Consider the following 72,089-nt stretch of genomic DNA (forward strand, 5'->3'; position numbering starts at 1 on the left):
CTTGGGTAACATTTGGAGCAGTGCTCATAAACAGAGTAGGGCAAGACAAATGCTGCTCATTATAATGAACCAGTATGAATTACTGGATCTTTGGCACACCAGGCATGTTGTAGCTAAGGAGCTTACAATTTGCTCTCAATTTCCTCATCTAGAATAGATTTGTTTCAGGCACCAGGGATGTGGAATGTCAAGTCAGATCTATAACACAACTTCCCAGGACACCTTCTGACCACTCCTATATCATACTGGCCCTGCAACTGGGATTTGCAAAGAATGTGCACACACATAAGATATGTTTGCTACAGAAGACCCATGTTGCTTGACTCTGCATTAAGGAAAGAAATTAGGCAAGTAATTCAGTCTTACTACAAATTTAAGAAAGGGATCAGGCACAACCTATGCCACATAATGGGATGTCTTGAAAACTGTGGAGTGAGGTGAATGCATTGCAAAGGGCCATGTATTCTCAAGAGGTTGAACTTGCTAAAAAGAGATTTAAGATTGTTGAAATACACACACAGGGCCTGATTCTGACTATGGCGGACGGCAGAGGCCGTCCGCCATAGTCCCGCAGCCAAATGACCGCACCGCGGTCAAAAGACCGCGGCGGCCATTCACACATTTCCTCTGGGCCGGCGGGCGCTCTCTAAAAGAGCGCCCGCCGGCCCAGAGGAAATGCCCCTGCAACGAGGACGCCGGCTCAGAATTGAGCCGGCGTAGTTGCAGGGGTGCGACGGGTGCAGTTGCACCCGTCGCGTATTTCAGTGTCTGCAAAGCAGACACTGAAATACTTTTTGGGGCCCTCTTACGGGGGCCCCTGCAGTGCCCATGCCATTGGCATGGGCACTGCAGGGGCCCCCAGGGGCCCCGCGGCACCCCCTACCGCCATCCTGTTCATGGCGGGTTTCCCGCCATGAACAGGATGGCGGTAGGGGGTGTCTGAATCCTCATGGCGGCGGAGCGCGCTCCGCCGCCATGGAGGATTCCCCCGAGCAGCGGAAAGTCGGCGGGAGACCGCCGACTTTCCGCTTCTGACCGCGGCTGAACCGCCGTGGTCAGAATGCTCGTGGGAGCACCGCCAGCCTGTTGGCGGTGCTCCCGTGGTCGGTGGCCCTGGCGGCCACCGGCCGCCAGGGTCAGAATGAACCCCACAGTCTTTCAAGTGAAACAGGCCTCTTACTAGATATACACAGTAACCTAGTGAAATTCAGGGATGGGGCTGAATTGAGGTCAGGTTACTGGGTAAAATGCAACTGCCAAGCAGAGTAGAAGGGGAAGTGCTTGCGGGGCTTATCCATCTATAACGGCCGCAACAAATATTATCATTTTTTTTAAAACAGAGAGGGCATGCTCCTTCATCACCCTATTGACATTTTAAAAGTAGTTGCTGAATTTTACTATGGTTTCTACACCACACTGTCTGACCAGTGCTTAATTTGTAAATAAAAAGGTGCCGGTTCCCAAAGCCCTTCTCTTAAACAGGCGGCTGCTGCAATTAAATGTGGGAACACAGAATCCTGAGGCGGCATTATGCTGAAACCATCTCGGGCCTCTTCAATGCATATAAAGCTAGTCCCTGCCCCTTCAGCTCAATCTCGCAGCTTTCTACTTTATCCCCTTGTGACGCTTTTTCGTTTTTCTCTTCCTCCATCGTTCCCATATGTGTCATTTGCTCGCAGCAAATGCTTGATGCAGAAGAATAAGCCCCAGCCTTAAAAAATAAGTGCCGGTGCCCAGCACCAGAAACAACAAGCACAAATTAAGCACTGAGTCTGACCTAAACATATCAAACATTCACTGGTAATTGAATAGGGCCACACTGGCATGGCTGCAGTTCCAGAAATGCAAACCACCATGCTCCGCCATTACTCACGAGGACATAAACTAATGTGATCAAGAGTATGAGAAACAAGAGCACCTCCCTGGTGGGGATGGGCTATCAATTGGATTCTACACAGTATACGCAGAAGTTGCCCCTTTCTTACTGGCAGCATGTGAGGAAGCGCACAGACGGGGAGGTATTGGTAAGGGAAATATAAGTATAGTATTAGTATTAGTATGAGTTAATTTGAGTGGAGGAATGGAGGGGTAGAGGAGTGAAGAATCCAGAAGTGTTAAATGGGAGTTTATGTTAATAGGATGATGTGTGGGATGAGTAAAGGAGAGATGGAGGAGGGAGAAGTCTGTGGAAATGGGTTAGGGAGATCATAGTAGTAGAAGGGGTTTTGGATGAGTTCAAGGTGAGATAAATAAGGGAGAATTTAGTAGGGCTGTTTGGGAGATCATAGTCGTAAACTTTGGGGTGAGCTAGATGGGGTAGAGGAGGGAAGAGCTTAGGCAGGGTTATTTTGGAGAACGAGTTTGGAATGAGTCAGAGTGGGGATGGACGAAAGATTAATTGAGATATAGGGTGATGGGGAGACAGAGTAAAGCTTACGACAGAGTAAATCTTATTTTATTTTTTAATTATTTATTATTTAATTGTTTATTTTGTAAATTATAATTATTTATCTAATTTGTTTTTTTTAAAAATTTCTCTAGTATGGTAAGACTAGAGTAATAAGTAAATAGATATGTAAATACATAGTAAGGGACTATGGCCCTCATTACAACATTGGTGGTAAAAGCCGCTTACCGCCGTGCAGAAGACCGCCAACCGCCGCGGCTGCGGAAATCCGCCACAGCTATTATGACCCACAGCACGGAATCCGCCAAAATTCAGACACCCACACAAATCCGCCACACCAAAGGTCAGTGATAAACTTGCGAAAACAAAACCTCGACAGTCACGCCAACAGAAATACGCCCACACTATCACAACACAAGAATCCATGCAGCGGTCTTTCAACCGCGGTATTTCATTGGCAGTACACACCGCCGCACTCAAAATACACACACACATACAAAACACAGCCACATTGGACAATTCAAAATACACACACCTGATACACATACACACACCACTCCCACACACCCAATACAATATAAAACACACACCCACATCACCCACAAACCCCTACGACAACAATTGAGAAAGAAGCAGAGAGAGAGACACCACCATCAATAACAATTGAGAAAGAAGCAGAGAGAGAGACACCACCATCAATAAATACTAGCATCCACAGGCACACCAGACCATCACCCACATAACTTCCACGCACCTCACACAACACCCCACCACATATCAGCACACTTATCACCACACACACCACCCCACACATCACCCACACCACCCCATGGCACGGCAAAGACACCCCAGGTTCTCGGAGGAGGAGCTCAGGGTCATGGTGGAGGAAATTGTCCGGGTAGAGCCACAGCTATTTGGATCACAGGTGCAGCACACCTCCATTGCAAGGAAGATGGAGCTATGGCCAAGAATAGTGGACAGGGTCAACGCAGTGGGACAGCACCCAAGAAATCGGGATGACATCAGGAAGAGATGGAACGACCTACAGGGGAAGGTGCATTCCGTGGTCTCAAGTCACCACCTTGCAGTTCAGCGGACTGGCGGCGGACCCCCACTTCCTCCCCCACAACTAACAACATGGGAGGAGCAGGTCTTGGCGATTCTGCATCCTGAGGGCCTCGCAGGAGTAGATGGCGGAATGGACTCTGGCAAGTCAAATCTTAACTATTACATCCCCCACCCTACCTGCATGCCATCACATACCCCCACCCTCACCCCCATCACTCCAACTCCTCACAAATGTCCCAACATCACAAACCACACATCCCAACACCAAGCCCTGCATGCAACACCAAAGCATGAACACCCATTACTAAAGCATGCCCACTGCACAAACCCATACACCCCCCCTAAACCATCATCATACAAGGTCCCACACAGGAATGCAAGCACTGGGGTACACGGTCACCCACCCATTGCACACCATGGCAGACACAGATGTAATAAACATCCTTTTATATCCCTGCAGGTCCCCTACCCAACGTCACCGGACAGGAGGGTCCACACATGTTCACACCACAAACAGAAGAGGCCCACAGTGATGACAGCTGCTCTGTCCAACTGGATCTAGATGACCAGCCCAGCCCATCGGGGACCTTGGGACCGTCAGTTCCCATCACACAGTCACAGGCCACTACAGAGCTTCCCCGCTCTGGAAACACCAGCACAGCACCCACCCAGCGGGCCCATACCTCTGTCCCCAGGACATGTCAATCAGCAGTGTGTCCACCACTACAGGGAACCCAGGCTAACCCACCACCCCAACAACAACAGGGACCTGGGGGCAGTGGCAGTGGGCACACGGTCCAGGGGACGGAGGCCCAGGAACACAGGGGAACTGGTGGGAGGGCTGCTGTATTACAGGGGGAGGACAGGCCAAGGGAACCCACTCTCCACGAGGCCCTCTCCTCCATCATGGGAGCCTACCACCACTCCCAGGAGACGATGGTAACGGTACTGGCCAAGTTTCAGGAGACCCAGCACCTGCAAGAGGAAAAGTATTTGGGCTTCAGGGAGGAACTCAGAACCATCAATTCCACCCTGGGCACCATCGTAGGGGTGCTGAAGGAAGTATTCAACACCAGGAGGGACACTGTGGCACAACAAGGGGCCCCTGACACTAGCATGGACGATGAACTTCCCACCACCTCCGCCAGCGCTAGTGGACAGGAGGCACCGCCACAGGACCACCACACCAGCACCCCACCCCCTTCAGAGGGAGAACCACCCCGCAAACGGTCCCTGAGATCCAGGACAAAGACAGAGAACGATGCCAAGACCCCGCCAAGAAATGAGACCACCCTGAATGTCATCCTTCTGTCCCACTTTGTCACCCTGTCCATCCTTAAACTGCCCCAGCTCCACTTCCTATGCCCATTTGGGCAATGCACCTGTGAGACTAATAGACTGGACTCTGCCATGGACATTTCTCCACCATCACCCCTCACCATTTTGCAACCCCCTCCAATATTTTGCACTTAAGTAAACACCCTTGAAGCACAAAACAATCTGGAGTCAGTCTGTGATTTCGGAATAGTGTATTAGCAATTACTGTGGCAAAAAGCTCTTTCAATTGTAATGTCAACATACCTATGTCACACAGCTCTAGTCCATGAGGAATCAAAGCAGATGTCACACAGTGGGACCCACATCTGTGAAATCGTAAGGGAAAGTGACAACTCAGTGACCATACACTGGGTGAAATGGATAGACAGTAGAGAGGTAGTAGTGTTAAAGTACATGTAGTAGGCAGGTTTGTATTCTTACCTGTGTCTCACTGGAAATATTGCAGGATCACCGAGTCCCTGTTGTCCATGTCCTCTTCTTCTGCTTCCTCGTCTTCACTGTCCACAGGCTCCACAGCTGCAACAACACCGCCATCTGGACCATCCTCCTGCAGAAAAGGCACCTGTCGTGGCAAAGCTAAGTTGTGAAGCATACAGCAGGCCTCGATGATCTGGCACACCTTCTTTGGTGAGTAGAATAGGGATCCACCTGTCATATGGAGGCACCTGAGCCTGGCCTTCAGGAGGCCGAAGATCCGGTCGATTATCCACCGTGTTTGCCCATTGGCCTCATTGTAGCGTTCCTCTGCCCTTGTCCTGGGATTCCTCACTGGGGTCAGTAGCCATGACAGGTTGGGGTAACCAGAGTCACCTGCAAATGGCGAGGGACAACTGTTAGACACACACTAACCTGTAGGAATAACCCCAGACCCAGACAACCATTCCCACTGTCTTGCTTCCAGGTGCTCACCTAATAGCCACACACGATGCCTCTGGAGTTGACCCATCACATAAGGGATGCTGCTATTCCGCAGGATGTAGGCGTCATGCACTGAGCCAGGGAACTTGGCATTCACATGGGAGATGTACTGGTCTGTCAAACATACCATCAGCACATTCATCGAATGATAACTCTTCCGGTTTCTGTACACCTGTTCACTCCTGCGGGGGGGACCAAAGCCACATGGGTCCCACCAATGGCACCTATGATGTTGGGGATATGTCCCAGGGCATAGAAATCACCTTTCACTGTAAGCAAATCCTTCACCTGAGGGAAAACGATGTAGCTCCACATGTGTTTTAAGCAGGGCAGACAACACTCTGGACAACACGTTGGAAAATATACGCTGGGACATCCCTGATGCTATGGCCACTGTTGTTTGAAATGACCCACTTGCAAAGAAATGGAGCACTGACAGCACTTGCACTTGAGGGGGGATTCCTGTGGGATGGCGGATAGCTGATCAGGTCTGGCTCCAGCTGGGTACCCAGTTCCTGGATTGTGGCACGGTCAAGCCTGTATGTGATGATCACATGTCTTTCCTCCATTGTCAACAGGTCCACCAGCGGTCTGTACACCGGAGGATGCCGCCATCTCCTCACATGTCCAAGCGGACGGTGCCTATGAAGGACAACAGCGAGCACAGAGTCAAACAACTCAGAGGTACGTACCCACAGTTTACACAGAACATGAATCCTAATCCAAAAAGTGGCCCGTATGTGTGTTGAGTCTAGCCCTAGGTATGTGTGACGCAGTTAAAAATGAAGCCATGTGACCCCCTGAAATGGCGGCTGCCTGACCTGGAAATTGGGACAATGGGATGTGAGGTAACTGCACTGGCGTTGTACACCGTCGCGGTAGGGGGTCAAAGACCGCAGCGCAATGCTGCATTGGTTAACATTGGACCCTATGGGTCCCAGGAGCCAATGACGATGTACGCCGGCGGTGACGGTACGCACTGCCGCGGACGTGACCGCCATTTTCTATCTCTTCAATCACTCGATACCTGATCTTCGACAGGAGAGGACCTACACTGCAAGTGCTGCTGTGACCTCAGTCTGGAAGAGACAATGGCTCGATTGTCTGGGGAAAGGGCACCTGCCTTCACATCGGAGGAGTTGGAGAAACTCGTGGACGGGGTCCTCCCCCAGTACACGCTACTCTACGGTCGTCCAGACAAACAGGTAAGTACACTGGGATCATGCTGTATGGGCTATGCCTGTGTGGAGTGGGGTGGATGTAAGAAGGGGGGGGGGGAGATTGCGGCGTGCATGAAAGGACGGTGAGAGCATGTGCCACATGGCAAGGGTAGGGATGGGGGCCAATGACTGTGACGGTGCAGTTGGTAATAAGTTTCTCTTCCCCCTGTACAATTCATGTAGGTCAGCGCCCACCCAAAATAGGATATTTGGCGTGCCATCGCCAAGGACGTCCGGACCCTGGGGGTCTACCACAGACAGAGCACCCACTGCCGGAAAAGATGGGAGGACATTCGCCGCTGGAGCAAGAAGACGGCGGAGGCTCAGCTGGGGATAGCCTCCCAACGTGGGAGGGGTGCCCGTCTCGCCATGACCCCCATGATGTTCAGGATCCTGGCAGTGGCGTACCAGGAGTTGGATGGGCGCTTGAGGGCATCACAGCAGCCACAAGGGGGTGAGTACACTCTAATCCTGCTGATTTTGCACGCAGTGAAGGTGTCTGGGTGGGGGAGGTGGACTGTGGGTTTCCCTAGGCCAGGGCGAGTTTAGTAAGCAAGGTCCCTCCATAAGGCAGGCCATGTGGCACCCCACCCCACCTCTGTAGAGTGCCAAGTACACCTAGTCATGCCCCTGTATCATCCATGTGTGCAGATGTCGTCCATAGCCTAGTAGGCCATTTCCCAGGGATTGAACAGTGGAGCCCAAGAGCGCGGCGTAGTGCAGGGGGCTTCTGTGTCTGTCGTGTCCGCCAACGGTAGCAGTAATGCATGCACTGAACATGTCTTTCTTCGGTCGTTCCCCCCCTTTTTGTGGTCTCCCTTTTCTTGTGTGCATTAGCATCATCAGACGGAGGAGCAGTGGCACCGGAGCACGAGGGAGCTGCATCCCACATGGCCCTGGAGGGCGAGACAACGGACTCGGAGTTCACCAGCGGGACGGAGGGCGAGGGGAGCTCCACGGCGGGGACAGGAGCTGATACCAGTGACACGGACTCGTCCTCTGATGGGAGCTCCCTTGTGGTGGCGGCAACATCTGTGCCCCCCGCATCTACAGGTACAGCCACCATCCCCCCTACCAGCACTGCCCTCCCAGAAACCCCTCAGCCTTTGCCCCGTGCCCACTCACCCAGGAGGGTGGGCATCACCTTCGCCCCAGGCACCTCAGCCCCTGCCCCAGTCACCCCTGCTGCCCTCAGTGAGGAGGCCATTGACCTCCTCAGGTCCCTCACTGTTGGGCAGTCTACCATTTTGAATGCCATCCAGGGTGTCGAAAGGCAGTTGCAACAAACCAATGCATTCCTGGAGGGCATTCATTCTGGTCAGACGGCCCTTCAGCAAGCTTTTCAGACTCTGGCCTCAGCACTGATGGCAGCCATTGTCCCTGTCTCTAGCCTCCCCCCTCCAACTTCCTCCACCCAGACCCAATCCCCTGTACCCCAGCCTATCCCAAGCACACCTTCAGACCAGCATGCACACACGTCAACACACAAGGGAAGCTCAGGCAAACTTAAGCACCACACATCCCACAGGCACTCACGCAAGTATAACACACATGCAGACACACCAACATCCACTGCCTCCACTGTGTCCCCCTCCTCCTCGTCTCCCTCCTCCCTCCCAGTCTCGTCTACACTCACACCTGCATGCACTACATCTACAGCCACTACTGCCATCAACAGCACACCCACCACCACACCCGCTCATGTTCAGACACCACCCCCACTACCATTCACACGTCCCCTGTGTCCTCTCCCAGTGTGTCTGTGACACCCCATCCCAAGGTACACAAACGCAGGCACACACCCACCCAACAGCCATCCACCTCACCCAAACTCACAAACGAACACCTCCTACAACCACAACCTCTTCCTCCACTCCCAAACCCCCTCTAGCTACCCGTCCCAGTGTCTCCCAAAAACTTTTCCTGTTCAACCTTGACCTCTTTCCCACACCTCCCCCACCCCGTCCGTCTCTTAGGGCCCGACTCTCCAGGTCCCAACCTAGCACCTCAGCCACAACATCTCCGGGACCAGTGGTGCCTGTAGTCACTGGAATCTGGAGTGCACCGGCCACCAGGGCAGCCAGTGTGGCACGGAGCCACAGCTCGGACAGTCCCCCACCTGTCTAGCATCAAAACTTGGCCAGTGGCCGGCGGGAGAGGGGGAAGACTCCAGCCACCAAAGCCGCTCCCAGGGGTCCCGGTGGGAGTGTGGAGTAAGCTGCGACACCTTCCAAGGTGGGGAAGGGCCACAAGAAACCCAGAAAGTCTGTGAAGTGCAGCACGTCGGAGGAGACCTCCATCATCCCCGCTGCCCAGGAGGCCACCTCCATCATCCATTGTAGAGACTTGTGAGACTGTGGCTTTGCACTCCCCAGGATTGAAGAGTGGGCAAACCACCCACTGTAGAGACTTGTGAGACTGTGGCTTTGCACTCCCCAGGATTGAACAGTGGGCAACCCACCCACTGTAGAGACTTGAGAGACTGTGGCTTTGCACTCCCCAGGATTGAACAGTGGGCAACCCACCCACTGTAGAGACTTGAGAGACTGTTGCTTTGCACTCCCCAGGATTGAACAGTGGGCATGTGGCCCCCTCGTGGATTTGGCATTGTGCACTCAACCGGCTGAGGTGCCCCCCCTTTCCCTCCCCCTGAGGTGCCTGTTTTATTGCTATCTGATGCCCCTGCAGTGTTCTCTCCGTCATGGTCGGGGATCTTGTGTGGGCCTCGCCCATACCTTGTGGGCCCAGTGTTCCACGGACTTCAATGGAGCACTACCTGGACTACTATTCTTGGTGTATTTTTTGTTTATAGTGTAGATATATATTTTTGCGTACTGGATTTTAATATATTAAAATGGTTACACTCATTTTCTTTGGCCTTTGCACTCTTCCAGGGGGTTGGGGGGTGTAACTATAATGTATCATGATGTATTAGTGTGTGTGTTGTCGTGGGTGAGGGTGGGGGTGGGGATGTTGCGTGTTGCATGTGTGTGTGTCCCTGTTTTTTCCCTCCCCCCTCCCCTGTGTCATAGGTGCAGTCCTCACCGTGGTCTTCACCGCCAGCGTTCGTGCTCCTGGTAGAGGAGCAAGAAGATAAGGGCTGGCAGGATCTGCAGCTCTGGTTCCATGGCGTCCTGGTTCCTCGTGGGGTGTGTAGAGGTGAGCGTTTTCCCTTCGAGGTCCTGTTTCCACCATGTTTTTGTCCGTGCTAAATCCGCCCCGGAAAGGTGGCGGATTGGTAGGTTTTGATACTGTGGGCGGTACTTTGTCCTCCGCCTGTCTGTTGGCGGTGACCGCCAGGCTGTTTGTTTGTACCGTCGTGGCGGTCGGAGTGTTAAAGTGCTTGTCTTTGTTGGCGGTTTCCGCCACGTCGTAATTCCAATTTTTTTACCGCCGGCCTGTTGGCGGTCTTACCGCCGCTTTAACACCGTCCGCCAGGGTTGTAATGGCCACCTAAATGTTCTGTGTCTCATATTTCTGTAACATCTGTCAATACATATTGGACATGACTGTAATTGCATGTTTGTTTGTGAAATATTCAAAGCATAAATAAAAGTTTAAAAAAAAAAACATGTCTAGAATATACACATAATCAGATAATAAATATTTATCAACACAGGCATATGCAGTCCATTGCTGTTTGGATATGGTGGTTACGAAGGAAAGAGATAACTCTTAAGTAGTCTTCTGAAGACAAGATAGTTATCTGTGGGATATTGTATTTGGAGGTAATGAATTCCATACTTTGGCTGCTTGAACAGAGAAGGATGTACCACCTATTGTCTTTTTCTTGTATGGTGGTATTTTAAGGCAGGGTTCCAATCTTGAGTGAGGATTTCTTTGTTGAATGTATTTGGTTATTATGTTTCTGGTGAGGGGAGATGTGTGCCTGTGGTTCTGAATACGTTGTAGTTTTTTCATAATAGGTAGAGATGATCCATGGTATAGACCATTTGCATAATTCAGTTTAGATAGTACAAAAGAGATAATAGCTTGCACCTTGTGTGAAAATCCGAGGTGGGGGAAGATGCATTGCAGAGTCTTCAAGGTGAGGAAGCTTGACAGTGCTAATTTGTCCACTTGGGCATGTAATGTTAACTTGGAGTCCATGGTAATTTAAGGTTTTTAACTTCCTTGGATAATTGAGGAGGTGGTACCAGATCGGCAGGTCAGGCACACATTGGTTCATAATTTTTCCAGTAGCCACATGTGAGTATTTCCGTTTTGGAAGCATTCATTTTGAGATGGCTCTAAGTCATCCACTGATTAACGGCTATGAGGCAACTAAAGATTTGTGATCTTTTTGGAGGGGTTGCCACAATTCCCCAGGACCCTTGCAGAAGACAGCGCAACTAATCTTCTCCTGTGAAAGTCTTGTGGTATCAAAACAAATTATAATAAAAAGACAAGTGGGGTTGGTGTCCCTTGGGGCAGGCCAGGCCCTGCAGTCAATGCCCTGACACGCATAGGGGAGGATTGGCTGAGGGCCTGCGGGCAATGTTACACTGTGCACCCCACATACTACATCACTTATGACTTATTCTGTGATGATATTGATTACTGATGACATCTGAAATGACATTTGTGCATCACAAGTTATTACCCTGTTTAAGCCTGGTAAGTCTCCTTACCTCTGCGACTCATTTTGACCCTTGTCATTGAATAATATTGATAGAAAGATTCTGGCAAATATCAAAGCCAGCAGGCTTCTGCCAGGAAAGGTTAGACCAGACTAGACAGGATTTATTCCTGGCAGTTCAAATGAGGACAATTTGTGCAGCCTGCTTTTCTGCTGTTTCCCGTCAAATAAACTTAGATACTTTGCAGCAGTAGCCACCTTACTGAATGCCATTACAGCATTCATCTTTATCAAATAGTCATCCTGACTTCCAGTCATCAAGAGGATGGATACATTCCTCTACACTGCCCCAGTAGCCAGAATTAAAATTAATAACTAATTATCCTCCCCCGTTGAGACAGTCAGGATGACATGGCAGGGGGTGCCTGTTGTTATCTGTCTTATTTGCTTTGAAACCCCTGGTCCACATTCGCAGAGAATTTCATTGTTCTCCATGCATCAAATTGGGATCCTGTCTGCTCTTGCTGTTGATGTATGCAGATGACATACTCCTGATAGTCAAAGGTCTGGAACAGAATCTAAATTCTATAATTAGGCAAAGTATCTATTTTGGTAGATGGTCAAATCTATCGATCAACTGTTGTAACTTCATTATGCTTGCCTTAACTAAAGAAAGTCCTGGAGTTCCAGATAAAATAGCATGTACAACTGATATGTTAATTCAGTATCACTGGGATAGGGAAATCATTGCCAGGGAGAACTCTGACAAATGCATGGAAGCTATGTCCTCCCTTATGAAAAAGTGGATTAGGCTGCCTTTGTCAGTGGCAGGTAGGGTGGCTCTAATGAAATTGTGGGTCGTGCTTAAGCTACTATACCTGTTCCTGTATAATTCTATCCCTCTTAATAAAGCATTTCTTATTGACCAGCTCAGGTCACCTCTGGTCAGGCTTAATTGGGCTGGATGGCAGCCTAGAATGGCATGGAATAAAATTCAATTTCCCTGTAAGTGGGATAGGTTTGTTGCTCTAAATTCCACAATTTAGTCGTATATCCCTAGCAAATTTGCTTACCACTGATTTCAGAGGATCAGGGAATCTTCCCAATGTGAACCTGAAATGTAACTTGTGGGACTAGTATTCCAGACTACTGCTTTATACAAAAAACAAGCAGACCTAACGGAAAGTTTCATACTGCAAAGTGTACCATTCAGGCTTTATCAAGGCTGGCTGCATTGTGTGGGGTGGACAAAGTGTATTCACTTTGCTTCCTCTTGATTAATAATCATCACATTGAGGCTACCAAGGAACTACCACTGATTAGACTGCTCAACAGCTCTTACGAAATATCTGAATGGTGCAACATGCACATCGTTGATTGTGTTGATGTAGCAGAGGCTTCTTCACACTATGAGTGAAATTTTTTACCTCAATGCCATATGAACCTGCGTAGTGAACCTCACTCTGATTATTCCAAACACCTGCCCGCTAGGCTAATTACAACAATGTATAACAGTAAAATCATGTAAATGATAGGTGAACAGCCCAAGTTCAGGGATAAATAGGCTCAGGATTTGGGACATCCGGATGCCCAAAGGGCCTATGCCTGCCATCAGACAAAGGACATTGTTACTAATGGGAGGTATAGGCTATTTCTCTTTAAACATGTTCATAGGGATTATTAAATGTCTGACAGCATGGTGCAATCTGGCATGACTGAACTGTTGATGATGTGACACTCCTGATGCAGAGTTCATATATTTGGCATTGGACTTTCTGGTATTCAATGCATTTTGGTCACAGGTTCTTAGGTCAGTTAAAGTGATGGCAGAATCTAGCCTTAAGCTCACCCGATTTGTCAGACATTTGGGATATGTAAAAAACATTCCTAAAATGTCAAGGAAATTTGTCACAATGGCCATGCTGCTGGGCAAATGTAGAGTTGTTCTGTATTGGTGGTGAGGTATGCCCCTAGAGTTTGAGGACTGGCTGAAAGATTTATCTATATGTACAGTCAGGAGGGTAAGCAATCATGATTCCCAGAGCATCATGCCCTAGAGTTATTTAGGATCCACCACACACATTCTACAAGCCAGTCGAACTATCCTGCATGGGTCACAGCATAGTACATGGTGTGGTGAGGAGCTGGGTGGCTAGGGGTATTGACTGGAGTCCGAATAGCTCAGTGGTAGCCTTGATGTACTGTGGGTAGACTATTGAATCACCACTTGCTGCCATCACATGGAAGTTTTACTGTCAGAACATGTTTGGGAAGTCAAATGAGATAGAGGGTTTATGGGATCTAAACGTGGTGGTTGGGGTTATTTTGCAATGGTTACCTGCATTCCATTGTACTGTTAGGCTGTAGACTGAGCCAAGTACATCCATACCAAATCTGAGTCTTGAGGTAGCAAGGGCAAGCTGTCGAAGACACCTCAAGGAAGTAGTGGAGGGGGAGGGTTAGGGGCTCCTCAGAACTCACGCAGTCACACTATAGGCACAGTAAGCAAATGTCCGACCCCGCGTTTTTCTTTTTTTAAAAGGGAAGTACTTTAATCACACCAAAATGTAATACAGTAAACGAAGAAGAAATATGGCTAGTAGAACGCACACTACAGGGTCCAATAAAGTTCTCTACATGTGGAAACCAGAGGTCCCGGAATTAAAGAATTAAGAGATGGTGAGGGCTCACTATGACGGAATGGTGTAGCCTGCCTATAGTCTTCGACCTCTAGGTCAGTCTCTAGCATATGACAATACGGTTTTAATACGAGGGTTTCAGTTATCTTTAAAACTCCCACTAAAAAGATATATATAACCAATTCACTGCAAATGTGTTTCAGGAGTTTCTGTTACCTGATTATGGCACAAAGTCAGAATCTTTCAAGTGAAGGTGTGCAGCTCTTATCAATACAAGTGGGCAGTCTCTCTTACTGTGACCAGAACATATTTGATAGCCCCACCTCCATGTTGGTTGGTGAAGGCTGCAGCAGTAAAGCAAAGGCACTTAGACATGGAGCTCTAGTCTGTGTTCCTCTGTTGCCACTGTTGAACTTTGTCTTTAGTTGGACAGTGATATCTGGAGACCCCTCTATTCATGCAGGTCAACTCCAGACACGCTCACTTGGCAAAGTGCCTGTTCTGACCACTCCTCTTGCAGAACTGGGGTTTGGGCTTCTCCTACTCAAGCAGCCAGCTCCTGCAGGACAGGACATTCCACCTCTTCCTTTTCAGCAGGTACATAAAGCTCACCATACTCAGGCAAATCCAAAGCTTCTCCAGCAAGATGTGCAGCTGGCTCCAAGCAGGAGTGCCCATAACACAAGCACAATAGGTGTGAAGCTCTGCACCTGCCTTCCCAGACTGACAACTCTTGGGAACACAAGAGGTCCTAACCTTGCCTATAAACGTCCTTTCTACTAACAACTAAGGGGGTGATTCTCACCCTGGCGGGTGGCGGAGGCCGCCCGCCAGAGTTCCCCCCTCCAAAATACCGCTCCGCGGTCGAAAGACCGCTAAGGGTATTTTGGGTTTTGCACTGGGCTGGCGGGCGACCGCCAAAAGGCCGCCCGCCAGCCCAGTGCAAAACACCCTTCCCACGAGGACGCCGGCTCAGAATTGAGCCGGCGGAGTGGGAAGGTGCAACGGGTGCAGTTGCACCCGTCGCGAATTTCAGTGTCTGCAAAGCAGACACTGAAATTCTTTTTGGGGCCCTCTTACGGGGGCCCCTGCAGTGCCCATGCCATTGGCATGGGCACTGCAGGGGCCCCCAGGGGCCCCGGCAGTATGGGGTGTCAGAATCCTCCATGGCGGCGCAGCGAGCTGCGCCGCCATGGAGGATTCATTTGGGCAGCGGAAAAACGGCGGGAGACCGCCGGTTTTCCACTTCTGACCGCGGCCGAACCGCCGCGGTCAGAATGCCCAGCGGGGCACCGCCAGCCTGTTGGCGGTGCCCCCGTCATTTTAGCCCTGGCGGTCTTGGACCGCCAGGGTTAGAAGGACCCCCTAAATCTGCTGAGACACCTCGATTGCCCTACCATCACCCAAATGGCAGTGTTCAGGAAGCATTAGTCAGCAATCCCATGCTAAATAGATCACAAAGAATTTCCAAGGACAGCCTTGCCTCCTTCTGTCAGCACTTCGTTGGCCAGGGCTACACGGCCTTCTCAGGAATGCAGTCAACACATCTTCACTTACCAGGAGGCTGTATCAACACCTCCATCTTGTGCCAGCACCGCCATCTTGTGCCAAGTGGAATCCAGAGCCAATCCTAATTGTCTCTCACTGGCTACAGCATACATACACTCACAACCAATATGGAGTCCTGCTGCCAGGCACCACGCACACATGCATCCACTGAACATACACATGGTGATGTCAGCTCAGGGTCTGGGCAAAAAATAAGATAAACTTTACAGGTGCAGGACAATAGACATTGCTCTTTACTTTTGTTAGCGTGTTGGATCTTAATAAGTAAACTTACAAGGGGACGCAAATTGGTCGATGAACCATTTGACTCGCATTTTAGATGTTCCCACCACAGATTCAGTACGTGCAGATCAATAATCAATAGTTATCAGTAACATCAATAATCAATGATCATCAATAGCATTAGTAATCAGTTGGAGTAAGTAATTTTCACACACCACGACCTTTCAGTCATAATTAACCACAAAATGTATTTTGAAGTTAGAATATTTATTTCCCTATATTAACAATGCTAATGTCACGTAAAATAATCTCATAATCAAATGATAAACGTACAGAAACATCACTGGCTGTCCAAAGCTGCAAAAGAAATGGAATCTAATCAAAGCTTGAACAATTACACATTCTAAGGTTACGAATTACGCAAACGATATTACATACATTTAGATTCAGCAAAGGAAAGACATTGATTGTTACTCCATAGGGCAGACTTTCATTAGTGAGGATCCTTACCTAACACCAGATTAGCATTAGCATGTTGGGCTTCATGCAAAACAATTTAGTCAACACAAATTTAGAAAACATCTAACTATGGCTCTATCAAAATAGTGTGGTTGGTACCTAGAAATAAAAAGCAAATAGGCATAACAAACACATGAGTAACAGTTTACCTCTCCTAAATGGGATCGGCAAGCTAGTATACTCTTCGTCATCAGGACATCAGTTTGGTTAGCAAGGCATCAGGATTCAGCATCAAAGTTTGGGGAAACGCAAAGTCTTTAAACAATAAAGTAAATTACGGCTGTCTTCCATCAGTGCAGTCCTCATTTTTGGCTCCACCCCCTCTGCATGGGATGACTCCGGGTGGCCGGCCACTCTCGGAGCCCCTCCGAATCCCACCGACCACGCACGTAACCTAGGATTCATCTTGGACTCCCCATTATCCATGACCAAGCAAGTCAACGCCATCTTCTCCTCCTGTTTCAACACCCCTCAGTCACCCGAGCCCTCGTAAGCAGCAACCTGGACCACAGCAATGCCCTCTACGCAGGAACCATGGCCAAACTCCAGAAGAGGCTGCAATGCATCCAGAACTCCTCTGCATGCCTCATCCTGGACATCCCCCGCACCTGACACATCACGGACCACCTGAGAAACCTGCACTGGCTCCCAGTCAACAAGAGAATCACCTTCAAACTCCTCACCTACGCTCACAAAGCACTGCACAACACCGGACCAGAATACCTCAACAGACGGCTCTCCTTCTACACCCTGACCTGGCATCTCCGCTCCACCCCCCTCGCAACCATCCCACGTGTCTGCAGAACTACAACTGGCAATAAATCATTCTTGCACCTCTCAGCCCAAACGTGGAACACTCTTCCGACCCACCTGTGCCAGACCAAAGACCTCCTTACCTTCAGGAAACTTCTCAAGACGTGGCTGTTCAATCAGTAGCAGCTCCTCACCCCTTCTCCTCCCCCCCCTCAGCGCCTTCAGACCCTCACGGGTGAGTAGTGCGCTTTACAAATTCCTGATTGATTGATTGATTGATTGCAGTCTGGCTAAGTTAGATTTGATAACATTACTTCCCAAGTCCCTATTGGTCATGTTCACACTTTGTCCAATATAACTAAAATATCAAATCTATCATTTCTACTAGTACTCGGTTCACATGTCGCTGATTGGCTTCTCTTGTAATGTCTTCATCGTCCGGCCCGTCAGGTAACAATATTGTTGCAGCTTATACTCCAGTCAGTGTCTCCATTGTTCTCCTTATAAGAAAGTCAGTCTTGCACACATTACACTTACACTATTTCATTTTAAAAGAACATCATCTTCTAGCAAGCGGTTCTCATGAGAAAGACTTTTAGCTATGAGCACATTTGGTCAGCACAGTGGAAAATTACAATGTAATTCTTTAAGCAAACATTGTAATAATGCCTAAGAAATACAGCTTGACATGAGCCTGTGCAGCTAGGCCAAAACCTCCGCTAAGTTGAGGCCTTAAATTAATAAAGCTAAGACATAATGCATAACCCTTAATATGATGTACTACTACATTAATCAAACATACGCTCCATATTTCATATTAATAAGCCATTAATAAGTTTATTTCTGGAATACTGGAGGCCACTCACATGGACACATTTTCAAATGCGTGCATTGTTTTTCTCTATAGTATTACATTTTCTATGCAAATCCATTACTCAGCATACATGAATATTCATTAATATTTTATTAAAACACCTGCTCTAACACTTTGGAACAAGGAAAATCGGTCTCCAAGTACTAATGATTTCAAAATCTGTATAATGGTATTACAGCTCACTGTACGTTTCCCAAGAGTACAGACAGTAGCCTTTTGCCCCTCAAGTGTTAAACTTTCGGAGCTCGTAATTACCTTTCGAGCCTGGCTTTGGGTTTTAGGGTTCATTCGGGGATTAAACCTCAGCACTCATTCAGGATTTCATGGGTGCAGGGCACGAAGAATGTTAGAATCCCAGATTCACTGGCAGTTTGGGTATCTCAGGGAAGGGGTGCAAGTCCACAAACAATGCAGGGACATTCTTGTCACAACAGGTAATAATAATGCAATTTTATTTTTGATGGAGTGTGGTCATCCTTAACCATCGAAGCACGAAAGCTGCGTCTCTATATACTGATGTATATTTATTTATAGCTATACCACTGGAAACAACTAGTTCAAAACGTGTTTGACGAGAAAGCAGCAACATGGAATATTCTGCATTTGTTTGCAAATGACCGCAACATTTTGTTTACACGTGGAAGGCAGTAAGAATTAACTGTCACACAATATGCGGAGTTAGATACTCACACGTAGCAACACTGGCATCAATTAGAATAGCGGCAATGAGTAAATAGCAACACATACAAAGTAATGTCACAATTTCATCAGTCACAACACTTGCGTCATTTACACTGCTACACAAACATTTCCAATTGTCTTGAAGATGGACTTTTTTTTCGGAGGTTCACAAACAAGTTCCTTCACATCTTTCAACGCTTCTAAATGTAAAGACATATTCGGGAGTCATCGCCCTAAATCTTGAGTTGCTCTGGACAACCGGCAGGCTCTCAGCAATGCAGAACAGAAGAGCTGTAACGTTTCACTTCCTGAGCTCAGTAATTGATTTAGCAGCAGTTTAAAACAATGTTGGGCATTGTCAGTGACATTAAATCACGCTCCCCAAGATAGATTACATACTATTCCCATGCTCTCTAAAAATCTCAAGGGTTGTTTATTGTTCTGCAATTTATGACAGCCCTGCTGGAGGGCTGCATATCAGGCGTCCCTCGAGTGCAGGAAGAAACAGAGACAAACTGTACACAAGCTGCATTGAGCAGTTCATTACGTTATATGGTCCCAACCTTGAGCCCTGTATGCAGATAACGGTTTTATTCACTCTGTCTTATTGTACAATAATCACCCTGTAATGCTTCGAATATTTAAATCATATTTATATTAACACAATTTTTATGCAGCATCTCTCGTAAAGTCCTCGAGGCATTTTACAATAAGCATAAAGTACACAAAAGTACAACCTTTGGAAAAAAAAGCAGAAACACCATAGGGTCCTCTAGCAATCTAATTAGGTGGTGGCAGAAATCTTAAGTTGACATCTTAACTGCTTAAGTAGTGTTTGTGATAATTCAAGCGCATTTTAGGATCTTCTGCCTTATAAACTACTACTATATCACACCTAAATCTTTTCTTTGGTGTTGTGCCTTTTTCACCCAGTTCCTTGTTATACCAACACACACAGACACTTTAATTTTACTTTTGAATATATATGCCGCCTTGGAATGTTTTCATGTACCACAGTCTAAATATGATTTGTTGATTATGATATGCTATACTCAAGTATATCTGTTTATAGGATATGCAGGGACACAAGATAGCGGTTCTAAGTTCAAAAGAGAGAACCATAAATACGACACGTTGTTACAGAATAATGGTTTAGCTACCTGGACACTCAAAACTAACAAATGAAATGTGTAACTGGTGATAAAAGTAATCGAGCTGAATTAGATTAGAGGAGAGAGGCTTTTATCAGTGAAACCTGTCGAAAATTCCAGTTGACCAGTTACAAATAGTTTCTACTGGGCTGACGCTTGAAGGTTTTTGGACATTTAACTATATTTGGCCAGTGGATCAATAAAGGAAATGCAAAAAGGTATAAAAGAATGTTAGTTCAACCCAATAGACACAAATAAACACCAATAAATACATATTTCTGTTCCAAAAATCAACTGTTATTTTCTTCGAACCAGTTTCTTATAAATGCAAACTCTCATATCAATCAGATGTAGAGGAAGCCATTTGTAACTGGCCAAGGGGAAAGCCCCCCAAGGAGGGGTTGAGAGTTCACAGCATTATTTTTCCCTACCAAAAAATCAATATATATAATAAACACATTTTAAATGGAGACAAACATAGTGCTTCCTTGCCAAAAGAGCCTAAAGAACAGATTTCACAAGTGTAACACCTACAGCATGTTTCAGTTACATGAATGCTGAATTAACAATGTAACAAATTATCTACAGTGTGGAGTATAATGCCAACAATATCAATAATAATATTGCAGAGTTTAGTGACTTATTTATTTTAAAAGGTAAGACTGTTAAACCCTTCTTTACTACTGCTCTGTGCATATAAATCCACTTAGAATATAATGCGATAACATGTACTTGCCCTGTTGTTCGTGGCGCTTGAGGGGAGGGGATCTATAGTGACTCCAACATTTTATGACTGGAGGAGCCCTGTTATTTGCCTCTGAAAAAAGAGTTGCTTCACCTGATGTTAATTGTGTTGAGTTTAGCAAAGTCTGATGGGAAATAATGTGTCAGTGTGTAGTTATATGTCATTTACATGTGCTCCACTGGGCCCCACAGCACAATGAATGTTAAAATAGGTAAACCACAAAATTACACTGTTTTTTGATCACCTGATATTTGACCTTTTACTGTAAGGGAGCCTCCTAGTTTGGGACTCACCCACAGTAAACTCATGGTAAAATGGACTGAGCGTGTTTACCATTGGTGCCGCCTTGTTAAGCAGCACTTGTGGCACCCGCGGCTTCAGCGGTCTTTTTGCAAGACTGTCGAAGTCGTATTGAGAGTCTTAATCTTCATCTATTTCTACGTATCTTATAACATGGCTCCCCATATATCTAGTGACATGTTTTCATCAGCCTGTTGGGCTGTCTGTGCTTGACTGCATCTCTGGTAGCATATATACTTGGGAGTCTACTGTCTGTAATGATTGATGTCCAAGCATCTGTTAGTCTGTGTGAGTGGATGTTGCTAGTTGGGGTGTATTGTGTGTGCATAGATGTATCCAGTTGTGTTGCTGTGTCTGGATATGCATATATATGTGATCTATGTTTAAATGTGTGCTTATTTGCTGCGTGCATCAGTTTGCATATAATGCTTATATATAGCGTTTGTTATATGTCTTTGGCTAGAGCCACCACACATTTATGACTGCACCCACAATACACTTCTATTTTTCTGTTAAATGTTTAGCTCGTATCAGAATGGCAGTTTTGAGAAAACATTTTTTTAGAAATTGGTGATCTGAGAACTTCAGCTGGGTGTAAACTCAGGGGAGAGTTTTTGGGCGATGCATGATGGTTCTGCCTGGGCAGTTGCACCGTGTCATAATGGAGAATAAAGCTTCACTAGGTGCATAGGCAGCAGAAAGCCACGGGAACAAGTGGAGAGACATGGAGAGCGAACACAGTGCAAAGAGGAAGTTGGAGACACAAGATGGAAAAAGGGAATAGCCATGCACTCCCTTAGAGTACAATAGTCAAATCCATTAGCAACATGTAAAAGGAAAAGAAGTTTTTTCAGATGATAAGTTGAAAGTTACACACATCGATTCAGAACACAGTGAAACCAAATACTCGTGGGTAGGGCAAATAAAAGAATAGGAAGGAAAGTAAATGAGTCAAGCGCAGACTAGTGAGCTAAACAAAGTCATCAATCACTGTATGGGAAAGCATTTTTAGAAATTAGTGACCTGAGAACTTAAGTTGGGTATAAGCTTAGTGGGGAGGTTCAGGTCGTGCATGACAGTTCTGCCTAGGCAGTTTCTCTTGGACATTGTGTAGACAGAGCTCCACTAAGTTGGAGAGACAGTGAAAGCTGTGGGAGCATGTGGGAAGACAAATAAAGTGATTATAGTGGAACGAGGGAGATAATGGCACAAGAGGGAAAAAGGAAGGGCCATGCACTTCCTTTGAGTGCAAAATGTCAAATACATTAGCAGCATGCAAAAGGAAAAGTAGTTCTCCGATGTCATAATTGGTGACAGCAAGACCAAAATACCCCTGGGTGGGGTAAATACAAGAGTGACCCTATTGACTGAATCAAGAGCAGATAAGTGAGATAGACAAAAAAATCATCCAATCATATGCAACTCTTGCCCTAAAGGCCTCTCTATGTATTTGATATCTATTGGAAACAATATGTCTGCCTAGCAGACAGCTTAAGCTGAGACCTTAAAACTGATCAAGAATGTCAAAAGACAGCTGCTCTTTACCTTAAAGGTATTTTGTATTGTTGTTCCCTCGTGGAGGAAATTATACCTAGCAGTGTGTAAAGGTGGGTATTTGCACTCTAAGACCTTCATTATGAGTGTCCGGGTTAATGAGCCAGACTTTCCTCAGGCCAGAGCTACAAATCCAGCCCATTATTAGCAGGCTGATAAAAGTCCACCAAGCGGTGAGGAATTACCGCTATCAGTATCAGTATCAGTAATTCTCGGTCCAATTACCAATAAATTTCTTTTTTTGGGCTGGACATCCACACATATTTCAGATGCTTTTAGCAGCTGATGTCTCAGTTTAAAAATTAAGAGATTTGAGGTGTTGACTGTAGAACTCTTAATTCTGAGGGGGCTGGGAACATCTGTTATGATCAGCTATTCTCCCTTGCCCCACTGAGATCTTGGCACTGGAATAACTGCTTTCTTTCTTACAAGGGATTGTATTCCTTCTCTGAATCCCACCTCCCTCTCTGGTGACCAAGAGTATGGGGTAGGATTGAGTTCATTAAAAAAGGAGGTAAGCTTTATTTGATGGCCATGCTCCTCAAACTCCAACTTCCATACTTCCAGAAATTGATGGATCCTTCCCCTCTACTTCGAAAGATTGATAATCTGTTTCCTGGGAATCTTCAAAATTGGGGACAGTATTCTTTGTTGTCTACGTCCTGCCCTTGCTTTTGATGAAACATTTGTGAATATGACTTGGATTGCTTCCCTTCAAAATTCTTTGCTCTGAAGGGCTGATGAAAAAATCGTTTTTTGCTTGTATAAAGAAGATGAACCAGGAGCTTCAGAGTGATCTTAAATAAAAATAAAAATAAAATTCTTCTCTTTGATGTTTCTGTGTTATTCCTCTTCCAGGCTTGCTTCAATCAGTTTTGTCCCTTCAAATGCATTCTTAAGGTAGTTGACTTTTGTTCTGCATCTTTATTCTAATCCTTCAGAAACAGATATTGACAGGCAGCCAGGCTTCATAGATCAATGCTGAATCTCTCATAGTACCCTGCAAAGCTCCAAACTAGTGTAAAAAATGTTGACGCTAGTTCTCCTAACTAACGCATGGTGTGCCGTATCTAGTTGTTTCTAGATTCAAACTCTTGATTTCCAGTCAATGTGAATATAAGACGAGACAGCTGAGTCTATGGTTTTGTCATCTGTTCCCATGGTGAGAGCTCCTTCTTTTCACTTCCTAGTGTTATGCTGAATAAAAAGTGGACGTAGATAGTATTTGCGTATCCATAATGTGTGATAGCACACTGGGAGGAAATGGGTTAGTGTTTCCAGGCTTCCCAGGGAGCACTTGGACACTACTGCTTTCTCATCGGTATTTGGTGACCATCTTTCGGTGACTGATGCCACCAGCAATGTGCCCAGTCTACATTTTAGATAGAGGGCTCTCTTTCCTGCTGGAAAAATATCACCCAAGAAGGTTTCAAAACCACAGTCTTCTTTGAATGGCAGATAGCATTTTATAACAGGCCTGGTCGGCTTAGCTTCACTTGATTAATATGTTTCCAGAGTGGCTTTATGATCAGATCATGGATAGCCTTTGTGATGGTTACCGGATGAAGCCAGAGATCTTACAGGCCGATGCTGTGAAGGACAGTTGATATACAGGGGAACCATGGTATTTTGTGATAATTTTGATTTGTCATAATATCTGAGAGTATAAATCTATAAGAGGGAAGCACATTTTTGGACCAAATGCGGATCCATTACTATAATGGTGCCAATGCAATGTGATCCTCGATTTTTCGATATCAAGATCTGCTTTCAAAGCGTCAATTGGTCGTTCTGCAGCCCAGATGCAGTAGGCATCGTAGGAAGTTGTTTTCGGTAATCTGAATCAATGGGGATTTTTCTATACCACCAGATCTCTGAGTGCCATATATACTTGCCACCCTCACTTTCATTTTGTATACTAGCACTGCTGACCATGCTGAGCGGTTTCCATATGATTTAGCAAATCTCAACACCACTCCTGCTTGCTGGGCCAGAGTGGTATTGCTCTTGGATAGTTGGGGGGCCCACAAGAGGTTGTCATCTAGAGGAATTACCAAGTAGTCATATGTGGACACAAGATCCAGAGGCTTGTTGTAGAGCATAAAAGTCACTCTCAAGTTAGATTTCTGTTTGAAAAAGTTTGTTTTTTTCCCCCAGAATTAATGGTTAAACTTCTAATAGTGCAAACAACTCAAACCCTGCTAATAAGTGGTGCAGGCATAGTTCTGTTCTTGCCATTAGCACTGAATCGTATGCAAAGAGTAATATTGGAATCAGCTCCTTGCTCATTTTGGGCACATCTACATTAGGGTTAGTTATTAATTTCACTGCAACATTAGTGTAGCAGTTAAAAAGAGTTGCTGGTATGACACAGCTTGCTTGATGCCTTGCTAAATTGAGATCTCTCCTCTATATTCGCTTCTAGTACTATACTTCACCCAGGTGGTGTTATCAGAATGTAATGCAATTAATAGATTTAATAGCTTCTCTGTTAAGGTTTGCCATGGTGTGGGGCAATCAACGCTATCAAAAGCGGTTTGGAAATCGGAGAAAAACAAATAAAGCTCCACAAACTACTACCTGCATTCAGACTGCTCTTCCCAGTCTTGCTCAATTACTCTTCTTCCATACCACAGGTCTTGTAGTCAAATAATATTATTGTCCACTCTTTGTTCCAGCTGGAGTAGTGTTTTGTTCCACAAAACATTGGATGGGTCCCTAGACATAGTACTGGGCACTTTGGTTCTCATGAGGTTACAGATATTTGTTATAAGGGACCAAGAAGGCTTTTCTCTAATAGGTGGCATGGAGACCTTTAAGCCTTAAGCCAGTGTTAAACCTGTCAGCTTTAGAGTGGTCTTCCCTCAAACAGTTTGCCTGTTTGCCTCACATTTTTGCTGAATCTTGTTGATGGCCTTAGGAGTCTGAGCACTTTACCACTGCTGACCAGTGCTAAAGTTCATACAATTCTCCCCTAAACACAGTAACATTGATTTATTCACAACTGGCATGTTTAATTTACTTATAAGCCCCTAGTAAATTGCACTACACGTGCCCATGGCCTGTACATTAAATACTACTAGTGGGCCTGCAGCACTGATTGTGCCACAAACTTAAGTAACCCTTTAAACATGTCTCAGACCTGCCACTGCAGAGCCTCTATGTACATTTCACCGCCACATTGACTTGGAATTTAAAACCTCTTGCCAATCCTTAAACTCCCCTTTTATTACATACAAGTCATCCCCAATGTAGGCCCCATGTGGCCCATATGCAGAGTGATATGTAAGTAAAAGGCAGGGCATGTACTTTTACGCTTTACATATCCAGGTAGTGAAAAACTCCCAAACTTGTTTTTCACCAATGTGAGGCCTACTCCTCTCATAGGCCAGCACAAGAATTTCTTAATATACTTTTAAGCTGTAATTCCTGCTCAGAAAGGAGTAGCTACATCATATTTCACATCATTGGAATGGTAATGATAAATCCCTTTACTGGTAAAGTCAGATTTAACATCACTATTTCAGAAATGCCACTTTTAGAAAGAGGGCATTTATCTGCACTTACCTGCTCTGTGTGCCTTGCATCCTCTCCTCTCTTCAATACACACCTGGGGAGTGTGACAGCTGCACTTTGTGCATTTTCTCCAGACAGCCACAAACACATGAAGGTTATATGTGTCTAAGCACTCATCTGCATTCTAATGGCTCTTCCTGGGCAAGAAAGGTGTAAGGGAGCTGGCACTTACGCTTGAATAGGGACGTGTCTGTTCCCACACAAAGGGCTGATTACCCCCTACTGATAGTCTGAAGCCAAGGCTAGAAAGAAATTAACTCTGTGTACTTCCGAACACTCATCTTTGAAGTCCCCCGTCTTCAAATTCACATTGGGGTATACGAACTGGGTCTCTGTCCCCACCAAATGAGTACACTACTGGACCTGGTAAGAACTCTGCCAGGAGTAAGGACTGCTGAGCCACAAAGAGTGCTACTTTGCTGGACTGCTTTCCAAGAAGGACTGCACTCTGCCATGATGAGACACCCTGCTGCCTGCTTATCTTTTCCTTGCTGTAGAAGACCTCTACCTTCTCATCTGACCCAGAGTGACTCTAATGGCTTACTGGCTTGCCCCCGTTCTTCTGCAGTCTCAGGGACATGAAAGACTTCCTGCAACTCTGCTGTTGCTGCTGGACTCTGCCATCTGCAAGGCCTACCCTTGCGGGAAGTGCCAAGCCAGTCCAGGGCCACATACGTGGGTTTTGCAGCTGTTTCTCTGCAATAATCGATGCATCTGAGCCATTGCACCGCTTGGAACCAATGCATTGCCCTCTGACGCTGACACATTGGAAATTCGACGATGACCCCAGAGCCGACTGTGAGGTTCAGTGATGACTGATCACCGACCTGAGGCTTGACGACGATGCGCTGTATACATGTCAACAGAGTTAGATGCCAGCCGAAGACTCAAATGCGAGGCTCGACACCAATGATTGGGCCCGACTGCAAGGACTGAAACCAATGCATCGCCTTTGCATCACCCCTGTACGTTAATGCTTGCTCCATCCAAAGTACTTTCTGACCAGGCTCTGCATGAGTCCTGTAGTCAGCCTGCCCTCAATGGTGATCGGTTTAAACTTTGGATCTACCCCAGTCTAGCGTGACCTTGAGTAACCTTTTAGCGCTACTGACTTCTAAGCATTATTTTTGGTTTATTATTTAAAGATTCATATTTCAACTTCTACTGATTGGATGTTTGTTGTTTTGGTTTCATTTTACTCAGATATATATTCTCTATTTTATTAAACACGTGTGGAGTCTTTTGGGGATGTTTTCATTGTGTTACTCTTTCTGTGTGTTGCACAAATGCTTTAACATTGCATCTTTAGATGGGCCTGCCTGCTCTGTGCCAAGCTACCAGAGGGTGAGCACAGGTTATCACTAAGTGTGTACATAGCTTACCCTGACAAGAAGTGGTGGTTCCTGCTTGTACAGGGTGCATACTTTGATAACCAGAAACCCCAGTTCTAAACAACCAGGAAATTTGACTTTAGACTTTTTGTCCCTTTTCTCTGTTGGCAAACAATGACTATGGTTCATATGTTGCTTCCTAATCAAGGACATTTTTGGGGAGATGGAATATGATTCATTGTTAGTCTTGCTTCTTATGGTATGAGGCTCTGTTTGTATAGCTCTGCACATTTGTAGGGATAGAAGACCCACCAGCTTATGGCTAGGATGCTACCCCCAAACCAAAAACGGCCTTTTTGGTTATTGTGCTCCTGTGGACAATGGGCTATTTGGGATTAAAGTCTACTATTTATACCTTTTCAATGCTTTACCAGTTTTGTTCTCCTTTTGTGTTACTTTTATAAGAGAGCATTCATCTTTTTAAATAAATATGATGAGTAAGTAAGCAGTTGATCCGTTGTATCAGGTGCAGCCCTAAAACACCAGATACACACTAGTAAGGCACATTCACCATATTTGTTACCTCAGGAGCTCTATGCATGGCTATGCATCTACCTTAAATAAAATTCTTAAGCAGGATCATTCTTTGAAAGCGAGGTTGTATTCAGTTGAATGACATGGGAGCTCCTTCAAAGTGTCTGACAAAACTCCAAGCACAGGCAGTGTACCGTTGACCAACAGTGGAAATGTGCTCAACAGTTCAGTTCTCAAGCATGATATACAGATGTGCATTTATTGTATGTGTAACCACTTTTTCTTGCACATTGATAACATCTGGTACTTCTTCCTGACACATTGATAACATTTGTTAAACAGTGCGTTCTTTCTACTGTAGCTGCAACCTTGAGGGATACCTGCATATGCAAGATTGACAACATCATATCTCACTCTTAGTCTTCTCATGCCACCCAGAGCTGAGATCTGCAAAATACCATTAATTATTAGTTGTTAAAGTTTGAGTGTATTAGTGCTGCAGCTATTTGTTCATAAGACACAAGCAAGATGGAGTCTGTTTAATTTGTAGCATAGGCGCCCACATACACAGTACAACATAATGTTGCAGATTACACAAGTATGTAAAACAATATCCAAAACCCTTCAATTTTATATCCAAAAATATGGTCTTATTGTTCTGTTCCTCGGTCCCACTTCAGGACTGTCATGGACTTAAAGTCTTTGAACAATTACATAAAGGAAATAACATTCAAAATGGAGACATTGCAAAGTATTAATCTCTTTATTCAAAGGAATCATTACATGGTAATATTAGATCTAATGGATGTTCAACTGCATGTCCCAGTGACAGAACATCATCAGAAATATCCGAGGTTTTGCATTCATGCAAACCACTGGCAATTCAGGCTTTTTCCCTCTGGGTTCCAATAAGTTCCAAGAATATTCTAAAAAGTGGTGGCAACTCTGGCTGCTCTACTGCATGGCCAGGGAATTCCATTGTATGCTCAACTGGATAACTGGTTAATTCATGCTGCATCAGAGACAGAGGCGGTCATTCTGACCCTGGCGGTCATTGACCGCCAGGGCCGGGGACCGCGGGAGCACCGCCAACAGGCTGGCGGTGCTCCTTGGCATTCTGACCGCGGCGGTACAGCCGCGGCCAGAAACGGAAAGTCGGCGGTGTACCGCCGGCTTTCCGCTGCGCGCCGCCATGGGGATTCCGACCGCCATCCTGTTCCTGGCGGTTTCGGCCGCCAGGAACAGGATGGCGGTATGGGGTGTCGTTGGGCCCCTGGGGGCCCCTGCAGTGCCCATGCCAATGGCATGGGCACTGCAGGGGCCCCCGTAAGAGGGCCCCACTTAGAATTTCAGTGTCTGCTTAGCAGACACTGAAATTCGCGACGGGTGCTACTGCACCCGTCGCACCCCTTCCACTCCGCCGGCTCCATTCGGAGCCGGCTTCCTCGTGGAAGGGTGTTTCCCGCTGGGCTGGCGGGCGGCCTTTTGGCGGTCGCCCGCCAGCCGAGTGGGAAACCCAGAATGACCGCCGCAGTCTTTTGACCGCGGTACGGTCTTCTGGCGGTTCCCGCTTGGCGGGCGGCGAATCACCCCCAGAATTACTCCAGATTTTATAAGTGAACATAAATAACCTAAATCAGTGTGGATTCCTGTGAACTTTCTGAAGTGTCAGTTGATTCTGAAGAAGGACCTCATGTTAATTGGAACTACGTTCCAAACAGACTTGGACAGAGTCTAAATGAAGGAATCACTTTGCCTCTGTGCCCACACCATAGTATGGGTGCAGGTGCAGAGGCAAACATGCCTATAGGAGGTGCACTGAAGTGCTCCACAAGAAGGTGGCTCACTTTCAGTGCACCTCCTAAAGGCAGCCCTGGTGGGGAGAAAGTGGGTTCCATGGACCCCCAGACATCCCCTTGCAAGCAGATACAGGGCCTCATTCCAAGTTTGGCTGGCGGCGGGCGCCGCCAGCCAAACGAGAACCGCCAAATGGCCGCTCCACGGTCAGAAGACCGCGGATGCCATTCTGGCTTTCCCGCTGGGCCGGTGGGCGACCGCCAAAAGAGCGCCCGCCGGCCCAGCGGGAAAGGCCCTGCAACAAGGAAGCCGGCTCCGAATGGAGCCGGCGGAGTTGCAGGGGTGCGACGGGTGCAGTTGCACCCGTCGCGATTTTCACTGTCTGCTAAGCCAGAAACAGGCTGGCGGGAAGGGGGTCGGAATCCCCATGGCGGCGCTGCAAGCAGCGCTGCCATGGAGGATTCCCCCAGCTGGGGGAAATCCGGCGGGAAACCGCCGGACCCGGCTGGGCGACCGCGGCTTCAAAGCCGCAGTCGGAATACTAACTGAAGCACCGCCAGCCTGTTGGCGGTGCTTCAGCCGGCCTCCACCCTGGCGGTCATAGACCGCCAGGGTCAGAATGAGGCCCACAGTCTCTCATTGCCCCAGCCTGCAAGGGATTCTCTCTCCCCTCTTGAAAGTGCAGGTGGTTTCCCACCTGCACAGTGAAACATGCAGTGGGTTTGAAGCAGCTGCTCTGTATTCCACAATAGTTTATCTCTGGCAAATCTTAAATTACAGTGGTTTGCAATAAAAGCCTTCTGTAGTGATGATACTTTTTTGCAGGGCGCCAATGCTGTTATGTCCATTTCTATACTCCTTTCTTGCACCGTGGATCCATTTTGGAATCTGCAGTTGGTCTTGAAATGTCTAAAATCTCACCCTATTTGAAGACAGTAAAGTTGAGATTTCTGTCTTTAAAAGTGTTTCTTCTGCATGATGTTTGGGTGAACTTTCAGCTCTTCCTTGGCACCCTCCTTTCTTAAATTTCTTGGGTGATCCCGTTGGTTTGAAGGTTGATCCATATTTCTTCTTGAAGTAAAATCTAAAGACCTGATTTAAGAAAAATAGCGCTATACCCAGTGCCACACCACTTTTTTGCACCCCTTAGCACCCCCCTAATGCCATCATGGGTGCACCATATCTGAGATACAGCGCACTATGGCAGTAGCTCGGGGAACTTGAGTCAAAATGTTTGATGCTAGTTCGGAGCTTTGCAGGATTAGCATATAAACTGTTGACACTAATCCTGCAAAGCCCATTGAGGCCCATTCTAATCAATGGTGTGCCTCTTTTTAACACCTTCTCTGAGCAGACATTAACAGTGCGAAAAGAAATGATGCAAAGAGATCTCTTCGATTTTTTTGCGCCATTTTTTCGGCCCCCATGACCGGAGAACGCCCCCTTTGCATACATTACGCCTCGCGCAAGCATAATGTAGCACAAAGAGTTACAAAGTAGCGCAATTAAGGCATTGCCCCACTTTGTAGATTTGGCACAGTGATTTTGGCCTCGTTGGGCCACATAAGCTTTAACAAATTGACGTTAAAGTGGCACAAGGAGGCGTTAGGGTCTCTTAAACATGCCCCTAAATTTCATTCTAAACAGGAAATCAACATTCCTTCCTTCTTTCCTCCCTCTCTGTTAGACCTGACAGCCTTAGGGTGGTCACCCCTAGCTTACTGTCTGCCTCCCTCCTCTTTTTGGACACTGTTTTTGCTGGTTTTAGGACTCTGTGCACTTTACCGCTGCCAACCATTGCTGAAGTGCATATGCTCTCTCCCTTAAAACATGTCGACATTGGTTTATATGTAATTAGCTTATTTAATCTAATTGTAAGACCCCAGTAAAGTACACTACATGTGCCCAGGGCCTGTAGATTAAATGCTACTAGTGGGCCTGCAGCACTGATTGTGCCACCCACATAGGTAGCTTCTTAACCATGCCTCAGGCCTGCCATTGCAAGGCCTGTGTGTGCAGTTTCACTGCTACTTCGATTTGTCATTTAAAAGTACTTGCCAAGCCTTAAAACTCCCCTTTTTCTACATATCAGTCACCCCTAAGGTAGACCCTAGATAACCCATAGGGCAAGGTGCTATGTAGATTAAAGGCAGGACATGTACCTCTGCAGTTTATATGTCCTGGTAGTGTAAAACTCCTAAATTAGTTTTTACACCGCTGTGAGGCCTGCTCCTTTCATAGGGTAACATTAGGGCTACCCTCATATACTGTTTGAGTGGTTGATTCTGATCTGAAAGGAGTAACAAGGTCATATTTAGTATGGCCAGAATACTAATACAAAATCCTGCTGACTGGTGAAGTTGGATTTAATATTACTATTTTAGAAATGCCACATTTAGAAAGTTAGCATTTCTCAGCACTTAAATCCTTCTGTGTTCCACGTCTGGCTGGGTTAGTTGACAGCTCCCTTGTGCATTCCACTCAGACAAACCCCAAACACAGGATGTTCAGTCACACTTGCACGCATCAGCATACTGAATGGGTATTCCTGGGCTGGGAGGGTGGAGGGCCTGACACTTACATGTCAAAGGACAGTAGCCTGCCCTCACACAAAGGACGGCCACACCCCCTACTGGGACCCTGGCAGACAGGATGGAACTGAAAGGGGACCTTGTGCACTTCTAAGCCACTCTCTGAAGTCTCCCCACTTAAAAGGCACATTTGGGTATCTAAGCAGGGTCTCTGACCCTACCAACTCAGACACTTATGGACAAGATACCACTGGAGAAGAATCCCTGAACCAGAACCTGCAACCTGCCAAGAGGAACTGCCTGGCTGCCCAAAGGACTCACCTGACTGCTTTTCTGCAAAGGTCTGCTGCCCTGCTGTTGCCCTGCTGCCTTGCTGTCCTCTGGTTCTGCTGAGAAGTGCTCGACAAGGGCTTGGATAGAGCTTGCCTCCTGTTCCTTGACGTCTGAGGACCAAAAAGACCTCATCCTGCAAAAGAACTCCATGTGCAGAGAAAATTCAACGCACAGCCTGCAAGAAATGATGCACAGCCTGCATTGCGGTGAGAAAATCACAGCACTCTGAACCGGAATGACGCAGCCCGGCTCCCCGAAGTGGAGATCAATGCAGCACCAGTGTTTCGACTAGAACTTCGACGCACGGCCCATGGAATCGACACAAAGCCAAGCCGGAATGATGCAGCTCGACTTCCTGAGAGGAATCAACGCAAGTACCAGCCATGCAGCAGAAATTTCCACGCATCACCCACCAGATCAATGCAGCTCCTGTGACTTCGCCCTGGACACCAAGGCCCGTATTTAAAAAATTTTATCGCCGCTTTTTGACGCAAAAACGGCGCAAACTTACAAAATACAATTGTATTTTGCAAGTTTGCGCCGCTTTTGCGTCAAAAAGTGACGCAAATGCGGCGCTAAAAAAGTATAAATACGGGCCCAAGGATTTCAACGCATCGTCCCCAGGGCGTCCAAAAAACCCCGCAAGCTGAAGAGGATCCCAGTCTACATGCGGGAAATCGACGCAAAGCCTGCCCTGCACGAAAAATCAATAATGTATCGTCTGTGTGCACCAGAAAAATCGACGCACATCTCCCCGTTTTCCACGCACCTCCTCTTCTGCGGCCCCTTGCGGAGAATTTGAACACAAACCCAGGTCCTTTGTGCTTGCAAGAGACATTTGTTGCTTTTTAAAGACTAAAGACTTCTTTTATCATTTCCTACAGTGATAATTCAAAATCTACTTTTCAAATCTTAATCATTTTGACCTACTTTTAACCAGATAAATAGTATATATTTTTCTAAACACTGTGTGGTGTATTTTTGTGGTGTTATACTGTGTTATTGCATGATTTATTGCACAAATACTTGACACATTGCCTTCTACGTTAAGCCTGACTGCTCAGTGCCAAACTACCAGAGTGTGGGCACAGGATAATTTAGATTGTGTGTGATTTACCCTGACTAGAGTGAGGGTCCTTGCTTGGACAGGGTGTAACCTGACTGCCAACCAAAGACCCCATTTCTAACATCTCCTTCTGAGGATTAGAGAATGTTGACTTTGTTGGATGTTAAACAAACTTTGTCTGTTTACATTGACAGATCCAGTAAATGCAGGAAAACCGATATTTTGTTTTCCAATTTTGTTTTTCCTGATCAAATTAAGAAGGCATCTAAAATGACACTGAGTATTTGGATAAAAGAGACAATTATTTGCTTCTTCAAGTCAGGATCTTCAATACACAGGGGGTGTTCAAGATCCCTGTACCAGAGGAATTGTAGTCTAATGGGCAAAGTCACAGGGTGTGCCACTTGCTGAAATCTGCAGGGCAGGAACTTAGACCTTTGAGCACACTTTTGTTAAAACTTATTGAATGAAGAATGTTCTCATGAGAACAAAAGTTTTGGTTTAGAAGTCCTGCAATCAGTGAAAAAATGATGGCATAACTGATTCTTTCTTTGGGACTATTCTAGTTTAGACACAAACTTCACAAATAATCACAAAGTGTAGCCTTGTATTAAACTGTACCTACTGAAATGTTTGATTTTAATATATATGAATGATTATGTAGTATTTTTAGTGTTATATATCAAAAGCCTTTTTTTGGTTTTAGCATACCACAGTAGTGACGACTGGGATGAGGATGTGGAACATAGTGGTAATGGCCAAATTATTTATCAGTAATCTTCATTATTCTTAGTCCTACTCATCCTCGTCCCAATCATCACATTCCCACCCAACATCCCTGGAAGAGGACTTTGACTTTGATTTTGGTATTACAGGATGTGTTGAGGGAATGCTAGCCTAGAACATCTTCCTGATTGTAAAGGTGATCCAAGCAGCTTCCTACTGAATTTCTCTTGATTGGCTTGGATAAACAAAAGTGATAAGTTGTTCCAAAGTAGTTGAAGTAGTGACAATAGTGTCTGGTTATGATGTTGTTACCAAACACAGTTCGGTTGACAAAGAAAACAAAGATTTGCTAGAACACCTGTACGTTTACTTCTTGGACATGAACCAGAGCCACTAGCCTTAGAGTTCAGCTTCCCACTGACAAACCATCACTGTGATTGCAGAATGGTAAGTGTGATGAGCCAGCACATGAACAAGAGCTAAATAAGAGTATGCGAGAAAACATGACTAGTTTCAAACAACTAAATGCAAATATGCTGGATTTAACAGCTACACTGCTGAGGTTAACAATAAAATATTTCCTGCCTTTATCTGAATTTCTGCTCCAAAGATGTATGTAAAATTGCTCACAACAGTTTCTAGACAAGCTGACTGAATCAGTTAGAGCACACAAGCCTGAGAACACCTGTTGTCTGTGAAGGAGGGAACCTACCACCTGGAGAAGCCTGAATGTTGTGGGAACTGAGACTCTGTTATACTTAGTGGAGGCCATTAAAAACATCCTGTGTGTTGATTTAAAAAAAACTGAACTGGGGTGGTGTTCTGGAAACTAGTTCTGAAGGAAGTAACCTACATGAGTACATGAAAGAACATTCTACACACATCTGCAATAGTTTCTAAATAGAACAGAGGAATGGCAAGGGTCAATGGGGCTATTGGTTAGCAATCTTATTTTGTTCCCAGCTATGAGGTGGGTTGAAACCTCAAAATTGATGTCTGTGAGGAGGATGAGTAGGACTAAGAGTACAGATTACCAGTAAGTGATCAGGGCATTAATGCCCTTAGCACTTGCAACTGTCTTCGGTTTTCTCTCTCAATGCATGTTTGGATGGTGCAGTAGTGCACTGAAGCACTTTCCTAGTGACAGTGAAGTGAGAGGTAAGTGCAGAGATTGCATAGAAGGTAACTAGCCCCTTCCTCTGTTATATTCTAACTCCTCACTTTGTTTGTCCACAGAAGATACCCTTTTCTTTTTAATTCTAGCTGTTCATAGGGATTCCTCTTGGTAATTTTTAGCTTGCTTTTCAGCCTGGTTTTTAACTTGCTTTCATTACCCCATTCTGTAATTTACTCAACAGCAAGTCTACAAATTATACGTAATTCATTGGAGATCTAAATGTTCACCAACCACCTCCTCCTCGCTAACCCCAGACCAGTAACCAGTAGCCAATTAAAGACATTGAACACACTCTCCTTGCCACACATCCCTGATCAAAGGGCCTAAGGCATTACAACTCACTGTATGGCCTTTCAGGGATAGTGTCAGCTCTCTAAATAGTTCACTAGTCCAAAGGCCACTACTCCAGAGAAGGAAGAGAACAAGGCAAAACAAAGTTGTTAAACTCTCTACTATGGAAAGGCCACTGCTGCATTGTGAGTCCCCAACAAGACCAACCAACGATAGCTAGCCAATCAGCTAACTACTTCTCAAAAGGGGAAGAATTTGGCAATAAAGGAAGGGCTTGACTGACAGATCAGTATGTGAGCTGGCTTGTTGAGGTTTGTGGGCCGGTTTTATGGCTTGGTAGATCCTTTTTTGCTGTTTATTTTCCTGCTATTGTCACAAACATTACCTGCCGAATGCACAAATGCATCCAGTCTCCCATACCTTGCAACACTCCTATATAGCATGTCTTTAGAAGATCAAACTGCTGAAACCTGCAAATATAAGCCTCTTTGTAGCTATTTGATTGGCTAATGGGGATGACTTTTATTTTGGTGCCTATTTTCTGTCCCGTTTGGATGCTGTTTAGCTTCCCCACATTTTGACTAATACCTTTCATCAATGTTCATGGCTCAAGGAAGCCAACAATTGCAAAAAGAAAAAAGAACAAGTGATGGATGGAATGCTGAACAATGTCAAACATTCACCCCCAGTACAGAGATATGGGCCTAAATCCATCATTTTTTTGCTACCCATGCCTTTCCAGCTTGGACCCAGCTATATCCAAATCAGTCTTGACCCTGTTCCCCATGGGGACAGTCCAGCCCAAACTTCCAGGTCAGGTCTTGCCTGGACTGGAAACAAGCATCCTGGGTCCAGTTTCGGGGTATATCCCCTCCTCAGCCAGGCCAGCTTGACTCCAGAGCCGTGGGAGCACAGGACCCACGTCTGGGCATACCTGTCCCACTTAGGGCAACAATTGTAAAAAGAACAAGTGATGGCCGGAATGCTGAACAATGTCAAACATTCACTCCTGTTACAGGGATCTGGGTCTAAATCCATCATTTTTTTGCTACCCATGCCATTCCAGTTTGGAACCAGCCATGTGCAAATCACTCTTGACCCTGTTCCCCATGGGAACAGTCGAGCCCAAACTGCCAGACCAGGTCTTCCCAGGACTAGAAACAAGCATCCTGGGACCGGTTTTGGGGAATCACCCTCCTCAGCCAGGCTAGCTTGACTCCAGTGGCATGGGGAGCACGGGACCCACGTCTAGGCATACCTGTCCCACTTAGTGCAACAATTGCAAAAAGAACATGTGATGGGTGGAATGCTGAACAATGTCAAGCATTCACCTGGCTAAAATATCTCTGAGAGTCATCTACACTACCTCATCTATCAGATACACCATCACATTTCACAGGATATTGTATTCAGGATACTTTGAAGAGAAATACCAGAAGAAGAACATGACTGGATGAAACCATGCAGTTCTCCTTACAATCAAGAGAAGTAATATGTCTTCAGCAGAGGCAGATTTGGCACCCTTGTCATCCACATCCATCATCCTTCCCCAGGATGAGAATAGCCCAGAGGCAAGAAAGGCTGAGGGCCTCAAAACACTCACTGAACATATATATTCTTAAACCTCACAGCATAATTTGTTCATGAAAAATTAGCACAATAGGAGTACTTGAAATCAGTAAAAGTATCACCCCAGGAGGTTTTGTGAAGACAGCAAAAGGTACTTAGCCTGCAGAAGTGCTCAACACTAGCACTCTCTGTTCTGAATGTACACTTGAATTTCAGATGGACAACATGTCTCACATTGAATTACTAAGAGTTGTTAGAGAGTTGAGATCTAAAATCCCTACCACAACCCTTAACATAGCCCCATAGGCTTCAGTGTCTGCAGGAAAGTCAACACTGAAGTTATTAGCAAGACAAACTAAGCAAATTCTGTCAATTCTTGCCTTAGAAAAGAAATCATGTGCCTCGTCTGCAAGTAGGGACTCCATGGAATTCACAAAATGTAGCATTACTAACACAACCCATTAATTTGCAGCAAGCTTAATTAATTAATTAATTTATTATCAGTCAGTCAGTCAAAATAACTTTATTCGGCGTTTTGCCATAAAAGTGCACATGCATACATAAAAGTCATCATCAAATACAGTACTTATTGTATAAGTCAAAAGCAAATCTATTAAATCTACGTTTACCGCCCAAGCTTACTAAAACAGTATAATATAATAAATACTTATAAAAGCATATATAATAATAGGACAATATAGTAATAAGACAATGCCTAGTTTCTCTTAATAAATGGTCGCATTACCAGTTCATATCGGTTTCTACTGGTGATAGCAGATTTAATAAAACTAAGAATATAAATGCACATTTGTTTAGATGAGAGGCTTTGAATGCCAGTCAATCCGTCTTTGTAGGAAGAAGTGTGCAAGTTACGCAAAATGGGTAATAGAAAGGATTTCCTGGGAACTGAGTAAAGTTTACAGAATAAAATAAAATGGCAAGTACTTTGTTTCGAAAAATTATCGCAAGGGCATGGCGGTAGTGTTTTTTCCCACACGCATTTTATTGGGAACGCCACTCTAAAATGGATCATATTAAATCTAAAAAGTACGAGTAAAGAGTATAAAGAAGGGGTCGGGAACCAAACAAAATAAGGTTCTAACAAGTCTGATGATAGAATTTGTATGTATGAATTAAAAGAACTCAATTTCTCTGCCACTTGGTATCTAAGATTCATAACATGCTCCTTATGTCGAAGTTTAACAATTTCTTTCGCATTGGCTGGCAGGAGCTCTGGTTTAAAATACATATACTCCAAGTCCAAGTTTCGGAAGCCATTGTGAACAAAATTTAACCATGGAATTTTGTTACAGTTTGTTAATGAAATACAGTCTTTTACGCAATTGTGTGTTAAAGTAGCTGCCGGGTTTGACCATACTTTCATCCATAGCAAAAGTGGGGCAATATCTATCAAATCTGTAATGTAGCGGATTCCCAGTTCCTCATGGCATAAAATGTTTGCTATGTTCTTAGGTACCATAAGTAACCGATGAAGGAATTTGTTCTCTGCAAACTGTAGAATGCTTGGACTGATATATCCCCAAAGGCCACCCCATATATCGCTGCCGAAACACATTTGGAGTTGTAGAGCGTGATGATCTGGTGGAACGGTCTATGCCCTAATCTGCGGGCAAAACGAAAGATTGCCTCAACATTTCTTGCCAGTTGTTGGAATTTCCAAGACAAAGTGGAACTTAGATACAGACCTAGGTAGCAAAAGTCTTTTACCTTTGTCAAGGTGTTCCCCCCCCATTCTAAAACATTTGGTGCGAGTGGTTTTAGGACCGCAGGTCATAACGTGTGATTTTTTAAAATTGACTTTCAAATCAAGCTCTCGTGTATGTGTTAAAAAAAGATCCAGGAGGGTCTGTAGACTATTGGCCGTGCGGGCAATTAAAACAGCATCATCGGCATATAATAAAATTGGCAATTATCTAAAACTCATCCTGGGGAAATCCTTACCATTTTGGACCAAACAATTATACAAGCCGTTTATGTACAGTAGAAACAGAAAAGGTGCCAGTGTGCAGCCCTGTCTAACACCTCGATTGGAAGCAAGGGGATGAGACCTTTCACCATGTTGTCCAAACTGAATTAAAATAGAGAGGTCAGAGTATAAACGTTTGATCAAATCCAGCAAATCCTGCTCAATCCCCATTGTATCCATTATGTCCCACAGTTTTGCTCTGTTCACCATATCAAATGCACTGGACAGGTCTATAAATGCTAAGTGGATAGGTTCCCTTTTGGCAATAACATATTTACTGAGGATAAGATGTAAATTTAGGGCCTGATCCACTGTGCCTAATCCAGGTCTAAACCCATATTGAATTGGCGATAAAATGTTTGTCCCTGCAACCCAATCCTCGAGCCAGGACAGAATGACACTCCCCAATATCTTTGCCGTGGAGTCTATTAAAGAGATAGGTCTATAGCAAAAAGGGTCAAGCATATTACCCTTTTTGAAGATCGGGACGATTATTGCCATTAACCATGAGGAGGGGATAGTACTTTGAATAGCATTGTTCAGAACATTTGTGATTAATGGAACCCACAGATCAGGTAAAGATTTAAATAGGTCCACCGGTATCCCATCGGGGCCATGGGCTTTCCTTAATTTCATTTTAGTTATTGCTGCACTGACCTCGTGTGCCTCAAATAAAATGCCGCTCTTAAATGGAATTAGAGTAGCCGAACATGGGAGGCCACGTACCTCCCCTCCAACATTAGGATTATTCGCAGATTGAAATACAGTAGAAAAATGGTCTACCCAAACCCCCTCTGGTATCATCGTCCCTATTTTCCTTTCCTGAGAAATATGGGTGATTAACCACCTTCCAAAATTGAGAGGGATCCCGTAGTTCTGTCGCTGCCATCAGGTCTCCCCAAGCGCTAGTGCGTATTTCATTCTTTCTTTCTTCAAGGGCTGATTTATATCGGCCCCTGGCCTGTTTAACTAAATCCCGATTACAAGGAATAGTTTTGATCGCTGACTTTAGATCTCTATGAGCGGCCGTACAGGCAGAATTGAACCACCGTTGAGGTTTTACGCCTTTGGGATATTGGGCACACGTCAGAGCCTCAGAAATAGCACAGCTTAAAGATGCAAAGGCAGTTATAAGGTGGAATGGAGTGGATTGCAGGGACAAGCAAGTATTGATGTCAGCCTTATTATGAGTTATAAGGTTCATGTGAAGAGTGTTAGGGTTTACTCTCTCCCACCTCATGCGAGGGCCAGAATTTATTTTAAGCGCCTCTTTCCCTTTATATACAATCCCAGGTAAGATTACTCTAGTTTTAAAGGATAAGTTTATACTCAAAGGGTTATGGTCACTGGCACAGTGAGATTTAATTTTAAAATCCACTATTGAACTTGAAAGTGAGGAATTAATAAGAATAAATTCAATAGTGCTACCATAAGTACTCCCTGTATAGGTGGGTATTTCTCATATCCGACTGTTTGCCATATCCCTTGCAAAAGCAAGATCAAATTTATAAATGAGGGTATTCAAGGCATTTCCTAAATTAGAGTGAATGAAATGAGTAAGTGATTTGCTGGCTTCTGTAGCAACACCACATAAGTGGGGTGATTCATACTTGCATAACTGAACATTAAAATCTCCAACCCAGATCATATCAAATTCCCTGTCCTGGAGTTTCCCGGCAGAGTCTAGCAGGTCTGTAAGCTCTTCGAGACTTCCTGGCAGGGCACCATTTGGAATGTTATTGTAAAAGTTTAAGAGTAGAATATCTTTCCGTCCAGATATTGATAATAAAACTACCAAAAAAAAAGCAGAAGACCAAATCAATGAAACCTAAATTTATTATCTATTTACCTTGGAGCAGTATTTAAAGGCATAAGAGAAAGTCTGGAGTCTTAAAGCGAACCATAAAACACCAAGGGCCTGAGTTAGATATTGCCAGTGTTACTGCCAAGCTGCATCAGCAGCGGGCCCAAGAAGATTGTCAAGTCTAAGGTGTTACGCCCACCGTATTTAGATGTTACAATCCTCCAGGCGGTGTACTGGCGGCGGTTTTCTGACGGAAGGAGGATATGGCTGGACCCAATGGACATTGTACATTGGCAGAAGCTGTGAGTTAGAGGTAAGTCACACACACATACACACTGTACTGTGGACATATATAATATATGTCGCTCCGTCATCACACAAGACAGAACAAACTTCATACCATATCCATTACCATTCCACCACAACCCAACACATACATGCCACAAACACATTAACATACATCCTTGAAACAACATACACACACACTATTGATGCTGAACCCACTGACAACACAACCACAACAACCAACACAACTACACACTCATCTACACAAACATACTCACGGAACATCACAACTACACACATCATGACAATGACCACAACCCTCACTGTCAAGCACTAACCTGTTTGTCCCATGGAGACACAATGCTGATTCAAGCTGCTGATTCCTAGCTCCACCGGAACAGTCCACAATTAGAAGAGTGAGAGTCTGCTTTCACTGGCCACATGGAGATTCTTGTATAATGACCACCGGTTTAACACTGTCCAGCAAAGTTTCCTAGGGGCGACGTCAGCTAGTTAAATTCTACTCTAACTTTGCTGCACTACCTACAAGTTCTCGTCTCTTTAGATTTTCAGCTATATCTGTAATAATCCCCTCTCCCACTTCTGATGGCTCCCTCTCTCTTAAGATGGTTCAGGATATTATGCACAAATTCCTATAGGGGAATGGGAATGTTAGTCCTATTATCTTTCTATGGTCTCTTGTCACTACTTATATCTGTGCCTTTCTTAATTACCACCTACCCAATGTTTTCTTATCAGTGTCTTCATGTTCTATTAAAGGAGCATCTTGGCGCAACTCACAAAGACATGTCCATACAGACAGCACAAAACATCAGTATAAGTAGTTAGCATTTGGGCTGGAACCACTGTTAGTGTGAGCGTTAGTATTTCGGAAAATGAAGAACTTGGTGTTTAAAAGCAAATCAAGAATATCATGACTATCATAAACTCCCCATGACTACAATCACGTGACATCACATCTAAAATCGATTCACGATTTAGCACTGTTCATTCACAGTGTATTCTCAACACTTTCACAAATGTCAATAAACATGAAGAGTGCTGCTCAAATTACTTTGTGAAGCTTAAAGATACCAAACTTCTGCACTGTTAAGAACTGAGTGATAGGATGCCCACGAAGTGCAATATTAGCACAATTATCACAATAGCTCTTGCTACCCAGCCTCAAAATGCACGTTCGTTTTCAATATTCTCAAAAACGCTTCATACTGCAAATTAATTCAGCTGAAATGTACTGAGAAACAACGCCGATTGGAAAATGGGCATTACCACCTTTCTGGAGGTCTATCAGTTCTAATATTTTCCTCATGTGAGACACGAAGCATGAAGAACCTGATTGCTGAAGAAGCTCAAGACGTTTCTCCCAGGAGGAGACTGGCTCGCTGCAACATGGAAGCTAGAATCGCTCAGCTGCTACAGAAACACCTGACAGCAAGCGATGGGCTGAGGATGGGTGTGGCTTAAATACCTGTTGTTCCTGGCCACAAGCATCTCTGAGTCACAGAGCTGCCCCTCCCTGCACCTGACAATACTGACAGTTAAAAAGCTCATGTTTCTTGTTGGAAGTTCCTGCCCACACCCATCTCTGAGTTAAGAGGCTGCCCCTCTGTGCACCTGACAATACTGGCAGTTAAAAAGCACATGTCCCCTCTTTGAATACACGAGGCTGCTATTCAGTATCTAAGGCAACAAGCATTGGCAGCCTCAAGTAAACAAGCATTGGTAAATAACATTGGCAGCCTCAAACAAATAAGCATTGGTAAATGTCATAGAACCTAACCAGTTGGCCACAGTTGTTTTTTAACAATTGGCATCCAACAGTCAGTTTCGCAGGAGGGCACTTATTGCATACCTAACAGGAGTTCAGGAGCTCGCAAGGGTCTGCAGGCTCGACACTCACCTGAATGTTTCACATACAGCACAACATATGCTGCAACTTCAAAGCCATATCCAAGTGGCACACATACTGACACAACCACATCACCCACTCCACCTCACCCAGCCAATTGCATCGCACACACACATACATGTACTGACTCACACAACTTGAAGCACATCATGACGTGGAGGTCCCCTTGCAATGTGCACACATGAACACAGTTGACAAGTGTGACTGTACTGTCATTTGGCAATGAATACTGACACCAAAATTACAGTTGTGTATGTGTGCGATATGTGTTATGTCCAAGTGTGTCCTCATCCGTGTCTGACGCACTCATGTCCCTGACATATGCATGTCCCAGTAATTTAAAAAAAAATACTGCGAAATATATATATTTGCAGTGGTCCCAAGCTCATGTGCAGTAACCCCCTCCAACGTACACAGCCAGTAGGGGTTCCCTACCTTTGTGTCCAGTGATACAGGGGTCATGTTTTCTCTGTGGTCCAGTGGTAGCATTGATGGAGGGTGTTGTCCAGTCATGTCCAGTTGAAAACGGGAGTGGAATTAGGAAAAAAGGTGAGTTTTCACCTTCCCCCCCCAATTCACCAACTCAGAAGTGGAGATTTGACCGCCACATTTTGCTTGGCGGTAAGACACATCCAAATCTGCAGGATGGTGAGTGCAGCAGTAGTTTTGCCATTACCCACTATTTCCTATGGTGCTGTCCTGGCAGATGGGAATCCTCTGCAGACTTGACTGGACTCGGGCGGGTTAAAATCTACGGGACTGCTGAAATCTACATCAGGGTATGGACCGCCAAGCAGGTGGACTGGGTTTCCATAAAAAAATGGCAGTGGAGCCATTGCCGCCAACATCTAAATGAGGCCCTAAATGTTTTTGCCAGTTACAATATTGATGAGACACATTATCAATTGGTTAGGTGACCCTGATGTAGATGGAAGAACCTGTACTGAAGAAGCACAACAAAGAAACTACTTTTTTCCCCATTTTCTTTTCCTTTTTTGTACACCATTTACAGCCTCTATTGTAGTCCACATGCCACCCTTAAATCATATGTGCCACCTTGCCCTGCCCCTCATAAACCTCTGGGTACCCCTTTGCCCTCTTCCCATCATGCAGCCCACCTGTGTGATGTCCAACTTCACCTCTGCTACCCCTTTGAGTGCCTCCAACTGCCATGTAACTCTTCTGTATGCTGCTGGTAAGAAATTGGGCTGTAAGTTAGGGTCAACCACCATAAGCAACAAACACAGTCCTTGTCATAGTGAACCACTAAAGTCATTAAATTACAGTGAGCTCAACCCCCTGGTAGCTATGATACAGAGCAGAGGTTAAACTTAGAGACAATGTGTATAGTACTTATGCAGTACCAAAACTGTAATAAAGACAAAACACAAGCAAAAAATCCCTAACGCATTTAGAATGATATATTAGATTTTAATAAATAATATGACACCAAAACAACAAAGAGCCAACCGTGCTCCACTGGTCACAGCAGACGGGACATAGGAGTGATTTGAGACCAACCTTAATCAAGCATGGGTCTGGTACAGAAACCAGGCTCAACTGGAACTTAGTCCAACCTCTCCAGCAGGCAAGGTAGCAGGCTGTTGGAAAGGATAGTCAAGTCAAAGAGATAGGAAATCTGTTGGACTTGTCTCTTTCTGCAAGGTTATGCTTAAACTTTGTGCCTTCACCCTACTGGTTTGCTAAGCCATTTTTGTTGGCTTTTAGGACTCTGTGCACTTTTCCACTGCTAACCAGTGGCAAAGTGCTTATGCTCTGTTCTTTAAACATGGTAGAATTGGCTTACTCCCAATTGGCACATTTAATTTACTTGTAGGTCCCTAGTAAAATGGTTCTACAAGTCCTCAGGGCCTGTAAATTAAACGCTACTAGTGGGCCTGCAGCACTCTTTGTGCCACCCACTTAAGTAGCTCTTTAAACCATTTTCAGGCCTGCCATTGCAGCCTATGTGTGCAGTTTTAAACTGAAATGTCGACTTGGCAAAATAAACCTTGTTTCAGGCCCAAACCTTCCTTTTTAATAAATAGAATTCACCCTTAGGGCAAGCCCTGAGCAGCTCAGAGGGCAGGGTGCATTGTATTTAAAAAGTTGGGTATGCACTTTTTAGTTTTACTTGTCCTGGTAGTGAAAAAAGCCTAAATTTGTTTTTCACTACTACGAGGTCTACCACTCCCATAGAATAACATTGGATTTACCTTATTACATTTATTAAGTTGTAACTTCCAATTGGGAGCAGGAACACAGTTCGACTTTGGTGTCTAACGGTTTGTAATTAAAAGCCGTATTTAACAGTAAAGTAAGGTTTTTAATCACAATTCTAAAAATGTCATTTTTAGAAAGTTGGCATTTTATTGTCCTAACCATTTGGTGCCTGCAACCTGATTCTGGACACATGACTAGCTGTAACTGGCAGTTGATCTTTGTGTATTTCTTGCAGACAGTGAGGCAAAGGGAAGATAGGTGTTGGCAGGATGGGCCACTATGAGCTAAAGAGGGGGGGAAGCTGTCACCTCATTGCACACCATAAAGGCTCTGCCTGATCACTCTCAAAAGGGGGTTGTCACTGGTCTTTTGTGACCCCGGACGAGATGGAGGCAGGGAAGAAGAGGATACCTGACACCTCAGTGGGGTTGGAAAACTCTAGAAGCTGATCACAAGGTCTAAATATTGGACCCTTAGACCCAACAATTCAGTACACTTCTGGACTGTGGACTCTGCCGGGAAGAAGGACTGCTGTGCTGCTGAAAGCACTGCTACTTTGCTATACTGGTGCCCTGTTGTGCTGACCTGCTGCGCTGCTGCCCTTTTGCCTGGGTGAGAACACCTGGTACTTCATGTCTAAACTCAGGACCCCAGAGGGACTACAAGGGCTACTTGTCTGCTCTTCTGATTAGAAGCCTCAGAGACATAACAGGCTTACAACCATATTGAACCTAGCACCTGCACTCTGCAATCTGTGAGGCCTGTCCTACCAAGTGGTGTCTCCCCAGTCCTGGACCCTTAGAGGTGGGCCTGACTGTGCTCTGCCAGCCTATCTGTGAATTCTGCATAACTGACAAATCTCCTCCATGGCACAGCTCCACCAGAAGCAATGCATCACCTCTGCTGCTTGACACATCGCTCTCAAAAACAATGAATCGCCTCTGCTGAGCAGACTTCCTTGATGCAAGGACATCACCTCACCCAATGCAGCCCATTGAAACTACGGTGCAAGGACATTGCATCACACTTTGCAGCTCTATGCGATGCATCTCCTAACCCGGACTTTGCATCACCATTTCTGCACGATGCATTCGCAACATAAATCTCTTCGCAACCAGGATTAAGGTAATGTGTTCAGTGGGTCTAAGTGAGTCCCTGTAGCTGCAAGCGCCCCATTGCAGTAGGTCCTGGACCGGATAACAACAGTTGGCACCATGTGCTTTTTAGAGCTACTTTCACTGAAACATTTAAATTTGCATATCTCCAGTTCTACTGATTTGATTTCTGTCATTTTGGTCTTGACTTATTTATTAAATAAAATCGAATTTGTGGTGGCATTCTTCTTGTGTTGTGCTTTCACTTTATTACTGTTTGAGGTGCTGCATACACACTTTACACATAGACTCTAAGTTAAGACTGACTGCTCTGTCACAAGCTACTGGAGGTTTGGGCATAGGTTAATTTGGGATGTGCTTATCATTTCACTCTGACAAGGACTGTGGTTGCTGCTTGGGTAGGGTGCCACCCCCACTCCCCTCTCAGAAACCGAATTTCTGACAAAAGCCATCAGACAAAATCCTGGTGAAGCATATTTTTATCTGAAATTATTTTGAAGCATTTTCTGTGTACCCTGCAGCAAACAATTCCACAGTGACCGCCTCTGCCTAAATTCAAGATGGGGAATCCTTTCTTCCCTTGTGCAGAGCCTGTGTCCACCAAAGATGTGTGGCTAGGGAAATGAACAATTCCACCTTGTGGCCACTTCAAACCAGTTCTGGGAACAACTCCCTCCCCACTGGCATTGGAGCCAGGCTGAATGGGGGAACAAAGGATGGGATCTGTCCAGGTGCATCTGATATCTGCCTCTGACAGGGGGAGACCCGTTTGAAGTAAATTGAGTTCCTGGGCACTGCCCAAATGGTCATTCTACCAGTCAAACAGAAGCAATTCTGCACACCCAAGCTTTTGCCTCTGCTCTGGAAGCAGTTTTCACACTCCATTCAGGGCTTCAGCATTCAGAGGCCTGTAGCTGGAGGCCAATGAAAATTAACCTCCTCAGGCTTTAGGCAGGGAAAAGGCACACTTCTAGAAATACTTTTTCCTTAATATTTATTAAACTTCTGACTTTGGTAAGTTGAGCTTTTAATAAATATTACAAAAAGCCCAAAAGTGAAATTTCTAGGTGGAGTAGGTTGGAGCAAAAGCTTAGGTGAACCTTTGTTCCGAATTGTGGGAGTGTGCCCAATAGAGTTGTAGGCTGGTTTTATGCAATGTATTGATGGTCAATTAAGAGTAATTTGAAAGTAATCCAAAAATAATCCTAATGGTTAAATTGTTTGAATATGGTCCTATATGTTCCCTGTTGATGCTAATTTGAATAATGATACTGACAGGCATCTCTTGGCAAGATAGATGTATTTAATTGCAAATGTAGGTGTGTTCATTTCACCTTACTGTCAAATGTTCAAATGTCGCAAGGGGGACACCAGGGATTGTTTTGCCATGTGGGTTGTTAGGTTATATCCTCCCTTGAGGAGACAGGAGAGATTACACCTATGTTTTCCCAGAGTGATTCCATCACTTTGTGTATATTTGTAGATTGTTGCATAGTATTGAGTAGTGTGTGTGAGTAATAAATGTACTTTTACTTTATCAAAAGAAAAAGCACATACTGGACAATCATTTATTGAGAGTCATGCTTGCGTGCTCATGAATGGGGATTACTAGCCCACACCACCTCCCTCGAGTAAGCCTTGGACTGCTCTGCAACGCTACCCTATGATAGTCAAGCGCTACAATGGGATGTTTGGTCCCAGTGGCGGTCGTGTGCGGACTCATTACTTGTGCAGGCCACACAACTAATGACCCACCTTCCAACACTAGGTGTTTCCTAGTCGGATATGTCATTACTAAATTTAAAAAATTCATCCCGGTGTTTCTCTGTGGAACAGTCGTTCATGCCACAGTGAAAATAGCTTTTAGGTGCTAAACCCTGAAAAGATATGTTTAATGTTAAAGTTCCTACTATTAAATACCAGCACCCTGCGTTATGAGGGTTTAGGCCTGTCAAAGGGGTTTATTTTGACAGGTTGAATTGCATTCAAGCTACAGTGGCAGCAGTACCACTGTAGTGGATGGTGCAGTAGGTGTTGCAATCCTCTACTGGCAGTTAACTTACAGGCCCAGGGTACTTTTAGCACCGTATACTAGCAACTTCTAGGCAAGAGAAATATGACAATTAGGGATATACCAATTCAACCATGTTAAAAGGAGTGAGCAGTGTGCTATTGGTTAGTAGGGGTAAAGTGCACAGTTCTACAGCCAGCAAAAACAGACAGGGCAAAAATCTGGGGGTACAGCATGCAAAGATGGTCATTTCGTACACTGCACCTCTATTTGCCCCCATCTTCACTGCAGCTCTTCTGTATGTCATCCTCGAACCCTATACATGCTACCAAGCCTTTGCATTTCCTCTATGTGACCCCAAACCCCAGCAGCCTCTGTGTGCCACCCTGCAGAACCTCATGAGCCCTTCTGATTCTCCTGACTGTCTCACCAACTTTCTCTGCATCTTCACTCTGTGATCCCCTGCTCAACAGCAAGGGTAGCATATGGCCCATTCTCACCATTGCCTTGCCAAAGTCACAGGGATTTACTACTTAGCAAGCCCCCTGTTGCCGAAGGGCAAGCATAGTGTCTGCCCCCATGAACCCCTCCACCGCGCCTTAGTCGATGAGGGAGGCTCAAAAAAGAAGACAGGCTGAACTGATATATGATGCTACTATCTCTACCCAATTCGGGTTGCCAGCTAATCCACTTGTCCACGACCAAAGCACTGTGCAGGGCATAAGGGTATAGAAATTAAGGTCACCTGCCCCCCACACCTGTGTCCTGTCTCCAAAATAGAAATAGGGTGCAGGAGTGGGTGCTAGCTGCCCACTTCTCTGTGGCTCAGAGCATTGTATGTGTGACGAAGGAGAATTTTCAGACAGCAACCTATTCCCCATTAGGTAGCAAATCACAGGAACCAATGGTGGCTTTCCCTTTCTACTTTCATTTTGATTTTTTGGGCCTCACTTCATTCTTGAGAAAGCAAAGGGTGAAAGAGCCCATTTTCGTTTGCACCCTTGATTATGCTGTGGTGGAATGGTAATTTTACTTTATCCCATTGGCATTCTGGAATTCGGGGTGGGCATAGAGGCATTTCCCTTCTTATCCTTTAACAAGGAAAGGAGGATATAGATGTATTACGCTTGGTCCATCAACAGGGACACTGCTGGTAAACCCCTTGTACATGTTCAAGACGTTGGCAGATGTAGCCTCTTTCCCCTCTAGCCCTTGGGGAAGCTACGAGAGCAAGATGAGTATTTACCTCCTTCGACCTTGGGTAAGCTGAAACGAGCAAGGGTTTATTTTCCCATTCAATTGGGTAGGGCCAGTCAGCCAAGATCCTCCGATCTCTCACGAGACAATGTTGTGAGCTGGTACACACACAGGACATCTGAAGCAACCCAGTGCAAATACATAGCCCTACCTTTCATAGGCAAGGTGGATAGGGGGACATTGGCTAAAGCCTTTCGATTCTGGTCCGGCCAGTGGGTTTGGGGGTAAAGGTCCTATTGCGTTATCTATTAGTAGCGTTCAGTTAGTTCCAAATTAGGAACGTAATATTATAATTAACTCCCCCATATGTTCGAACTCAAAACATAATATTTATTATATTCAGTTTTTTTCTCTACGTTTGGTGTTACAGGAAAATTAATAACTGGATTTATATCAGGGACTTTGGTTTCTCTCAATGTAGGAAGGATGCTTTCGGGCGATGTATGGTTTTCTGGCCATAACCCACTCCCCGGAACAATTTGAAATCCTACCGAGGCTCCTTATATTCCTATAAAATAGCATTTACGTGGCCACATCTTTTATTAAGCCCATCCCTTTATAAAGAAAGTTGGATGGACTTCGAAACAGAATTCATCTTGATAATAACCGTCAGAATGACACTGTAAAATGAATTAGCAAATAAAAAAAACCTCGCCCCAAATATTTGTAGCTCTGCCCCAAAATGCTGCTCAATGACAATAAATACAGTGCCTGCTTTTGAAGCTCCTGCAGAAAGGTTTTTTTTTGCATGTTGTTGTATTCCTATCTAGTTACAAAGTGCAGGAAAAAAACAACATGTGATGATGACTTGTGCTCAGCACACCCTGTGGCTGCAGCACATGGCTGTTCATTATAGAACTGCTGCTAGCAGCTAAAGGCTGGCAGCGAACAGACCGACTACAGAAGGAATAATAACTGCCTTGTCTTTGGATCTATTAATAATGGGGCCATTAATATTGCAACAATTTCTAATCAAAAATGTGAAATAAAAAGCCCAAGCAGTAAGTGGCGTGTATTGTTTGAAGAGCTGTTAACAACATTAGCGAATGCCTCCTGAAATACGGGGCACGTCTAAGTGGCAGACATATTTTCATTGTGTGTGCCTATTATTCCCATCGCATTTTCATGATTAGTCAAGTTTTCTCCAGATACTCTGTCCAAGAAATACACGCGAAAGCATGACCTCGGAATATATTTATAACATCACAAACTTTTCCATGGCAACAACATTTTGCCAAACTGCTACCCAAACTCCAAGTTCCAGGCCGCTTGCAAAGAAAGACAACTTTAATTTATGCAGCAAATGAATAAAACAGTGCCCTGCTTTCATGATACTCGGGGTACGGGCATGTGTTTTTCATTCGACACCACAGAGTTATAATAAAGGTAAACATTACTCCTCGACAGAAAGGGTGTTCTGTTGGCTCTCCATGACATAACCTCCTTAGTGGAGAAAAAGGTAATGAGACCCTGGTCAAACCCCTTTAATTTAGGCCTTGAATACATTTAATGGCTACCTCTGCATTTCGTGGCACAGAAGGGACGGAGGGTAGCCAGGAAACCCGGAATGTGACGCTTGGTCAGAGCATCCAACCTGGGAGTCCACCTATATATTCCATTTTTTTGTAACAGACAGAATATCCACAGAAAGCAGAAAAAGGACCCACGATGCACAGAAAACTGCATCCAAATATAGCACAATTTTGCATCTGTCAGCCTGTACTGTTACGTAATGGGAAAAGGAGAAAGCAGGACACAAATTAAACAACTTTTATATCTAAAAGAAATGTTTCTTAAATCCTAATGAGTTTATAATGTTCTACAGATAAATAACAGTATAGGTGAGCCCAATCCATGCAGCAAAAAACTTTAAAAGTACAGGTAAGTAAAACGTGTGTTGCCTTTAGGGTGAGGGTGAAATAGAGAGAACGAAAAATGTGCATGTTTGTGTGTGTCTGGGGCACACATTCACGTTCGTGTTTATTCCTGTTCGAAATTGGGGGGCATATTTACAAAGAGTTTGCACTGCCGTCATTATTTTTGCGGCTCTGTCAGCATATTCTTTGCTCCATATTTACAAGGTGATGCATTAGGCCCAATGCGTCAGTATTTTGTAGGCCTACGTCAAAAAACACCTGCACCAGAACTGGTTGCACCATGCAGTTTATAATGTATGCAGGGTAGGCGTTCAATCGTAAATTCTCACTCACAACTGACACAGTGATATTGATATTTATTCGCTGTAAGCCTGGAATGTGCCAGAAATCCTAGGCCTCTTAACCCAGGCGTAGTAAATGACGCAGTGGCTGTGTAAAAGGAATCTGACTTGCTGAAGTCACTTTACACAGTGTAATAAATAATTTAAGCACATTCCCTCAACTAGTAGAGAGGCCTACACATATAACAATCATGTTGTAGGACCCCTTGATCAACCTGGGACCATGGCAACCAATGTATTATCATCCACTGCAGCAATGCAATATGACGCTGTGCACTCCATGCAAGGGACAGGCCAGGATTGTCACATATCCATATAGAAATGGGTCCCCAAGTCCAGCCAAGCATACTCCAAAGTACAAAAGGTAAGTAAACACATATGGCAGGTAACATATGAATTGCCACTTTATATTACAACATATATTTGTATCCACTCACATTCATAATGCATAACAACACACATATAAGTAGACTATGCCCACTGTGATGTGACACTAGCTATACTTCATAAGTGTCTGCATTACACCCAGGACCAATGTAATAGAGTACAAAGTGGGTATTCCACCATTTCTCACTCTATTACATTGGCCCCTACACATTAGGCTATTTGCGTCAATCAGAACCGACGCAACACCTATGTTTTTTGACTCATTGCTGAAGTTGCACTTGTCATAAGCCCAGCTTCAGCAATGCACCCCTTTTGGGGCTGATGCTTTGCAGCATCCTTCCCAATGATGTGTCAGAATTTCTGTCGCATCCTTTGGACCTTACGCCATGGTGTGCCGTATTGTAAATATGATGCATCCTTGGCATGGTAAACTGCCTTGAAGCAGTGCAAGTAATTTTGATGCATCACTGCCTTAGCGCAGTGATGCATCAATTCTTGTAAATATGGTCATGGGATTCTGGTTGGCAGAGGTATGCACCCTTTCCAAGCAGGAACCGCAATCCAAGTCAGGGTAAGTCAGATACACACCTTAAGTTAATATATGCTCACCCTCTGGAAGTTTAGCACAGAGCAGGCAGGCTTAGCTTAGGAGGCAATGTGCAAAGTATGTGTGCAACACTCAAAACAGTAAAACAGTGAAAACACTACACAAAAATAACCCACACCAAGTTAAAAATATACATCTTAATTTAGTGAACAAAAAAAGACCAAAATGACAAAAATCCAACAGTTAAAAGTCAAGATATGAATTTTAAAGAATATTTGCAATTGTAGTGCTTAGAAACTTAAAGCACCAAGTGGAGATATCTTGTGGCACTAGACTGGGGTCAATCCTAAAGTTCAGGCTGACTACGATGGAGCGCGGGCTACCTACAGGCACCAACCGTGTCCCGCTGAAACAGTACCTTGTGTAGAGGGTTGCATTGACATCTGATTCGAAGGGGAGAGGAGATGACGGAAGGGCGATGTGTCGGTTCCGTTCTGTGCAGTCAGGGAATGCGTCATCATTGAGCCGCAAAGTTGCCAATCCTAGAGTAGTGACCCTAAGCGGCAAAGGAAATGCATCAGCCTCAAGGAGGGATGCAGCAGCTCCGATCGGCGCAGTGACAGCAGTGTGTGGATTTTCATAGAATACAGCTGCACAACCCACTTTCAAGGGCCCAGGACTGGATTGGCACCACTTGGTAGGGTAGGACTCACAGTTCCTAGAGTCCAGAAGCTGTAGCAGAGGGGAATAAAGTATTTGATGTTGCTGGGAGTCAGAAAAGCTAGCAAGCCCTTGGAGTCACTTTGGTCCTGGGGATGTAGAGATGTAGGTCTGGGCCTTCTCCTCATTGCCAGACAGGGAGGGCAGCAGGTAGCAGGATAGGCACAGCCAAGCAGGAGTCCAGCAAATTCCTGCAGAGTTCCAGCAGAATGACAGTTCCCTTAGTAGTCCTTCTTCCTGGTAGAATGTCCTCAGGTCCAGAAGTGAACTGAGTTGATGGTGTTTGGGGTCCAGTAGTTATACCCAGGTGTGCATTTGAAGTGGAAGAGACTTCAAAGAGAGGCCTTTAAAGTGAACAAAGTCTCTGCTCTTCCTTCCCTGGCTCTAGGCACGCTACAGGGGGCTAGGCAGCCCTTTGTAAGGGCTCAGGATGCAGCCTACTCAGGTGTAAGTGTCAGTCTCTCCCACCCATCCTGCCCAGGCTCACAAGATGTGGATGGCCCATCAGCACATCTATGCTTGCTTTGTGTGTGGTTGTCAAGAGCCCAGCTGTCACCCACCCAGATGTGTATTCAGAGATAGGCGGTGGCACAGAATGGTTAAAGTAAGAAAACGTAAACTTTCTAAAAGTGGCATTTTCAGACTTGCAATTTAAAATCCGACTTTGCTATAGGTTGTGATTTTAAAATGTGAATCCAGAGAAACCAAACTTGAAATATCTATCTGGTCCCATTTGGAAATTACACTTATAAAATGTAATAAGGCAATCTCAGTCTTAACCTATGGGAGAATTAGGCCTTGCAGTAGTGAAACACAAACTTAGGGGGTCTTTCACTACCTGACATGTAAAACTTAAAAGTACATATTCAACTTTTTAAATGCACTGCAACCTGCCTTTGGGGCTGTCCAGGGCCTACCTTAGAAGAAACTTATATGTATTAAAAGGAAAGGTTTTGGCCTGGCAAGAGGGTTAAATTTCATGTACCTCCATTACTTCAGTCCTACTCCATAGGATGGACCCTACAAAGTCAAAGAAAAGCCACCGCTGCCCAGAAAGTACAGCATCCTTCATACACCTAGCTTGGTACTGCCCACCAATAAGGGCATTCTGGGAGGGTGTGAGATACCATTTGGGAGTCACTTGTTGAATAAGTGTAGAAAGTAACCCTGCAGGTGGCTTGTTGGGAGACATGAAACCACATAAAGGGAGAAAGATGGTGTATAAATTTACCCAATTGATGCTCCAATTAGCAAAACATAGGGTGGCTATCACCTGGATGGGACACACAGGACCTAAACTGGAACACTGGAAAAAAGGATGTAGTGGAATGGGTGGTGGCGAAGGAGGATCGCCTTAGGTGTATACGAAAAAATATTATATTAGAGGAAGACCTGCAAGCTTGGAGAACACTACTAACTAGGTTTGAGGAGGGGGAAACCCCATCTTTAGAAGAGTCAACAGACGAGGAGGAATGAACACAAACAAACAGGGTGGACAAGTAGCATCACCATAGAGAAGCAAAGGGAAAAATGCTGCTTGACACATGTATGATAATTGTAGTTTAGGAATGATTCATTTATGGGAGAAAAAGTGGAAAACAAAAACAAACAAAGATATAAAACTCATGTCAAATCATATATGGAAGTGATCTTCATTGTTATTAAGTTATTGATTTAATTGTCAATGTTGAATTGATGCATATATAAGAAAATAATAAAAGATTCTTTAAAAAAATAAAAAACTTTTCAGGTGATCATTGCAGCTTAAAACTGTACAAACAAGTTCTGCAATGGCAGGCCTGCACCATGTTTGAAGAGCTACCGAGCTGGGTGGCACAATAAGTGCTGCTTTTGGCTCCAGGATTTCTTTGCCAATAATTTGCTTGCATGCTAGCACATGGGTACGCCTTACGCTGTTGAGACTCTGTTGGTTTCGATGGGGACATGCGGTAACTTGTGTTGCCCTAAGTAATTACTGCTAATTGCCCATTGAGAGCCTTCATTGAGGATCATATTTATGGTCAACTTATTGAGGACTTCTTAACTGACATCTTAATTGACAGATGTCCTTACAAAGGTTTATTCTGGTCTTGGTTAAATAGTCAGTGACTACGTATGTGCATCTCAGGCATAATTGTCCTGATGATGATCCCAACAATCAAATAAGGGATAGAAACATCATGGACATTCAGTACTTGGACTCTGTACAATAACATATGTTTTGACATGAGCAAGAGTACTGAAAATTGTGACTTAACTGTGCTATCTGTCACATGGGGTATGCCTGAGCAATTATGATTTATGGTTTCCAAGATGCTTTTGTTTTCCCACTACCCTGTTTTCTTACTTTAGTTTGGAATGAATATACTGATTTATTGCATGTGTTCCATAGACTTCATTGTGATTCTATGTGGTATTTTAATCTATAGTCCTTTTATCTAAGAGACCCTTGTTCCTTTATAAAATGCAGGCCCACCAGTAGCATCTAATTTACAGGCCCTGGACACATGTAGCACACTTTACTAAGGAGATATAAGTCAATTAAATATGCCAATTGCGGATAAGCCAATTTTGCCATATTTTAGGGATGCACTTTAGCAGTGGTCAGTAATTGTAAGGGTCCGGAGTCCTAAAGCTAACCAAAATGAGGTCAGAAAAAGAGGAGGAGGAAGAGAAAAACTTTCAGGATAACCTTCCAGAAAGGGCCAGGTTCAACAGTTCCTGTCAGATCAAAGCCAAATGATTAGAATTAACACTGCCACATCCTTAACCGAATTCATCATTTGTGGCATACCCAAGACTCTCCAATGTCACAATGTTTCTTTGATATCTACATGAAACCAATCATCCAGTTAACCACACAGTACCAACTTCAAGCTCAGTTCCAAATGTATGCGGACGACACATCATGCTTGGTAAAAATAGAGTAGAGCACAAAAAATCTACAAGCTGCTTAAAACACGCATACCACAAGAAAAAAGAGTGGCCTACACCTGAACACCACAAAACAGAAACCCTGATAATCCAGGGCCTCATCATAGATAAACGAAGAGGCTTCTCTGATGGCCCGCGCCAGTGCTTAGTCCCATGATAAATATTATTCTAGTCTTGTTGGACAAAAAATATCTTTGAATGCCAGATGTCAACTGTCAGTGAAACAGAATAATCTCATGATGCTAAGAACGATCTCCCCTCTCATACGGAAGAGTCACTGCATCAAGGTTACCAGAGTATCAGTGAATTTTTATCATAATTACTTTATTATGATCTATGCAGTCCTCTTATTGGAAATGGCCCTTCTGACAGGGTTACCCCAACATTTTTGCTTTCCTCCTTCTCTTTTTCTGACCTTGCTTTTATTGGCTTTAGGACTCTGAGCACCTTACTACTGTTTACCACTGCTAGAGTGCATGTGCTCTCTTCTCTAAACATGATAACATTGTTTCACACCTGTTTGGCATATATAATTTACTAGTGAGTCCCTTGTAAAGTGGTATACCGCATACCCAGTACCTGTAAATTAAATGCTACTAGTGGGCCTGCATCATAAACAAAAAAAGGCTCAAGTAGGATAAATTCAACATCACAATCATTGAACTCCAATAAACTATCATTTGGTATTGGAAAAACCAAAAGCAATTAATGGCTTTCAACTTTTTGAATGTATGATTTGGGGAAATTCTTGTAATACCTCAGGACATTAATACTAATACAGAGTGAAACAAATACCTGTGTTTCTAATTGGCATCCATATCTACATTTTAAAATTCTTATGTGTTCCCATCAAGTTAGTTTAATACAATACTAACCAATATGTATTAAGTATAGAACAAATTAATGTTATCAATCACCTTTATACATATACTCGTGTTTAAACATTCATACAATTTCAATTTAAGAGCCACAAATGATTTATATGCTGTTACATCCCTAGCAAACAATTTGTGAAAACAGGAGGGTCTTATTTAATTATTTGGACAAACAACAAGTCCGCCTCGAGGTCGAATGCCTCAGACAGAAGACAAAGGAGGCTCTACCCTTAAGGGAAAATGCTGTAAAAAATGCCTCTCTGTAACTCGGGCAGACACTTGTGGTAGATTGATGTTTGTTGTTCTAAAAGTCTTTTATTGCGATTCTTCTAAAATATAACAATAAATTCAGGCCTTTCAGCCCTATAATTCCAACCTCTTCAGGACTGTGGCAAGGTTGTGTACCAGAAGTTGCAATGCAATAAGTCTTGCATAGTCCCAACAAGTGAATTGTCATCTTTTAACAAAAGCGCCGACCAGCATAAACAAAAGAAAACATGAGAAGAAACTGAGAAAAGATGATTTGGCAAAATAAAATAAAGTTAGCTTTAAAAAATAAAACTTTGCAATTTTTGTGCCTGCTGAGCATGTTTTTGCCAGTCACAAGCCTTCTGTTTGCCTGGCACTCAAAGTTAAAAACAACAAATAGTACCTCGATCAAGTCTGGAGCAGCGGACAAGCACTAATTAAGTTCCATGAATTAGTACTTGATCCCTGCTCAACACAGAGAAATGGAAGGGATGCCAGGCATGCCTTGACAAATTACGAGGCTGTAAAGAAGAGTGCTACGCAAACCAAGAAATGGTGAGCAACAGACGGGCTACAAGCCCTTTACTGAACACAATAAAGTCTTGTAAGCGAGACACATACGCTAGCGCATGCACACACAGCCACAACCCTAAAAGGACAATTTGAAGTATCCTACATAGTGGTTGAATGTGACAAACACCAATGAAAAGTGAAAGGGAGACATACTCAATAAAGCTCACCAGCTGAGTGCCCAAAAATCTAACATTTAAAAATTAAATATTCATGCTTAAACACATATATAATTTGTTAGAAAGATGCATGGAAAAATGAATAAAGCCAGTGTCACTGACTCCAGGAAGTATGTAAGTGTGATGCAAAGAACCAAGGGTTTGTCATGACCTTGATATGAGAAACCCCAGGTGTTGCTGAAGGGTCAAGCAACCAAAGTTCATCTTCCTTTGAAGATACACGTGCATGTGTGTATCCCAAAAGATTGAAAAACTGAAAAAAAAAACACGCAACCTACCAACTTTACTTAGCCATTCCCTGATCTAATCATCTGTGAACAAACTAAATACAAAGGCCATGTAAGCAGATAAGCTATCTTTATGGGAAAAGCCAAGGGGTCCCAGTATTGGTCACACCCACTTGTGGAAAACACGATTACTTGAATGCAAACACTGCAAATGGTTGGCTACTTACTTTTTACTCTAGAAGTTGAAGGAACCAATCCAGGGTTTAGCTGTCAAAAGGAGCTGGAGAAATGTTTCCACAGAAGTGGTTTCCTCACATCACAACAGTAACGGGCCATGCCCTTGAGGAGGGGATTGATAGCATGCCTGAGCTGCACCTCAAACTGTGCATGATGACAGCCCACAAAGGTTTCCCACTACAAATAAAGCTGTACTGTGAACAGGGCTGGCATTAGGGCAAATCGACAAGGAACAGCCAGGTTGGGTGCTGACCTGTGGGGGGCATTGACCTCGGAGGGGAGGGGGATGCTCTGTTGAGCAATAACTTACGATTTTAAAGCACCTGCTGTAGTGTTCCTTCAGCATCCAGTTTTCAGGCAGTACTAAAAATCCCAAGTTAACTCCTATGATTAATGTTCCTGCTAGAGAGAGAGAGATGTCTTTGTCTAGTGACACTGTTTGGCCATGCATGATCAGGGTTGGCCGCAGATGTCTTTTGATGGGTAGATTGCATTCAAAACACCCTTTCTTGTATTGGATTAGTTCAATACATTGAAAGGATTGTCCTTTACGGAAGAGGAACTTCAACTTGGACACCTGTTATGTTTATATTCAGCATCAGTGCCACAAAGAATACTCACCTGCTTAGTTATCCAAGAAGAGTACACAGTATTGCGCAAAATGCCTACCCACCTGAAGTACTTTCAAGTGCCTAATTAGTAAGTGCTGCTTCGTTGGGTAAATGTATAGTGCACATTTTAGGCTACCACTGCATAAAGGACAACAAGGTAATGCATCCAGTGTACCATGCCTGGTGTTATTTTGGCAATGTGACTGTTCTCTGCACTTTTGCAGACCGCGGGGGAGTCTGAATTGCCCCGTAATTTCATTTCTCCTACACGCAGGGAGCAGCAAGGAATGCTGCTCCCTGCATGCGGGACCTATTGTTTCATCTGTTTTCCTGTCCACTTGACAGTGGTCAGGAATACAGATGAAAAGTCTGTCCTCAATAAGAGGAAGCAGTCTTCCTGCTTCAACCCACTGGGGGGCACTCACAGTTTGCTCTGGCTTGGGGGGGTAAGAGCAAACTACTATGTCCCAAGGGTGGGCACCTCGGGACATAGGGAGCCAGCCCCGGGGGGGTTGCATTCCCCAGCTCTAACATCACTTGGAGCGGAGGCCACATAGCCCCTCCTTTTCTGTTTCTAGGGCCAACCCAGCAAGAGGGTGGTGGTCCCCAGGGATGAAAATGGCCCAGGATGGGAGCATAGTGACCCCCCTTCCCAATTATAATTTGGCCATGCCTCAGGGAAACAGTGGTCCCTGGGGCTGAATATGGCCCGGAAGGGGGGCGAGGTAGCCCCTCCCCTTTTAGATTAACACTGGCCCTGGGGAGGTGGTGGTCCCTGGGGCCCTAAATGGGCAAAAGAGGGGGGTCAGCATGGCTCTTATTGTTAATGCCAAGCCCCAGGGAGATAGTGGTCCCTGGGACCCTAAGACACCCGCAGAGGGGGCGGCAGGGCCCCCTCTTGTCACTTATTCATTGGCCTGACCCTGGGAAGGTGGTCCTCCCAGAGGCCCATATCAGTCTAGGACAGGGTTGCAGTATGCGCCCCCCTCTCCATAGTACAGAAAAGATATGCCTCTGGGACTCGGGCCACCCGGGGGCTCCAAAAAAAAAAAAGAGCTGGAGAGCATGCTTGTTTTTTTAAAAAAAATTCCTGGGATTCTCCACAGTTTTCAGCTAAGTCAGAGTTCCAGAATGGCTGCCAACATTTCCTGGTTGAATCGTTGGCAGGCAATCAGATATCAGCACGGGGACTGTTGGATCTGCAGAGGATCTTCATCCCTAGATAGCTATATTTTTTTTTACTTTAAATATCTCTGAAACTACTGAATGTATTTACAACAAATAAAAAAAGAGCATTTGCTGAACTATGAGCAGCTTTCCGCCAAATTTGGTGTAACTCTGTCCAGCAGGTCAGGCAGTAGTCATGTCTAAAAATCCCTGTGGAAATTGCATGGGGAAAAAGCATTTTGGAAACCCTCCTTTTTCTTGGCCCTGCTTGACGAATCACCCTGAAACTTTCAGGACAGCACCTGTAGTGAGTGGCATACTAGTTTTGAACATTTTGTGAAGATTCTTCAAACCGTGTCAAAGTTATTGTTAAAACAAAAAACTCTTTTCCTATGGAAACTAGGTGCTAAATTTAACTGATATATAACTACCTACTGGTGCATATGTATACATCTATATGTATATATATATATGTATGTATGTATGTATGTATGTATATATGTATATCTACATATATTTATATATAGTGCTAATTTGGTCCTAAATAGAACAACCTACTGCTGATATATAAATTAGGGGCCACATGTATCAAGCGGTTTTGCATTCGCAAACGGTGCGAATGGCCGTTTGCGAATGCAAAAATGCCTTTCATATTATGTATGAAAGGCATTCGCTATGCAATTTTAAGGACTCACCAAAATAGCGAGTCCTTAAAATTGCGAGCCCGTTTAGAGAATCGCAAAGGAATCCTTATTTGCGATTTCTTAAGCACATGTATCAAGCTTTTCCTTAATGCGAATTGGGCATTAAGGAATCGCAAAACTATGTGCAAAATTTTAAAATGCATTAAAATTGCATTTTTCAATTGACATGTAACGTACACATGCCCCTTTGGCATGTGTGCGCCTTACATGTCCTGAAATATTTTTTGGGGTGCAGCAGAGGGCCCCCAGGGGTTTTGCATTTCCTAAATTGTGAATTCCAGTTAGGAATTCGCAATTTGGGAAATGCAAAAAATTTGCAAATATGTGCCTACAGGCCCATAGGTGTGAATGGGCTCAGAATCGCTATTTGCGATTCGGTAATAGCATTTGCGATTTTTAAGAAATCACTACTACCGAATCGCAAATATGATACATACCATTTTGCGAATCAGAAATAGCAATTTCTTAAAAATCGATATTAGAGAATCACAAAGTGGTTTCTTCATACATCTGGCCCATAGTGCTTAATTTTAGCCAGTGGTTATTTCCTGTGGTCAGCAACGGCATTCAGTTGTCAACACCAGCACTCATATGACACATGGTGACACTGTTAGTCTAATTTAGGGAAGAGGATAACAAGAGTTTTTTTATTGATTCAATATGCATTGAAAATGAATAATACCTGCCCATCAAGACATTCTTGGTCAGCGTCTGTCACTCTCCACTGCGCTGCTCCACTCATCCGCTGCTGCCCCTCACGGTGCCCTGCGCTTCCAGGTTCACAAGTTTGAGGCCCACTTCCACCCGCAGGTTCCAGCCTGAGCCTCATTCCTGGTGGCCCAGTGGTGAGCCACTGTCGTTTTTTTCCTGCTTTTGCTTGCCTTTTTTGCACTTTTCTTTTCTGCTTTATGCCTTTCTTTTGCCTTTTTCCCTTATTGTCTTTACCTTATTGCATTTCCCCTTCTCCAGTCCTCTCTCTTTCCACCCCAGCTGCCCCCTCGTCCCTGTGGCTCCACCCCCGTCTCAGTGCTGCTTTTCCTGTCTCCCAGCTGATTAAACCCTCCCACCTCACTGCCCTTCTTAAAGGCATCCACTGTGCCTCTGCACCGCTGGCACGCCAAAGCCAAGCCCGACTGCACCCATCTGTGCCTGGACCACACCCAGTGCCACGGACCCTGGTCACCGCACCTTTCATCAATACGATACCAGCACGGTCCACGCACTCAACACCGGACAATCCACCGCCTGCCACATCACAGTGCCAAAGAACACTCAAGGCCCGTTCACTTGCCACAACTGCACCTTCTCCTACCTCCGCACACCAGACCCTACTACCACACGCCCACCCAAGTCACCGGCCAACCTCAGCTGCATCCTTCTCAACACCTGCTCCCTCATCAAACACGCAGTAGAGAAATGGGACCTGTTAGTCTTCATCTCTCCAGATGTCACCTTCTTCTCAGAAACCTGGATGAGCCCCCCACCTCAGCCCCGGACATCACCACCACCATTCCTGACAGCTACAAAATCATACACAAGGAGTGCATCAACCGTCTGGGAGGAGGCATCGCCGTTATCCACAGAAACACCCCCGCCTCACTACTTTCTTAGACAACCACTCCCCCGGCATGGAGCACCTCCACTTCCAGATCCAGACCAACCAGATCACCACCTTTATCAGAACCCTCATCTATAGTACCCCCAGACCCTGACCCCCCCTTCAGTGAATTCATAGACGACTTCATCATACACCATGCTCTTACCTCAATGGACTACATCCTCCTCAGTGACCTCGATTTCTACCTGAAGAACCACAACAACCACAACACATCCCCCCTACTGGAGAAACTTACCACCCTGGGACTTAAAAAACTGGTCACTTTGCCAACCCACTCAGCAGGGTACACGCTCAACTTCGTCCTCTCCACTAGCAAAGACATCCACATCACCCACAACTCCGAACTTCACTGAATGGACCACCACAGCATCCACTTTTCCTTTACCAAACCCACTGAACACCTCAGCACCCACCACCACCCACAAAGGAACTAGAACAAGGTCTCTCAAGACCAACTCACCACCACACTCCACCAATCACCAGCGCCGGCCACCACAGCCTCCAAAACATCAGCATGCAACCTCCACTACTGGATCTCTGAATGCGCCAACATTCTGGCTCCCCTCAAGAAACCCTCCCACAAGCAACCCCGCAAGAAAGCCAACTGGATCTCCCCACCCTCCAAGAGTCCAAGCGCACCTGCAGATGGCTCGAGAAAAGATGGGGGAGCAGCAAGACCTCTGCCAACTGCGCAGCCTTCAAAAACACCGTCACAGCACACCACCACCTCATCAGAACCTCTAAAAAAATGCCGGCCATCCAAGAACACATCAATGCCAATGCACACAACAGAAAATAACTCTTCACCATAATCAAAGAATTCACCAAACCCAGGACAGACTCCACAGACATCACCCCCTCCCAAAACCTCTGCGACAACCAACCCACCTTCTCCCACAGCAAGATATTAGACATTTACGACAGCTTCGCCACCCAGGAACCTCTCTCCACACGCACAACCACCACACCCAAAGCAGCCAGTTTGCAGCCACCCCTGCACAACTGGACCACTCTCTCTACTGACGACACCTTGAAGGTCATGAAAACCATCCATTCCGGAGCCCCTTTGGACCCTTGCCCCCAACTACATCTTAAATCGAGCCAGTGCCACCATTGCCCCAAACTATGCCGCACCATCTACTGCTTTACTGAATCTGCCACCTTCCCTGAAGACTGTAAGCCTGCTGAAGAAACCCTCTGCTGACCCGACGGGCCTCAGGAAGTTCAGACCCATCTTGCTGCTCCCCTTCCCAACCAAGTCATCAAGAAGGCCATCAACACCCAACTCACCAAATTCATAGAAGCCAACCACACCTTGGACCTGTCCCAGTCAGGCTTCAGAAGCAACCACAGCACTGAGACCTCACTTCTCGCAACGGACCACATCTGCACTCTCCTTGACCAAGGCAAAACCACAGCCCTCATCCTACAGGACCTCTCTGCCGCTTTCAACACTGTTTCCCACCACACCCTCTGCACTAGGCTGCACACCACCGGCATCCGCAGGCACCTCAGCTCCTCCCAACTGGCCCTTGCCACAACCCCAAGGATACGCAAGAACTCAGCTGGAAGAAGATCCTTCTCTTACCTCACCGCAAAGACCTGGAAAGCTCTTCCGCTACATCTCAGGCAATCAGCCTCACTACCTCAATTCAGGAAGAACCTCAGGACCTGGCTCTTTGACTGAACTCCTACTACCCCCAGTGACTTGAGACCCTCACGGGTGATTAGCCACGCTCTACAAATACGTTGCTTGATTGATTGATTCTTATGGCTTTGAAGGCCTAGAATATTCTGAATTGTCACACTTGTAGGAGTGTGATGGTTAGTAGTTGTGTTGGCACTATCATTGGCAGCTCTGGCACAGGTATTGGGTGGTAGAAGTTGCAGTGGCCTCCTGACGAGGGTCCTTGAATTTCTATGTTTTACAAATTATGCACAGTATATGTCTATCTATGTGTGTGTGTGTATATATATATATATATATATAAATATATGAGGTGCTATGGCAGTCACCACTGTGTAGTTAATCATTAGGGTAGGAGTATCTACCTTTGCCTCTAGCCATTGTGGCTTCAAGTTGGTACAATGAAAACAAATTTATTTTTGGGGGCAGTGTGGCACTGTGGGAGTCTAGCAAGAGCGAGCATGGACCCCTGTGCACCCACAGGAGTCAAGCAGAATAAAAAAACATTCAAAAAGGAAAGATGTGGGTGTGGGGTCCATTAGCGGTTGGAGTCTCACGGGGGCATTTTCACCTCGGTCGGGGGGTGGAATGCAGGGCCTGATCACAGGCCATAACCTGTAGCCAACCCCATCCCATATATGGCCAAAGCCCATATGCATGATAGCAGGGGTTGTCCACAGATGTGCCATAATGAGACATAATTTATGTTAAAAATAAAACAGAAAATTCACAGAAAAAAGCAAAGTTAAAAGTGGGATTATCTGTAAGTAAGGTAGTAAAATTTTTGCTTGTATTAAACAAAAATGTAAAACTTCACTAAACAAAAAAAAGTTAAAGTAAAAATATATGTAGGTCTTCTAATAAAAAAATTACAGCTATGTATTCTATGCGGAAATCAACCCTAAGCTGATCAGAATGGTCTAGATGACACAAAACTCAGCCCGCAGGATCACAGCCCGCAGGATCACTCTTAACCTTCCACTCTGCGCTTTCATCACCCCACACCTCCAAAAGCTCCACTGTCTCCCAATCCGCAAATAAGCACTGTCCAAACTCCTCATACATACATACTGTTAGAAATGGGGTCTTTGGTTGGCAGTCAGGTTACCCCCTGTTCAAGCAAGGACCCTCACTCTAGTCAGGGTAAAAGAGAATCACCCTCAGCTAACCCCTGCTTACCCCCTTGGTAGCTTGGCACGAGCAGTTGGCTTAACTTCAGAGTGCTAGGTGTAAAGTATTCTTAATGAAAACACTGCAAAATGACACAACACAGGTTTAGAAAAATAGAAAATATTTATCTAAATAAAACAAGACCAAAACGCCAAAAATCCACAATACACAAGTCAAGCTATCAATTAAAAACCAAAAAGAGTCTTCATGTAATTTTAAACACAACGCTAACACTGTTAGCGTGGAAATGCACCTGGGTGCATCAAAAATAACCCCGCACAGGCGAGTGTGCGTCAAAAAGGGCTTGAGGTGCCTCAACATCACTCACGAGCGAGACCGTGCATTGTTTCTCCTTCAGTCGAGTCGGCATTCGTAGTTTCTTCTCTCTGCAGGACAGCGACGCGTCGATTCGCACCGCACTCTTGGGTCCAGACAGGCCTAGCGTTGTTTTTACACGCCCAGCAGTAGTTGCGCCGGAAAGCCAGCCGCATGATGATCTGAAAACCACGCAGCACAGGTTGCGATCTCAACAGTCTTCGTCAGCGATGCTGTGCGTCATTTCTCCATCCCCGGGCGTCGATCTTCGGGCTGCGATGCTGGCGAGCATCAATTTTCAGCCGCGAAGCCAGCGGTACGTCAATTTTTCAGCCGCAGATCGGTGTTGCGTTGATCTTTTCCCCGAACGGCATTCTCTGCGTGGATTTCTTCCTCTTAGGCTGCCAGCTTCTCCTTTCAGGGTCCCAGGAGCTGGATGGGCACCACTTGGCAGGGTTGGAGTCTCTCAAGAGACTCCAGGTGCTGGCAGAGAGAAGTCTTTGCTGTCCCTGAGACTTCAAACAACAGGAGGCAAGCTCTAAATCAAGCCCTTGGAGATCTTCACAAGATGGAAGGCACACAAAGTCCAGTCTTTGCCCTCTTACTCTGGCAGAAGCAGCAACTGCAGGATAGCTCCACAATGCACAGTCACAGGCAGGGCAGCTCTTCTTCCTCAGCTCTTCAGCTCTTCTCCAGGCAGATGTTCCTCTTGGTTTCCAGAAGTGTTCTAAAGTTTGTGGTTTTGGGTGCCCTTCTTGTACCCATTTTCTCATTTGAAGGAGGCCTACTTCAAAGCAAAGTCTCTCTTTATTGTGAAATCCTGCCTTGCCCAGGCCAGGCCCCAGACACTCACCAGGGGGTTGGAGACTGCATTGTGTGAGGGCAGGCACAGTCCTTTCAGGTGTAAGTGACCACTCTTCCCCTCCCTCCTAGCACAGGTGGCTCATCAGGATATGCAGGCTACTACCCAGCTCCCTTTGTGTCACTGTTTAGTGTGAGGTGCAACCAGCCCAACTGTCAAACTGACCCAGACAGGGAATTCACAAACAGGCAGAGTCACAGAAATGGTATAAGCAAGAAAATGCTCACTTTCTAAAAGTTGCATTTTCAAACACACAATCTTAAAATCAACTTTACTAAAATATGTATTTTTAAATTGTGATCTCAGAGACCCCAAACTCCATATGACCATCCGCTCCCAGAGGGAATCTACACTTTAATCAGATTTAAAGGTAGCCCCCATGTTTACCTATGAGAGGGACAAGCCTTGCAACAGTGAAAAACGAATCTAGCAATATTTCACTGTCAAGACATATTAAACACATTACTATATGTCCTACCTTAACCATACACTGCACCCTGCCCTTGGGGCTCCCTAGGGACTACCTTAGGGGTGCCTTGCATGTATGAAAAGGGAAAGTTTAGACCTGGCCAGTGGGTACACTTGCCAAGTCGAATTTACAGTTTAAAACCGCACACACAGATGCTGCAGGGGCAGGTCTGAGACATGATTACAGAGCTACTTATGTGGGTGGCACATCAGGACTGTAGGCACACTAGTAGCATTACGTTTACAGGCCCTGAGCACCTCTAGTGCACTCTACTAGGGACTTACTAGTAAATCAAGTATGCCAATCATGGATGAACCAATTACATACACATTTTGTAAAGGAGCACTTGCACTTTAGCATTGATTAGTAGTGGTAAAGTGCCCAGGCACTTTAGCACTGGTAAAGTGCCCAGAGTAACAAGAACAGCAAAAACAGTGTCTAGCACACATCAACAACCTTGGAAACAGAGGCAAAATGTTAAGGGAGACCACACCAATGATGAAAAGTCTAACACAGATAAAGCCTCATACAACATTGGCCCATCAACTGCATAACCTTCCGCAAAACTACTGTTTCAGTGCCAGGATACCCTCCTGGGTGAGGTGTGTGCTACACAAATAGGATAATACAATATAACATCACATAACATAAAATAACAGTGTTTTTTGGTATTTAGTATTGTATTTTTTACTAGTAGAATACCTACCTATAACTCTACTTTAAACATTGGTTTTCAGTGAATACACTTATAGAAATATTTAGCATTTTTGTTGACATTTTCATTAGCAGTGGTGTAATAATCAGCTCTTCCTTAACTTATATTAAGGATTCCTGGCGACATCCTGGAATAGTAGTAGCTTGCTCGTGACATCCAGTGAATGTTTTTCCCAACATTCCAGCTATTCATTGGTGAAACTGACCTATTTCTAATTTATTATGACTTTAATCTTCTCGGAGACATTTTAAGTATGCCTTGCATAGGAGCAACCCATCTTTAACTTAGCTTAGCACTCTTACGATCCCTAGCATAAAAGTGACCCATCTATATCACACAGGGCAAATAGACCATCAAGTAGCTTGCACAATATCAATTCAATAACTGATTGGTTGAATTAATGGTCTTTCTTTTTTACATTCTGGTTATCCATGCCTAAAAGTAGCCCATCCTTTGAATACTGTGCTTACCCTTAGTGTTGTTCTAGTGAAACCTGACATAATCGTGGCCATTCTTGACATAGAGAGGGCATTTATGGGTATATTCAGGTTATCACTGGCAGAAATGTGCCTCATAATTGACATATGGTGGATATTCTTGGTGACACTTTGCCCATCACTGGTATGACAGTGGCCCATACTTCACTTTCAGTGAGCATCCATGGCAACATCGGGGCTGTCTGTGGCCTATTAGTGGTCCATAATTCACCCACTGTGGGTATTATTGCAAAACATTCAGGCTATCTCTTGACTAATTAGATCCATTGTTAACTTATTTGGGTGATTTTTTTATATATTTCTGGCTAACCTCCATTATGGTGGCACTAGTGCCAAATCTTGACCTGTTAATATTGTTGAAAAAAAAAATGCTGGTTGCTCCGTCTCTGTATCTGCCCCGTCACAACGAAGCTGAAAATTCCTGGTATTTGATGACAATGATTAAAGGGCCTGAAAGTCAGAATATGCCCATATGTGAGACCAGTACATATGAATTCTTGTGAAAACAGGAAAACAGGCAAGCTAATGTTTGGTAAATAATGGGTGCTCGCTGAAAGTGAAAAACTGGCATTTAGGAACGAGATCTACATATTTTCCGACGAAAAATATATTTGTTGCAATTTATTAATTCATCCTGAAAACAATTATGATGAAATGTCTGTATTTTTAGAAATTGGCAAGGGGGTGTTTCCAACAGAATGAGTACAGTTCAGAAATATATTAAAAACAGATATCTGAAGGTTAATTCATGCCAAGTTTCGAAGGTAAATTTCTGATTTGGGTTCCTTATTAGCAGAAGGCACTTACTGCTCCAGCTGTAATTTCATGGCGTGTGAAGATATTTCATTAGTTGTATGACATAACATGGGGGGGACAAAAATACTGTGATAATCTAATATCTTGTAAAAACTCTTCGGAACAAAAATAACGAGTTCACATGTTTTGTAATCAAACTACAAAATATGGAAAAATTATCTGTGGACCAGGATATCATCATAGGAAAAGTAAGTATATCTAAATATATCTCTTTCTCCAAATTAATATATATAGCCTACTGGTGGTCACCAGCAGGTAGTTATAGTTAGGACCTAGTTTCCATAGAATAAGTGTTTTTTGACTTGGCTATATCTTTGGCAATGTTTGACGAATCTTCATGAATTTTCTTTAAAAAAGTGTAAAGTTTGGACTTCTTGTGCATGGAAAGTTTTGGGGAGATCCATCAAGTCGGGCTGACCAAAAGTGGGATCAAAAAAAGTGCGTTTCCCATGTTAATTCCCATAGACTCTTTAGACATGCCTGAAGCCAGAACTGCTGGACGGAATTCCACCAAATTTGGCAGAAGGGTAGCTTTTGGTCCAGAGATCACGCTTTTAGTTATTTGGTGTAAATCCATTCAGTAGATTTTGAGATAATGAAGGAAATACAAATGTGTATATCTAGACGCACGGATACTTTGCACAGTCGCGGCTCGCATGTTGTAAAGGGGGCGGGCAGCGCAGGGGGTGAGTTGGGGAGAATTAATCAAATGCAAAAAAAATACACTTACATTCCCGCGCCGCCATCTTGCTGCTCTTCTCCTGCAGGCCCCAGGCACAGGTTCCCAGCCTGCCCTGCACCAATCCTGACGCTGCTTAGTGCAGCATCAGGATTTGCTGGGTGCGCCCAGCCAGGGCGCTCCCATGCTGACTGGGAGCCTGTTCAGGCTCTCTCCAGCCCGGCAACACAGTTGGCCGAAGGCCATGTGTGGCATGGGGTTGGGTTATTAAAGGGGGCTGGCTGCAGGGCCCAGCTGCAGGCCAGGCCTTGAGGCCAACCCCTGACATGCATGGCACAGGGTTGGGTGGTTATAGGGGGTTGGGCCAGGCCCTGTGTCCAAACCCCACTGTGCATGGCTGAAGGGCGTGCATGGCACGTTGTTGGATGGTTATAGGGGGTTGGCCACAGGACCCAAGGGTGTATATATATATATATATATATATATATATATATATTTATTTTTTTTATTTCTTCCCTTCAGATGCATTTACCTACATAATAAACAGACAAACACAACACAATTAGGGCAGTGCCATCCTAAAATATCTTTCAAATAAGAACATTATCATATCCTTTACCAATTTTTAATGATATCTGCATGAAGTATGGGCAGGTCACAATTTCAAACACTCAAAAACTGCATTTTGATTTGTATCAAGTCCAATTTGCGTGTGGTAACTTGTTACTGAATTGCAAATTGGATTTGCGACTGCATACCAATTCGGTAGTAGGAAGGGGCGTGTCAAGGGAGTCTCTTCCTAATACCAAATCGCAGAGGTACGTGAATGCGGTCACAAAACATTGACAGTTACCACCAATATCAAATTGGTGGTAACCCATTTGCAAAGGGGAAGGGGTCCCAATGAACTCCTTCCCCTTTGTGAATGCATGCAAAAACATTTTTTAAGAGCCCACTGACCACTGCCTACTCTTAAAAAATAAAAATAAAACGTTTCATTTTTCTTTTTTAAACGCATCCCATTTTTCTTGAAGGAAAATGTGCTGCATTAAAAAAAATAAAAGTTAACTTTATTTAAAAGCAATCACTGACATGGTGGTCTTCTGAGCGCAGCGGGCCATCATCCCTGTGATTATTGCCATTCACAATGGCTCGCAAATTGCGACCTACCTCCCGAATATTAATGAGGTAGGTCCATTACCGAGCCCTTGCGAATCACTATATGAAACTCCTGGAGTTTCATACATTCCAATAGCGATTACTTAATTGTGATTCAGAAAAAATCGCAATTTGGTAATCGCTATTGGAATTAATGATACATTTGGCCCCATCTCTTTTCACACCCAGGACACACTTTTGGCCTGTCTCATCCCTTTTGCACTATCTGTCTTTAGTAAGTCATTGTTGCATTATTTTTTATCCCACCATGTCATGTTCTAAAAATCCACGTTTTACTGAGGATGAGTTGAGAGTCATGGTGGATGAAATCATAAGAGTAGAGCCACAATTGTTTGGAGCACAAGTCTAGCATACTCCTCTCAGTAGGAAAATGGAAG

This window comes from Pleurodeles waltl, chromosome 4_1 (assembly GCF_031143425.1).
Source record: "Pleurodeles waltl isolate 20211129_DDA chromosome 4_1, aPleWal1.hap1.20221129, whole genome shotgun sequence".
Lineage (NCBI taxonomy): Eukaryota > Metazoa > Chordata > Amphibia > Caudata > Salamandridae > Pleurodeles > Pleurodeles waltl.